Source organism: Gossypium raimondii, chromosome 13, assembly GCF_025698545.1.
Source record: "Gossypium raimondii isolate GPD5lz chromosome 13, ASM2569854v1, whole genome shotgun sequence".
In the NCBI taxonomy this organism is placed as follows: domain Eukaryota; kingdom Viridiplantae; phylum Streptophyta; class Magnoliopsida; order Malvales; family Malvaceae; genus Gossypium; species Gossypium raimondii.
In genome coordinates, this window is record NC_068577.1 from 52,817,385 (window position 1) to 52,877,958 (window position 60,574).

General features: G+C 33.4%; 5 protein-coding genes, 1 long non-coding RNA gene and 1 pseudogene across 7 annotated transcripts; 2 read left to right on the forward strand and 5 right to left on the reverse strand.

Moving 5' to 3' along the window:
- Positions 1-247: 247 nt before the first annotated feature.
- Positions 248-1,786, forward strand: LOC105783993 (60S ribosomal protein L18-2). The gene is made up of 5 exons (XM_012609729.2): positions 248-405; positions 491-580; positions 670-798; positions 895-1,077; positions 1,456-1,786. Exons 1-5 carry the CDS (start codon positions 403-405, stop codon positions 1,612-1,614), a joined length of 564 nt encoding a protein of 187 aa, XP_012465183.1. The 5' UTR covers positions 248-402; the 3' UTR covers positions 1,615-1,786.
- Positions 1,787-11,104: 9,318 nt separating this feature from the next.
- LOC105782267 (uncharacterized) lies at positions 11,105-14,542 on the forward strand. Its single transcript, XM_012606897.2, has 4 exons — positions 11,105-11,264; positions 11,674-12,864; positions 12,958-13,924; positions 14,094-14,542. Exons 2-4 carry the CDS (start codon positions 11,680-11,682, stop codon positions 14,345-14,347), a joined length of 2,406 nt encoding a protein of 801 aa, XP_012462351.1. The 5' UTR covers positions 11,105-11,264; positions 11,674-11,679; the 3' UTR covers positions 14,348-14,542.
- A 1,004-nt stretch (positions 14,543-15,546) lies between these two features.
- Positions 15,547-31,682, reverse strand: LOC128036222 (putative pectinesterase/pectinesterase inhibitor 28; annotated as a pseudogene).
- Positions 17,593-22,386, reverse strand: LOC128036105 (uncharacterized). The gene is made up of 4 exons (XR_008193006.1): positions 22,179-22,386; positions 21,735-22,105; positions 21,509-21,611; positions 17,593-17,720 (listed from the first exon to the last, which is right to left on the reverse strand). It is a non-coding gene; the product is annotated as an uncharacterized LOC128036105 (long non-coding RNA).
- A 1,975-nt stretch (positions 31,683-33,657) lies between the features above and the next one.
- LOC105782268 (protein DEHYDRATION-INDUCED 19 homolog 3) lies at positions 33,658-40,182 on the reverse strand. 2 transcript variants are annotated; one of them, XM_052626491.1, is made up of 5 exons: positions 39,839-40,182; positions 39,529-39,671; positions 38,975-39,054; positions 34,890-35,141; positions 33,658-34,029 (listed from the first exon to the last, which is right to left on the reverse strand). In XM_052626491.1, exons 1-5 carry the CDS (start codon positions 39,912-39,914, stop codon positions 33,786-33,788), a joined length of 795 nt encoding a protein of 264 aa, XP_052482451.1. In that variant the 5' UTR covers positions 39,915-40,182; the 3' UTR covers positions 33,658-33,785. The 2 variants fall into 2 exon arrangements, with proteins under 2 accessions (XP_052482451.1, XP_052482452.1); XM_052626492.1 differs by lacking the exons at positions 33,658-34,029; positions 34,890-35,141 and adding exons at positions 37,077-37,475; positions 38,335-38,586 and having other exon boundaries at positions 39,839-40,173.
- Positions 40,183-41,126: 944 nt separating this feature from the next.
- Positions 41,127-42,393, reverse strand: LOC105782975 (GATA transcription factor 15). Its single transcript, XM_012608112.2, has 3 exons — positions 42,107-42,393; positions 41,915-42,019; positions 41,127-41,722 (listed from the first exon to the last, which is right to left on the reverse strand). Exons 1-3 carry the CDS (start codon positions 42,131-42,133, stop codon positions 41,327-41,329), a joined length of 528 nt encoding a protein of 175 aa, XP_012463566.1. The 5' UTR covers positions 42,134-42,393; the 3' UTR covers positions 41,127-41,326.
- Positions 42,394-43,330: 937 nt separating this feature from the next.
- On the reverse strand, positions 43,331-47,326 carry LOC105782974 (importin subunit alpha). The gene is made up of 10 exons (XM_012608110.2): positions 46,973-47,326; positions 46,287-46,383; positions 46,114-46,205; positions 45,899-46,030; positions 45,580-45,765; positions 45,109-45,272; positions 44,931-45,009; positions 44,635-44,763; positions 44,380-44,507; positions 43,331-44,282 (listed from the first exon to the last, which is right to left on the reverse strand). Exons 1-10 carry the CDS (start codon positions 47,180-47,182, stop codon positions 43,910-43,912), a joined length of 1,590 nt encoding a protein of 529 aa, XP_012463564.1. The 5' UTR covers positions 47,183-47,326; the 3' UTR covers positions 43,331-43,909.
- Positions 47,327-60,574: the final 13,248 nt, after the last annotated feature.

Genomic DNA, 60,574 nt, shown 5'->3' on the forward strand with positions numbered 1-60,574 from the left:
GTTTATCGCTCTTGAACTTACGTCTTCCTGCATTGATAATAATATTCATATCAATCGAGCTAAGACTCAATCGGCAGTTTTATTATTATTGTTAGAGGAATAAAAAAAAGGACATTTTTTTAAATATTTGAAAAATCATCCACCGAGTACAAAAAAGAAGAGAGAGGGCAAATCTTTCAAAAAATTCAAAGCCCTAAATTCAAACAATAATTGGGGCAAACCTATTTATTTGGACCGCAGCCCATTGATCAATACCCAACATCACTGAAACAAATCCCATTATCCCAATCTCACTAAATAAAAAGCCATTCAAAACCCTAACTCTTCTTTTCATTTCGTATCCCATCGGTCGCGGCGCCTCTTCCATTTCACCACCACCACCATCATCATCAAGCTTTACCAATGGTCTGCTTCAAGAACTCTTCTTTGTCTTGAAAACAACAAGAAGTTTTAATTTATTTGTTTGTTTGTTTTGTCTTTGCATTAACAGGGGATCGATTTAGTCGCAGGAGGTAAGAGCAAGAAGACCAAAAGGACTGCTCCCAAATCCGATGATATTTACCTCAAACTTCTCGTCAAGGTACCACCTTTGTTTTCATTTCCTGCATAGAATTGTCGTATTTTGTTTCTGTTTTGAATAAATGATCTGATTTTTGTCCTGGGTTATAGATTTACCGTTTTCTTGTAAGAAGAACTGGGAGCAAGTTCAATGCTGTAATATTGAAACGCTTGTTTATGAGCAAAGTTAACAAGCCTCCGCTATCTCTCTCTAGGCTTATTGAGTTCATGAAAGGAAAGGTATTTTATTTCTTTATATTGTGAATTTTTATGGGTTTTTGTTTAGGATCTTTATATTGTTACTTGTTTCTGATTTAATCCATATATATGTTGTAGGAGGATAAGATTGCTGTGGTAGTGGGGACTGTGACAGATGATATAAGGGTTTATGAGGTTCCAGCTTTGAAGGTTACAGCTCTTAGGTTTACTGAGACTGCTAGAGCTAGGATTGAGAAGGCTGGTGGAGAATGTTTAACTTTTGACCAACTTGCTTTGAGAGCTCCATTGGGTCAGAACACGGTATGCACTTCTTCCAACAATTGTTAACCTTTGGTACTTTTTTCCCCTGGTTCAAATTATGTATATTTGTTGATTTTTGTTCTCGTTTGAGTTCTGTTTTTATCAAATTCGCATTTCTGCTTATGTTACTTTCATGTTACACTGGAAAGCAATGATGTCTAGAGAACATAATATGCCAAAACTTAGATCTTTGCAATGTAAATATAATGTGAAAGTTAGATTTGAGGATATTGATGCTCTGATGGATATATATGATTCTGTTAGTGTTGCTTGCCTTAAAGTCGGATTTTCTGCATTCTTCCGTGAATCAGTTTTTCTTCTGAAAGAAGTAAATGTTGTGTCTGGCTTTCTTAAGATGTACTTTGGGTTGAATTGCAGGTTCTCCTCAGAGGTCCGAAGAATGCACGTGAAGCAGTCAAACACTTTGGGCCGGCTCCTGGTGTGCCTCACAGCCACACTAAGCCATATGTGCGCTCAAGGGGCCGGAAGTTTGAGAGGGCCAGAGGACGAAGGAACAGCAAGGGGTTTAGGGTTTAAGATGACTTCAGTGTTTGTTCTGAGGCTTGTTTTTCATTTATTACTGCAAACAAAATTTTGCTATACATTAGGTTTCTCTGGCATTTGTTTACTTCATGTTGGATTTTGTTTAATTATGGAGTAGTTTTCTGGTTGACATTGACATTCTTAATTGAGAGTGTAGTTAAGTTAATCTAGTCTGCCTGTTTACAACCATCTGTAAGGTTGATACGTATTAGAAAAGGTAGCATTTTTCAAAAAATGTTGTTATGTTTAAAAATGATTGTAACATCTAATAACATTCAAAACGATCAAGTTAGGAGAGCCTGGCATTTGCACTAAATAGGTAGAGTTATCTACGGGAACAGAATATGTCTTGGATTCTTTTACAATGAAATACGATCAGGGTTGGAGGGAAATATGATCAGGATTCCTTCAAAGTACCTAGAAAAGTGAGAGAAATGTCAATTTTATTTTTAAAAATATTTAGGTTTTTTTCAAATTTAAAAAAATAAGAGTGTCACGTGGTAAAAGTGCCCTGCAATTTATTTAGTTTAAAAGTTATATACTTATATTTATTAACTGTTGGATAATTATATTAACCGTTGGATTGCCAACACTCAACGACTATTAAAAAAATCTCAACGGTAAGTTTTTCTATATATATATCTTTTACACTTTCATTTTTTCATTTAATCCTTTTATTCTTAATTTTCTATTCTAATCTTTCAAATTTCTCTCAAATTCTTTTTGTAATTTTTAGATTTTATTTGATTTTCATCATTTTAAAGATCTTAAAATGTCAATGCCTCTAATTTGTTTGGATCACAAACACATTTGGGTGTCCAAAGAAATATTATTATATATTTTATTTTAATTAATATCACTATTAAGTTGTTAATATTTTTTTTAATTTTTTATGTTTTTATAATTAGGACAACGATTGGATTATTGAAATATATATACACAATTCAAGTGCGAGAGCACTACATGTCATTGAAGAGTATTTGGAAGAGGCGAGATTCTTATGTGTCCTGTATGCTTAGTGGGACTAAATTGGAGCCTGCACTTATCAGTGCTTTGTTAGAAAGGGAAATCTAAGACATACACATCCCATCTTCTGTGCTGTGAGTGTACGATTACAATCGATGCTGTGGCATTACAATTCAGTCTACTGGATGATGATCCCGTCATTACGAGATAGTGTGCATTGGTGATTGGAGTACAAGTTATTACTGACTATTAGGCAATGTGTCATACAAGTTTAGTGGTAATCGAATAGATATTAAATGGCTAAAAGATAATTTTTCATGTCTCGACAACTTTTTTAGTGCAATTGAAAGACAACAATTTGCTCGAGCAATCATACTGAGGTTAATTGGGGGTCTTTTAATACTAGAGAAATCTCAAAATCTGAGGTGGCTCCTACAACTAATCAACATAAAAGAAGTCAGATGACTCAGTCGGGGATTAACCGTCACCCTCTCTCTTGCCACATCACCCAAGCTTCCTCCTCTCTCTAGCCATGTCACCTGAAAACATTTCGTGCAAGGAGTATTTTTGTCACATGTTTCAAAATCGACCTATTTCTCTAAATTTCAAACAAAATAACCTATAATCCTTCCCATTTGTCTCAAAATCAGTCTATTATCCTAAATTTCAAATAAAATAGTCTAAAACCCTAAGTATTTTCTTAAAATTATGAGGAGGAATTGGAAAAGTGAAAAAAAAAATGAGTGTATTGAGTAAAGAAGGAAAGTGAGAGAAAAGAAAGTATGAGAGTTAATGAAAATGTAATAATGAGAGGCATAAAAATAAGTGGAGCTTGGTTAAGGGGAAACTTGTTTCCTCCTTTTTCAAGTTAATGCGTCAACCAGTATTTAAAGCTAAAGCCAAGCGGGTCTCATTTAGTATATATTATATGAAGAAATTGTAAGTTTGCGTAAGCTGATTGGTTTTCTTCTTCCTTGTGTTGTCGCTTGAGTTTCAGTTAGCCGAGTGAGAAAATAGTTTACCATTCACCCGCAATTATACGTTATTTAATACAGGTATAGAGGACCCTTTGTCATCAATAATCGATGGTTGCATGCATTCAATCGTTTAAAGTTTAAGATAGATGCTCATGGAACATTGGTCTTTCACAGATATTTGATCTACCTAGCTAATTATATATATATATATATATATATATATTCAAAAGACAATAAACTACCAAACTCCTAATGTGTGCTCTTTACAACTCAACATTACCTATTTCAGATTGTGGTACGTCCTCAGCTTCAAGGGATATAGTCTTTGGTACCAAAAACCCTACTCATCATATTGCAGTTTGCCAGAATGACTGAGAGGCCTACACCTTGTCCCCGATAGAATCTTTTTCTTGCAAAGTTCTGATTGTTCCTCGCCTTCCATCGTCTTCATCGCTGTTCTATATCGAAACCTAGGCAAGTCATTGGAATCCTCTGTTTCAACCTCATTGTGGACTTCCCCTTCGTCCAGTTCCATGTCTATCATTTTGCTTCTGTATGTCGGCTGTGAGTTTGGACACTCATTGACTCTGGGTTCCGCCTTTTCTCCATTTTCAGACCCCGTTGCAGCAGCAGCCATCGTCTTCATCGACTTAAACGTTCGACGGCTGGTCGCTGTTCTATATCGAAACCTAGTCAAGTCATTGGAATCCTCTGTTTCAACCACATTGTGGACTTTCCCTTTGTCCAGTTCCATGTCTATCCTTTTGCTTCTGTATGTCCGCCGTGAGTTCGGCCACTCATTGACTCTGGGTTTCGCCTTTTCTCCATTTTCAGAACCTGTTGCAGCAGCAGCCATTGGTTGAACCCCATCATTCAACTTGCACTCTTCATTGATTTTCACTTCAGTTTTCTTAGATCCCACGTCGAGGTTTTCAATCATAATCTTCAACTTCTTCATCTCCTCCTTAATTTCATCCTTGGAATTCTTCTTCTCCAAGGCATTGGCAAACATGGACCCAACTTTTTTCACCAAACTCTTTTTCGATTTAACCAAAGGTTTCTTCTGGTTATCGCCGCCATTTTCATCAATTTCTCCTGGAGATTGATTTTTTCTTTTCATAGCCTTAGCCAACACTGCCGGAATCTTGATTCTTATGGTAACATATGAGGGATTATTTGATAGTCCCGAAACTCCATCTTTTTCATGAATTTTTCCTGACATCTTTTGTTTTGGCTATCGAGTGAAGATGATCATCGAGAGCCATGTTTTTAGCTATCGGGGATATCAATTTAAGCAGTAATTAGAGAAGGAAAAGACTTTGAGTTGCATGAGAAGTACGACAAACGAAGGAAACATGATGACTCTGAAAAGAGTTTATTTCCTACATAACCTCAAACGTTACAAAGATAGCTTATAATAATATTTATTAATTGCCCTACAAGCAAACGGCGGAGCCTCCAGGGTTCATAGCCCCAAGGTTTAAAAAGTCCTTTGCAATAAAAATAAATGGAAAATTTTATAGGAGAAGATGAATTATTTTTGATATTTTTGTTAAATAATAATTTAATATTTATTTAATATTTTATTTAAAATAATTTATTATAATATATAAAATGAAATGAAAAGAAATATTTTATTTTCTTTTTCTTCATATTGCCTAGCAAGAAAGGAAGGAAAAATATTTTCTTATCATTTTTCTTTCAAATTTAAATTTTAAGTATAAGGTATGTTTTTCTTTAAATTTTTCATAAATTTTGAATCTTTGAAGCTTGTTTTACATATATGTACCAATAAAATTTTTATCAAGTGTATTAAAAGTTACCATTAAAGGATATTGATGGAAGCTTATAAAATTAAGTGAAATGTGTATGTTTTTAGATGGAAAATAATTAGGAGACAATTTCTAACTTATTAGAAGTGTAAAAACGAAACAAAAATAGCAAAATAATGTTATAAGTTTCGGCCAAATTGAAGGGGAGGAAGAAAACCTTGGCCACTTTGTTTAAAATCATGTCAAATGATAGCTTGTAAGCAGTGAGTATTCTGGTGAAAATGGAATAAAAAATGGTTAACCGAGTTGAAAGTTATGTGAATTTCGGATCAGGAAACTGTGAAAAATATACTTGATTTTGGATGATCAAATTTGGATGATCATGAACTGGTCAAATTTGGATTGAATCGATTATTATGTTGAAATATTACTTATTCTAAATTAATTATTTTTATGTTTAGATCGATTGTTAGGTTGGAATGCTGCTTATTTTGATAGATTGTTTATATGTTTAAATCGATTGTTACGGTGGAATACTGCTTCTTCTTTTGAATTGATTGTGTATATGTTTAGATGGATCATTATATTGGAATATTGGTTGTTTTGAATTGATAATTTATATGTTTAAATCGATTGTTACGTAGCACGCCAAATTTTAACTTGTCCTCCAAAATTAACACTCTGGCTTTGTATTAAAATTTTTCATTTCACTTCTCCCAACCAGACATTAATTAAGCTTACACCATTAAACTTACATTATATGAAGTTAAAAAGCATTAGTATTGACTCAATCCTATAATTATGTTTCATACATAACATTCAATATACAGAAAGTTTGAACCCCATCGAAATCTTGTAAAAGGAATATGTATATAATGAGTTGGTTCTAGAGGATAGGTAATTCCAGCAAACTAGGATACGTGATTGATTTTTTAAAATTAATGCATTTCTATAAAAACAATATTTAAACTAGAAAAGATGGAGACCAGCCTGCAACTTTAAAATGGATATTGGAGAGAGCTTTCATATGGATTTTTTAGGGTATCATATTGTATTTTATATATAATAGGAGCAGGTTAAATTTAGAAGCATTTGATTGTAGTTGGAGCACAGGTTGTCTTGATTCTCTGATAAACAAATAAATCAAATTTCTCTTATACTTTCATTTCCAGCACCAGCAGCAGTATTTTGGAGCTTTGCAACTATGTACAGGAATCCATTTATGAAGTCAGTAGAAACTATGAAAAGGAAACATTGATTTTGAATAAACTCAAATAACTTATAATCATAAATATTTGATTTTTTTTTGCTAAATCTTAAATTTATTGGGCAATAATTATTTTTTAATTACTTTTAAAAAGGTTAAAAAGTAAGTAACCAACTGGTTAGGTGCAATAGCAAAGCACATTGTACTCCCAAGGGGAAGACCGGCCCAGATTCAAAATGAGAAAACCCACAAGATCTATAACAATTGGGGTTAAAAATGATAACTTGATCCATGCCCGAAATTGCAATTATGCAACCACTTAAATAATTGATCTCATTTATTGACACACAACACATCTCTAGATATGAGAACACTAATTGTATTATGCCCAATTGTATTATTTTCTAGCTTCCTCCAAATCAACTACTAATGGAGATGCTAAACATACACCAAATTTTAGGATTTATTTGGCACTAATAGTCCTCCAATCAATCACAAAATATGGGCTTAGGCTACAAATCTTGGGGAGTTAAATTTGGACATTGTCTTCGGACAACAGCATTTTCACACAACCTCTTAATGAATTTTTTATCAAGTACATTATCAAGGAAAATTTGGCACATCCCATCAATCATGTCAAGGGTATCATTCACGATCATTAGCATCTCCAAGTGTATTTCTTAACTTCCATGAAATTAGTTATTAATAGAGATACTACACATGTATCAAATTGTCAGATTTATCCAACATTAACAGCCCTCTAAATATGAGCTCTGGCTATGAATATATAACTTCATGCAGAGTTGAATTATCATCGGGTTGAACATTGTCTTTTGACCACATCATTTTCTCATACAACCCTTTAATGGATTTTTTACCGGGTACCTTGCCAATGTATGTTTCGTATATCTCATCGATTGACATGTTAAAGAGTATTTATTAATTTTGATGTCTCAACCTTTTGATATAACAATATTTAAGATAAATTTTATCACTAAATTATTTAGAGATTAAATCTTTCCAAAACTTAAAAAATACTCAAAAAAACATGTTTTACACCATCTTTGTCTAAAACAGTCCGAACAGCTGCTGGTGGTTTAAGCAAGTAAAATTCGGCTCCTCTTTCAACAACGCTATCCAAAATATCAGCAACACTATTCGCCTTTCTATACACATGTTTGAACAATACTCCCCATTGTCTTTTACAAAGTTCCGTAATGTCTCTAACTAACCGTAAGTCCTCTCCACCATTGACAAGCATTCAAATTTCAGTCGCATTTCACATTCAACCTGCACCTTGCGGAAACCCATGTCCCAGGCGACAAGTAGCCTGCTCATAATACCCGACAGCTCGATCGGCAGTTAGTACAGAGCAGACACCAATGGGTCGACTGTAGCCAACTATCCAGGTACCACGACGGTCCCTTAGCAAGCCGCCTGCATTTGCCTTTTCTTCAGCATGCACCTTTAACCGCTTCGTCACAATTTATCGTGGGTGGGGGTTACCATGATCAAATTAAACTTTTGATGTAGCTGATATTAGATATGTTAGCTAATTAATATTCTCTCTATGTTTATAGCTAAAATTACGAGGAAAACTGTAGATTGTATTTTGATTCTCTATTAAAAAAATAGGTAAATTAAACTTTATATATTTTGAAATCTATAAATTAGCCACACGGTTCAATTTTATCTATTAAATAATAACGTGGAATATTAATCTAAATGGTTAATTGCTAATTCGATTCCTAAACTATAGTTAGAATATTATTTTGATTTTTAAAATTTTTCTTAAAAATAATTCTAAAAATTTAAAAAACTTAAAAATATAAAAATTATTTAAATTAATACATTCAAAAATTAAAAATTATGTTAAAACAAAATCAAACCCAGATTTATTAAAGCCAAAACTTATATTCAAAGAAATTCTTTTTAGTGAACCATGGCGTTTTTATTTTTGAAATATTGAGCTCTCTTCCAATAATGGGAAATATTTTTATTTTCAATAAAATTCTCGATTTGATGAGAATTATTTAATGCAATGAGACATTAACCTTACTTGATAAAGATGCTCTCCAATGAGACACTAACCTTATTTGTTGAAGACGCTCTCCAGTGAAATTCTAAAAGCACCAATCTCAATAAAATCATGGTTTTATCACGGTTGAAATACAATCAAACTAAAAAAAAACACATTTATGGTAATAAAAAATTTTCAATTTTGTATCTCTCTTTGGTAACCAAGAAGAAGATGAAGACAATGAGTTCCTTTTGCTACTTCTCCACCTTTAGAGTAGGAGTGAGTAAAACTTGATTCGATTTTAAAAAGTAAAATAAAAATTCAAATTTTGAGGTAATTGAAATAAGTTATTATAGTAAACTTGAATAAGTAATTCGAGTTTGAGTCGATTTGAATTTTAAAAATTCAAATACTCCTTTGGTGTAAATACTCTTTGGTCCCTGTCAATTTTGAAAATGAGCAAATTGGTCTCTATCAATAAAAATTACAAAAAAATCAAAATAATTTTAAAATTTTAAATATTTATAAAATCCTTAAATTTATATTTTAAAAAATTATAAAACTAAAAACAAGGAAAGTTAAAATTTTAATTTTTTTCTAAAATATTAATTTTGAGACCTAAATAAGTTCATTATTTATTCAAGTTTAGCATACTAAAATATCTTATTATTATTATTTTTTATTTTGCTTTGAAAATTTTCAAATTTATGTGCTCTAATATAGAATTAATTATACTGTAACAAGATTTTAATTTGATATGTTTAATTTTTAGTTTAACTCGAATAATATCACTCGATTCGAATCGACTTGACTCGAATTTTATTTCACTCGACTTGATTCAGAATATTTTCAAATCGAGTTAGGATATAAAATAGGACTCCTCAACTCGATTAATTTAAAAAAAATTCACTCGATTTGATCCAATGCTCACCCCTACTTTAGAGACGTGTTGATGACTTTGATATTTTATTTTAAATTAAAATTCTAGATTTTATCTTTTATTTCTTCCTATAAATTTAAATATTATTTTCTAAAACTTCAAAATCTATGGGGTACTTATTCAGAACCCAAAATTCAAAATTCAAAAAATGTTAAACCCAATAACTTAAAAATTAAAACTTTTTAAGGTATTAAATAATAAGATCTTCAAAATGGAAAGTTTGTAATAATTAAGGGATGCAGAAATGAGTACTCAAAATTTTATAACGGTGACTACACACTATCAGAGGATACGAAAGCTTAGGGAATGCAAAAATAAGTATTCACTAAAGTAGAAGAAAGTAAACATTAAATAAATTTTTATGTACCTTTTAGTTGGAAGCATGGGTGATGAAAATGAAACTATACATTAACGAAAGTGTGAGAAATTTGAAAGTGGGTAATCAAAACTTTTAGTTGAGTTTTTTTTTTTTGCTTCAATCAAGTTTTTATTTATTTACGGCTTCAATCAAGCATGCGAAATCTTTTTTTATTTTTTTGGATTTTGTAAAATAGGGAAGAAATTCTTGTAAAAAGATGATAGTTTTTGGGTTTCGACTAAAAAGTTTGATAAAATTTTTAAGCTTTTTTAAAATATTTTATATTTTTTACATATATATTTATTTTAGAAATTTTATTCTTAAAATAATTTAATTTTTTAGAATTATTGTTAATTTTTAAAAAAATCAAAATGACATTTTAGCTATAATTCAGGGACCAAATTAGTAATTAACCATTTAAATTAACATTCACATCATCACAGGCAAAATTTAACAGAGGGGCTAATTTGCAGGTTTCGAAATGTATAATGATTAATTTGTCCATTTTTTCAGTAGAGGGGTCAAAATGTAATTCACCCTTAAGTACAGGGGCTTCCATAGTACTTTTACCAAGTTTATAAAATATATAAAGAAAATGGGTTTTATTGATGTGATAAAAAGGGAAAATATAAAACCATTTATTTCATTCCTTTCTTGCTAAAGTCCTCTACTTTTTTGCAAAGTGATCTTCAAGAATAATTGTTGTAAGCTATTCTAAGATGATTTAGCAATTAATTGAACCAATAAGTTTTGAGGACAATTAGTGAATAGAAATGTGATGGCCCAAAAATAATTAAATAAGATCATACATGCATAGACTCAAAGATAGTCATATTAGAGGGACCCTCTGACATGGCTATGCTCTTAAATGGGAATGTAAATATATTTATTTTTAAAATTTAATTGATAACACAATTTTAAATTTAACAAATTTTGAAGTTTAATTTCATCAAGAGCACCCTAATTTAAATAAATTTATATTAATTATCTGTATAAGATTTTATTTATTTACTTATTCAATCAATTATAATACGTTATTTCCATTTTTATTTTTGTAATTAATAATTACTTATTTTTATTATTGAAAATATTTATTTTATTTTTGGGAATTTAGATTATATTTATGATAGATGTAAAGGGCATGCCTCGGCGATGCGGTAACGGAGTTGTGCAGGCCATAATTGTTTACAAAAAAAAGAAATTTACCAACGTTCATATTTCCATTTAATTTTATTACTAAAAGGAAATTACTACACGTAAAAAAGTAATTAAAAAAAATTTATCTGTTTATATCATTATCAGACAACGAAACGCGCTACACCTGAAAATTATTATCAGACATTGCAAAATCCAAAAACAAATACACAATTTTCTTTGTTTTCAGTTTTGTCTTCCTCTTCCCAGGTAATTATTCTTTTTCTTTGTTGTGAGTATTTGAATGCTTGTTTTGGGTTTTAATTCTGATGGAAAACAGGGTTGTTTAGATTTTTATGGGTGCTTTCTTTTTGATAAATTGGATGAATTTTGCTTGATTTTATGCTCCTGGAATCCTGATTTCAATGGTAAAAGTACTGTCGTTTTTTGCTTTTTTCTCGAGAAAAAAGTTTAATCTATAGGAAATGCTGACCGTAAAATTTTTTTGTTCTGTTTTTGGGTAAATTTTGAATAATTTTGTCAATTGGAGCTTTAGTATATTTGATTTTGTGATCTGGGTTGTTGCGGCTGTTTATGTTATGTATGGTGATACAGATCGATGATGATAAAGAATATATAAAACTGGTTGTCTTTGTTTAAAATTTTTTTTTTGGTACAGCAATAGATGGTAAGGGGAGGGAAGGTTGGTCAAAGAAGCAATTTTAAAAGAAGAGTCAGATCAAAAGATGAGGGTTCGGATGATTCAGATGAAGATTATGTAGTTTCACTGGAGGGAAATGATGAATCTGAGGACGATGTGGAAGATTATTGTTCTTCCTTAGATGAGTGTGCATCGGAAGAGGGTTTTGGGAGTTTCATTGATGACGAGGATGATGAGGAGGAAGATAAAGAGGTGAGGAAGGTTGTTAGGTCGAAAGCTAAACCGATGTCTTCAGCAAGGACGAGGAAGATTGTGGATAGAAAATCACAAAAGCGGAAAGTTGTATCCGATGAAGAAGATGACGATGAGGATTATGAGATAGAGGAGGAGGAGGAGCAAGAAGAGGAAGATGATGATGATTTGGAATTCACCCTGGATGAAGAAGATTGTTTGGATGAGGAAGAGGAGTTGACTATGACAAAGAAGAAGAAAAACAATAAGAAGGTTAGTAAGCAAGGTTTGCGGAAAAGGGTTCCTTCCAACCATGGGAAAAAGAGGAGAAAATCTGCTGTTTCTAAGAAGCCTTTGAGAAAAGGAGGAAATAAGAAATGTCGGTTAAAAAGGAAAAGGAGAATTGAGGAGGAGGAAGAAGAAGAAGATGATGATTGTGGTTTCATAGACAAAGCTCCAACTGTGAGAAAAAAGAGCAGAAAAAATGGAGGACTGAGGAAGAAAGCATATGTTATATGTTCAGATTCAGATTTTGTTTCGTCTGGATCATCTGATTATGAGTATACAATCTCAGAGGAAGAGAGGGAACAGGTGAAAGAAGCCAGCCAATTGTGTGGAAGCATAAAAACTAGTTTGAGGAGCTCATCATCCTCAAAGAGAATTCAGGAGGTTGAGGAGTTAGGCCAGTGTAAGAAACCTCCAGGAAAAAAGGGTAAGGAGAAGGTAGAGGAAACAAAGGCTGAAGTAATAAAGTCGGTCTGTGGCATTTGTCTCTCCGAGGAAGATAAGCGAAGATTGAGAGGCAAGCTAAACTGTTGCAGTCATTATTTTTGTTTCACCTGCATTATGGAGTGGTCAAAAGTAGAATCTCGATGCCCTTTGTGCAAGCAAAGGTTTGAAACAATCAGTAAGCCTGCAAGATCAACAGCAGGAGTTGATTTGAGAGGTGTGGTGATTCAAGTCCCTAAACGGGATCAGGTATCTTATATTTGTCCTGACAATATTTTCATGTTGTGATTTTCATTTTCTGTACTTTTTATGGTTTTAAATGGTCATATTTGTTTTGTGCAGGTCTACCAACCATCTGAGGAAGAACTAAGAAGCTATCTTGATCCATATGAGAATGTGATTTGTTCTGAATGCAACCAAGGAGGGGATGATGAACTCATGTTACTGTGTGATCTTTGTGATTCATCAGCTCACACCTATTGTGTTGGTCTCGGGCGGGAAGTACCTGAAGGAAATTGGTACTGTGATGGTTGCAGGCCCGTTGCCCTTGGGTCCTCTAGTTCCCAAGTTCAAGATCCCTTACCTGATCAAAGGACAATAAACAATTTGTACAATCGATTCCCACCCATTGTAAATGTAGGAGAAAGTTTAGACTCCATTGTAGTGCCTTCACCTCGTACGCCATTACCTCCCGGTTTTGGTGGTCTTTCATCTCCTAGATTTCCTACTGCAGATTTTCCATCTGTTTCTCCAGTATCTGGAGTGGCAGCTCAAACTCTGACAGGAAGACGATGGTTACACCGCCAGATTCAAAATCTTCGTTCCATGAACAGGATGAGTCTTATGGTTGGTAGGACTGATGGGATATCAACTGCCAATATGGGCATTGATTTTGTGAACTCTCACGTTGATCAGAGTAGGCAAACAACAATTCAACAAGCAAGGACACAACAAATGGGAACTCAGCATCAAACAGTAATCACAGAGGGGTTACACAATGATCCCTCTTCTTCACTGCAAAGTAGGGACTTCTTTTCACCGAGGTTGGGCCATTTGAGAAGGCAAGCAGTTCAGGATTCAACTACCACAACATTAAACACGTCTGTTAATTTGATGTTATGGCCTGAGCTTGCTGGTATCAATTCAGATGCTCAACTCTATCAGTGCCGCAATGGACCAAATATTGGGCCTGATGTTTTTGGTTCAGCATTTTCCGTCAGAAATGAGGATAATTCTTCCATGGCCAAGGAACAATTGCAAGTAATGGTTAGAAGCCAGTTGAAAGCCTTGTCCAGAGATAGTGATTTGGGTAAGTGAAACCCCATCTTTAATAAACTTTATGCAGGGTATATTTTCATGTCTAGACTTTGTCATCCGCAGTTCAGTTTGGTTTTTTGGTGACATTAATGTTAGTGAATGATTTGTAGTAGTGATTAATTGAGTTCTACCTTGTGTTCTTTATTTATAAATATATGCAGACAATGGTACTTTTATGGACATAGCAACAAGTTCCATGCACACCTTATTGGCTGCTTGTGGGCTTGAGCATAGGAGGAGCGAGGTTCACATGGTACCACCACCATCAAATTGTACACACATTGAAAGAGTGGCAGCCGGTCAGGCGAGCTTAATGAAAGGTTGTTGCTTAACTTGTTTCGATTCTTTTGTAAAAGATGTAGTGAAGAGGATCATGGATACAAGATCCAGGCAGTGGTTAAGTTTAGGTTTTTAGATATTTGATGTAGTTAATGCATCTTTCTGCATACTTCTTTCTTTTTCTTTTTTTGGTTAGGATTTAGTAACCAATTTTTTTCAACACCATATTTTTCCCCCTTATGTTGGTTTATACTTGCAATTCACAGACATTGAGCCTGCAAAAAGTGCTCTATTCTCATTTGATCACCATAATAGATAATTGTTAATTAAAGACTTGAGCAATGTCAAAATTTTAGCACTGAACTTTCTTTTCACTGTGTTCCCCTGTTTTGTCCTTTTGGTTTTGCTTTCAACTTTGTGCTTGGAACTATCAAAAGCTTCAATAACCAATAGAGAGATTGCTTGCATGTATTGAATTAAATCATTGACTTTTATATTTAGGTACACCTTGGATCCGTTTTTAATATCATACCTAGATTCGGATTTCGGACTCATTAAACAACTATAATTTTATTTTATTATTTATACTTTCAGTTTTCACGAAATTATACTTTAGAGCATGGTCCAATCATCACAAAATCTTACCTTGTTAGGATGACCTCTACACTCATGGATATCAAGTTCAAGCTAGTTAATTTTGATTGGAGTATTTATTTGTCTATTGAACTAATCAACTCCTTTAATACAAGGAACTCATCACTTACTTTCATATAAATCTCTCATTCTTTCCTCTTATATTCACACATGTATGTCATGTTAGTAAAGTTAACAAATGTTAACTTTATCCATTTTGAGATGATTTGACAAACAACGGAAATTTAATAATTAAAAGAGAAAATTAAATGAGAAGCTAAAATGATTTTTTCTTCTTGTAAAATTAGAGGCTCAAATAAGTTATTATGCCGATTTTAAAAAGTAAGAAAATTACTAAATTTTATTTGAATATCAATCGATTTAGATGATTATGCAAAATTTCAAATAAAAACTTTATCCAAATTTATATGAATTGCCTTATTGCAACAAGTAAAGAATCAAAATACATACCCAAAGTTAGGTGACTTAAGGAGATCTCTAAAAAGAAGCCTACAAAGAAAAATTCTATGATAAAAAAAAAGTTGTGCCTCTATTTGATATTTATATATGCTAAGAGAACATTATAAAGTTCTTATGCTTGTTTAAGTTTCTCCTATAATTGATTTCTCCTATTTAATTTAATGGATTGTATGATTTTTAATATCTCAATGCATTAGTGAAAGGAATATCAATTAATGGAAATTAATTCTCATTGTTCAAAAGGAATGATTGAATAGTGAATTTCATGACAGTCATTTTGTTGATCTTGTAATAACCCTTCCAGTTAACATTTGCATTGAAGTTAGCACCAGAGCCACCAATTGTTGCACTCAGCATAGTAGAGGGTTTTTCGTAATTGACTTTGTCAGGTCCTTCAAAGCTCATCTAACCTTTAGGCTTAATGAAGTCATCCAATATGGATCTCATGATAATAGTTACAAAGAATTTTTTCCACAACCTGCAAGTAAGTCGCGATTTTGAACCTGTCGTTGAAGAGCTTTTGTCTAAGGACAATCTTCCAGTTTTGGATCACAGGACCAATATTCGCATAAATGAAGTCTTTGTCCTGTGCCGAATTAATTATCCATTGGCCTCCTTACAATAATCAATGAGTTTTGGATAATAGTAGGGGAGTCACGGAAGATGAAGTCAATGGTTCCAAAGATTACATAATTACGAAAGAAATGATGATTTGCTTGATTGTACAAGGTGTCTTGGTAGGCATCTATCCTGCAATTGAAGAAGGTTGATTTATTTGATTGAACGCATAGAGCCACCGCCTAGTGCTTTTTAGGACCAACTGTGTTCTAGTGTCACGGGCCGCAGTTTAAAGCCCGTGACCATCGCACCAAATGCATCCAATGGAGGTCTATTGCTCAGATGGGAATCATTTGGCCTACGAGAACTGGCTCGATTCAAAGAATTATTGGAAAAGCCTGTCAGATTGAAGCCTAGTTGGCCCGATAAGGAAGAAAAGGCAACTTAGGCTAATATGGTAACTAATCTTAAAAGATAGAGGGAATCATATCTTGTAAATATTAGATTAGATTTGATAAGGCATATATTATAAATCCCTAAAATTAAGGGATATGGTTAATCTCATCTGTCGATGTAAATGTATCTTGACCGTCGGTTTTGTGGGAGCTCAACTATAAATAGAGAGCCTCCCCCTCAGTTGTACTCACTCCATTCATTGTTTCATTATTCTTTGTGAATAAGAGAAATAGAGAGCATTTACTCAAACACTTTGCGAGCGTTATTTCTGTTGTTCTTTGTTGTTCTTCTTTTGGCATAAATCGCTTCCGCTCTTCAATTGGTGCCTTGGAGGAGTTCTAAAAGAATCCTCACTTGAGTTAAGGTTGAATTGGGCGAGTTTGGACGAACGGATCGCCTAAGGCCGCACGGATTGTGAGACAAAAGGTCTAGCCCCGTGACACTAGAATCCCCTAGATTTGGCAATGAACCATTCCCAATAGTAGCTACACCATTAAAATTATGAAATTATTTTATTACAAAAAATTATCATGGGTAATAATTATGATGGATTAACTAGCCTAAGTTGTCTCCTACAAAGGGTATGAAACTATATATGGGTTGCTCCATAATTATGTGTTACCCTAGTTATTGGTTGATATAGAGGGCCTTTTCTATTAATAAAATTATCATCCTAATTGGCCAAAAATAATAACGGTTAAGAGTTCTTAGAAACTTATTTGAATGTGATATTTTGCCGATTGGTAATTCCACCACCATTTTTGACACCCTTGCGACCAGTGCCAATAGTTTTTCTTAGGCCATCACCATACATGATGGTGTTGGTATATTGTTTGCCTACGGTGATGTACTCATCATAGATTCCTCCCTTGATATAAATCACATATTAGATATTGGAGTTCTTGAAAGCATCAACTAAGGCTACACCTGTAACACCCCTAACCCGTATCCGTCATCGAATTAGGGTTACGAGACATTACTGGACAAAACACAACTCAATACAGACGTTCAGTAGAATTCAAGAATTTAACATTTATATACAATTCGTTTGAATACAGGTTTAAATCTACTATGAATACATTATATTCATCTACTAATGCAACATCTTAATATCAAGTACCAACTGAAAAATAGTTTGATTATTTTGTAATTTTTGTTGAGAAAGAGACAAAATTGTTTATTTTTAAAATTGACAGAGATTAATTTTTTTAAAGTCTGCTATTTTAGCACAGTTCTGTCTGCCGCCGCTGGCACGAGTTTTAGGGTTTTTGTTCGTTTCTGGGGTTTTTTCTTTTATTTTTGTTTGATTCTCTTCGGAGTGTCAATGATACCTCCACTTTTTCAATTGGTTGATGTGAAGCGCTATCTCTGATTCTATTTCCCTACAATTATGGAGACTGAATTAGTACAATTATCGATTAATGAAGAGGAAGAAGAAATTTTGCAAATCCAAGGTGATCAAGGGTTACAAACAGAGGTGGGGGATTATCAGCTTGTGGGTTGTTTCTTAACAGCAAGTATCATAAATTTTTCAGCTATGAAGAGTACCTTAGCAAATTTATGGCATCCAGTCTGTGGGGTGCAGATACGAGATCTGGGGGAAAAAAATGTATCTTTTCAAATTTTTTCATAGCATGGATATGGAGAGAGTTTTGAAGGGTCTTCCGTGGACTTTTAACAATCATTTACTTATTTTAAGCAAGTTGAGAAGAGGTGAAGATCCGGTAAGAATTCCTTTAGTTCATGTACCGTTTTGGGTACAAATTCATGAGGTTCCAATTGGTTTATTCTCTGAGATTTTAGCGAGGCATTTGGGGAACTTTATTAGAAATTTTCTGGAATATGATTGTTTAGATTTGGGCAAAGAAAATCGTAATTTTATGAGAGTTAGGGTGCAAATTGATGTTAGGAAGCCACTAAGAAGAAAGAAGCAGGTTATGTCCAATGGAGTTTCCTCGTATGTAAAGTTCAAATATGAACGATTATCACTTTTTTGTTTTATCTGTGGTCGTTTGGGACACAATGACTCTTATTGTGAGACAAAAATGATGATAGGAACAGATCTTTCAGTTATGGGTTGGGATTTAACTTTGCGGGCTCCATCCCGTAGAGCTCTTTCACTGAGTAGTATTTGGCTACGAGAAGAAGGGGAGGGAGACAGTGTAGGATGTTGGAGGGAGAATAAATCAAGGAGGCTGGGCCAAAGGTTTGGGGATTCAAATAGAAGTATGCAGGAAATAATTGATCCTATTTTGGGGTTTAGTTTAGAAGGGAAAGGATCAGTTATGAATAAACAGAAAGAAAAAACGTGGCTCCATCAGACGAATGTGTTAATGGATCATGATCTGGAAGATGAAGCTGTGATGGGGGAAGAGGGGAAAAAACGAAATAGGGGTGAGATGGAGGGTCAAAATTGTTCATCATCGGCGGCTACCAAGAGGTTAGCCGACCGGGCACAATGAAAATCATTAGCTGGAACGTCCGTGGTCTGGGGAGTCAGCGGACGGTTAGAAGACTTCGGTATTTACTGAAGATGAAAGCTCCCCAAATAGTCTTCTTTATGGAGACAAAACTTAGCAGTAGGCGGATGGAATTTGTGCGGAGGAGATGTGGGTTTCTAAATGGTATTGAAGTTGAATCTGAAGGTACAAGGGGAGGATTATGTTTAGCATGGAGAACTGATGTGGATATAATTCTTCGCAGCTATTCTAAGAGACATATTGATGTGGTTGTTGAAGATATTGAAAGAGGAGTAAAGTGGAGGCTTACGGGATTTTATGGATCTCCATATGTACAGGATATGTATGACTCGTGGGAAATTTTGAAGAGACTAGCTATAGGAGTGGATATGCCTTGGCTGGTTTGCGGAGATTTCAATGAAATCATGTATGGATTTGAAAAAAGAGGAGGTTTACCCAGAGATGAGAGAAGAATGGAATGTTTCCCAAAAACGCTTGAAGATTGTCAATTGTATGACGTGGGGTTTGAGGGCAGTTGGTTCACATGGGAGAGAGGTAATCTACCAGAAACGAATATACGAGAAAGACTTGATAGATGAGTCGCTAATTTAGGTTGGATTACGATGTTTTCAGGAGTGAAGGCCCAACAATTTATTCACACGTTCTCTGATCATTGTCCTATCCTCTTTGATACTACTGAAAATGCTGTTAGAATACGGAATAATAACTTTAGATTTGAAGCTTGGTGGCTTATAGAGGAATCTTTCATTGATGTGGTAAAAGGATTATGGGAGAAATCATCGGGGGAGCTGTTGCAGAGGTTAGAGGCGTTGAAAACAGGATTAAAGGAGTGGGCTGGGGAAACTCAAATTAAGAGGAAAAGATCTAAACAGTTGCTCACAAAAAAACTTGAGGAGTTGGCTGATGCTGAAAGGGATGATAAAATCTTAGCTGAGTTGATAGAGACTAGAATCAATTTGAATTTTGAGATCGAAAAAGAAGAATGCTATTGGGAACAAAGAGCAAGAATAAATTGGTTGAAGTTTGGGGACAAAAATACAAAATTCTTTCACAGTCAAGCTTCACAACGAAAGAGAAAAAATTCTATTCATAAGTGGTGAACGAAGAAGGAGAGAAGTGGTCATTTTACAGATATTGAAGAGGTCAGCAGTGTTATTTTCAAAATCTGTTCACGTCTGGAAGAAGAGGAAACAATGATTGTATACTTTCAGGGATTGAAGGATGTATTCAACTGGAAGACAATCAAAATCTTACAGCACCATATACAAGGGAGGAAATTACGGAAGCAATGTTTGATATGGGACCAATGAAGGCTCCAGGGGAGGATGGATTTTCAGCGATTTTCTATCAGAAATGTTGGCAGATTGTGGGAGAAGACGTCATATCCTTTTGCAGCCAGATATTGAATGGTGATATGGAGGTTAGTCAAATAAATTCTACAAATATTGTTCTCATACCGAAAGTTAAAAATCCTTTGACAATGACGCAATATAGGCCGATTAGTCTTTGCAATGTACTTTATTAAATTATTGCGAAAGTAATAGCTAGTAGACTTCGAAAGGTTATTGGAAAATGTATCGATGAGGCACAAAGTGCTTTTGTTCCTAGTCGGTTAATTTCAGACAATGTGATGCTAGCATATGAAATATTGCATAAATTAAAACAGAAGAGACTAGGGAGAAAATGTCTTATGGCCGTTAAACTTGATATGAGTAAGGCGTATGACAGGGTTGAATGGAGTTTTATTGAAGGAATCATGATGAGAATGGGGTTTGATTTTAAATGGGTGAAGGCCATAATGATTTGTGTTTCTACTGTTTCCTACTCTGTTGTTATCAATAGACATCGCGGGGATAAATTTTTGCCAACTAGAGGTCTAAAACAAGGTGATCCTCTTAGTCCGTTTTTGTTTCTTTTATGCAGTGAGGGTTTATCGAGTTTATTGAGACAGGCAATGAGAAGAGGCACATTAAAGGGAGTAAGGGTTAGTAGGAATGGGCCACAGGTTTTTCACCTTTTATTTGCTGATGATTGCATTTTGTTTGGGGAAGCAACAAGTAAGGGTGCTTGCATCTTTAAGAAAATCTTGGATGAATACAAAGTTCAATTGGGACAGTGTGTTAACTTTGAAAAATCTTCAGTTTTCTTTAGCCAAAATACATTGGAAGAGGATCGAAGACAGGTTGTTAATTTGATGAGGGTGCGGAGATCGAGTGAACCAGAAAGATATTTAGGGCTCCCCAATATGGTGGGTCGATAGAAGAAGGAAGCTTTTCAAGGTATGAAGGACCGATTTAAGAAATGCATCGACAATTGGAACAATAGATTTCTATCACAAGGAGGGAAAGAAGTTTATATTAAGGCCATTCTACAGGCTATTCCAACCTACTCGATGGCTTGTTTCTTATTTCCTAGATCTCTATGTGATGAGCTGGAAAGTATTGTTGCTAAATTCTGGTGGCAGAAAGGAAAAAGCAGAAGAGGAATTCATTGGTGTGCTTGGAAGGACCTCTGTTCATTAAAAGAAAACGGTGGAATGGGTTTTTGTAATTTTGGTCAGTTCAATGTTGCGTTATTAGCGAAGCAAGGTTGGCGCCTTATTAATTTTCCAAATTCTCTTTTAGCTAGAGTTTTAAAAGCAAAGTACTACCTGTCTTCAAGTTTCTCAAGTGCAAGGCTGGGAAATTTACCTTCTTTTACCTGGAAAAGTATCTGGGCTGCCAGGGGTCTTCTACAAAAAGGGATGTGTTGGAGAGTGGGCAGAGGAGATAGAATCTCGATATGGAAAGATTGCTGGATTCAGGGGATTGATGGAATTGATGCATAAAATAGAAAAAACAGAGGTGATATTGAGTTAGTTTCGGACCTTATTGATCATTTAAACAGAGAATGAAAAGTGGGATTAGTTAATAATACCTTTCAAGAGAACATTGCTCAGAAAATCCTTCAGATTCCTCTCGCAGAGACCGAGCATGAGGATTTCCAGGTTTGGAAAGGAGAATTATCGGGTGAGTTTTCGGTCCGCAGTGCCTATAAACTTTTACAAGATGCTAATCTAGATCCTAGAAGCTATTTATTACAGACCGAAACTAAAGATTTTTACAAGAAGCTATGGAATCTACAGTTGCCGTCAAAGATTGCATTTACAATATGGCGTTTCTCTTGGGATTTTATTCCAAACTTTGCTAATCTCAGATTCAGGAGAATTGTCACAAATGACAGTTGTCCCCGTTGCAGATCTGAAGTGGAAGGGAGCCTCCATGTATTTCGCGATTGTCCTATAGCAACTAAAGTATGGTATCTGTTAGATTTCTCATGGATTTTGGATAACACAAGTCAGTCTATATGGGAGTGGCTAACCTGGGTCTTCAAGAGGGGTAATAATGGCCATTGTCGTCTTTTCTGTTTTGCGTTGTGGTGGATATGGTTCTCCAGAAATCAATATATTCATGAGGGGAAAAACACAACAGGAAGGGCTTTAGTTTGTAATATCCAAAAATACATGGCAGAACAGGAAGGTTTAAAAGTTTTAAAGAATAATGAGAATATATGTAGGAGCTATGGAGTTCAGGAGGACATACCGAGAGTCAGGATCCTTTTTGATGCGGCGTACGACGACAAAACTTTCTGATCAGCTTCTGGCCTGGTAGGATGGGACCTGAGGGGAAACTTAACAGTATTAAAGACGGTTATTCATAGCAATGTTCCTTCTTCTTTTGCGGCAGAAGCATATGCGTGTTTAGATGGTACAAAATTAAGGATTTCACTAAGATACCACTCAGTAAAACTTATGGGGGACTCAAGAACAGTTATAAGGAAATGTCAGGAGACTACCACAGACAAATCAGCAATCGGATCCATTATTAGAGACATTCAGAGCAAGAAATTTGACTTTCAAGAACTCATTTTTCAGTATATTCATATATCCAAGAATTTTTGTGCCTATAGACTAGCAAAAAATGCGCTTGGAAAAGGAGAGACTACTTATTTGAGGGGAGAAGAACTGGATGGCCACACTTTTGCTTCGGTTGAAATCTGGCCAAGAAACCCAGATTGAAGATTGATACAAAGAAGAAGAAATCAGGATGGACATCAAAGTGATGATTTAATGCCTTGGAGGCTGCTGTTGATGGAACGGTTGGTGCTTTGGAAATGACATTTCAATTAATTTCTTTGGAGTCCAGCTGTGTTTGATTTGACTGGGTTAGGTTCTGATTTTGATTTTTGATTTCTTTTACTGTTTCTTTTGTTCCGTTTTGTTTTGATAGAAGATGAACAGTTTTTCAATTTTGTTTTGCTTTGTTAGGAATTGGGCCTTTGTTTGGGCCACCTGTTTTGTTTTTGTTTCCTATTCTATATAAATAAAATCCCAGTCTTATTTTCAAAAAAAAAAAGGTTTAAATCTACTATTTCCAAATCAAAATATAAGCATTGTTTATATATATAAATTGAAATATTTTAAGCTTAGTCAAATTTTAAGCAAGTATAATTATAAATTCTACTTTAACCTTTTAAAACAAAACATAACATTTCGATCCCGTTAAACATTAAGAAAATAAGCCATTTTCGTATGGCTATTAATTATATATACAGTACATCAAAGTACGACTTCCAAAACATTATCTAGCCTATACATGCCATAAGTTAAAATTTAAACATTTCAATACCGAGACAATAGATAGAGTGATGATCTTTGTTGACGATCCCCGAGCCTACAACTTTGTTTTTATCTATAAAACAAATGGACGTAAACTAACAAAGTAAACTTTTATCGCTTAATAAGTCTTTAGCATATCTATAATACATATAAAATAATCATATAATTCCTTAAGTAAATTTATGAGATCACAAATACCAAATATAATTACTATTCAAACATTGCTATCTTAAGTCATTTTGTTGATATCTAAAAGAATGTATATTTAATTAATACGTATAAATGAACATATGTATATTCATTATATGCATATAACCAAGTTATAAACATACTCACTAACTGCATATCTTGATTGCTAGTGTGCTTATCGCTTGCACTTCATCGAATGCATTTATATATATAATTATTCAATTACATATGCCAAAAGCATATATTTATACTTATCAATTACATGTGCGAATGCACATATATACTTATAATCCACATATGCGAATGCATGCATATATATATATCCAACAATTTCATAACAACCAATATATCGTGCTTACTCACTAAACATAAAGATCTCGAACGTTTATATGCTCATCAAATACATAGAAACAAATGTTCATATATTTATCCATTACATATAACCAAAATCATATATATACCCAATGCATATAATCACTTAATTTAAACAGATTCACAAGCACTTAGCTGTTAGGCTTAAAGCCCGATTCAGGATCACCGACACTTAGCCTGCTAGGCTTATAACCTGATTCAGATCACCGGCACTTAGCCTGTTAGGCTTATAGCCTGATTTAGATCACCGGCACTTAGCCTGCTAGGCTTATAACCTGGTTCAGATCACCGGCACTTCGCCTGCTAGGTTTTAAAACCTGATTCAGTACACTGGCTTTTAGCCTGCTAGACTTATAGTCCGAAATGTTTCACCGGCATCAAGCCTGCTAGACATAAAATCTGAATTATCTCACTGGCGATAAGCCTTCTAGACACTGAGCCTGAAATCTCATTTCACATAAGTTGAAACTCATATTCAAACTATATATGTATATAAAATCCATACATAAAAATTCAACCCAAAATTTATAACTTATATTCTTGAACCACATGGATATATATAAAGTTCAATCACCAAATCCAACATTAATATCTCAATGATCCAACCGAACACATTTATATATAACTTCATACTTTAGATACTACTACTAATATCATACTATTTAACTTATAACATACTATGTACATTTAACATTGAATCTCACATATACCTATATAATTTCATACCCCATTTCAATACATATTCAAATCTAACATATATACATATATAATTTTGTACTTACATTCAAACAATTACTTATACTTTTATACACATACATTTTCAATTTAACATATACATATATAATTTCATACTTATACTCAATATAAGCAATTATATATATATATATATATATATACATGCTTATTCGATCCAAACATATACAAATATATTACACATATATATATGTAACATCCATACTTTTAATAAAATCCAAGAATTTATACTCATATATACATACCTATTCGAACCTCTTGTAAACATATATAACATTCAACATGAACTAAATTCAAAACTTATTCATGTATATACACTTATATCCGAACTTTATATATATAAATATAACATACATACTTTTAACTAAATTCAAGAATTTATTCATGTATATATATATCCGAACTTTATATATATAAATATAACATACATAATTTTAACTAAATTCAAGAATTTATTCATGTATATACATATATATATATATCCGAACTTTATATATATAAATATAACATACATACTTTTAACTAAATTCAAGAATTTATTCATGTATATACATATATATCCGAACTTTATATATATAAATATAACATACATACTTTTAACTAAATTCAAGAACTTATACATGTATATACATATATTATCCACTATTAGTTCTATATTATTGAACTTTAAACAAACTTTAGCTAACATACATGTAATTTGCATCATTAATATCAACTTACCAAAGTAAATTCTTGTATTCGGGTATCAATAATAAAATTTAAAGTTTCATTCAATTTGAATATATTAAGTTTCAGCTTATCATATGTAAAATAAATATAATAAGCATATATTTAATTTAGATAACATTTATTTGCTAATTGACTTACCTCGGATATTGACGGACACGTTCGACTATTCAACTACTTTCGTTTTTTCCCAATCCAATTCCGTTTTCTTCATTTCTTGACCTAAACATATTAAAATTTAGCCTTTTTATTCATCAAATCATTCAATTAAATCCAAAAATACATAAATGGGCAAATTACCATTTTGCCCCTAACATTTTACACTTTTTGCAATTTAGTCCTTTTTGCACAAAACACAAAATACACAAAATTTAATCACACCATACTAGGGCCGAATGTTCCTAGTGTTCATACAAGTCCACACATTTTATTTATTTCACATTTTAGTCCCTAAAAAAGTTATTTTCACAATTTGGCCCTAATTACTCAATTTCACCAAAAATTCAAAGACAAAACATGTTAATCTTTCACATATCTTTCATTTTTTGTAATGGCCCAAATTCAATGTTATCGGAATAGTGGTTTCGTAACCACAAATCCGATTTAAAGAGAAATTTATTTTTAATGTTTTTGCATGAATATTGATATGATAGGAAAAATCGTATAGAAATATCGATAGAAAAATTTTACCGATTTAGTGGTTAGTTAGAAAAAGAAATTATTGAAGAAATTAGGTAAAAATAAGATATCGAGACTTCGATCTCATAAAACCGAGTCAAAAATATTTTTATAAATATTTATAAAGTGTTAGTAATATGGTATTAAAATTTCGTTAGAAAATTTTAATGCTTGGGTAGTCAATTAAGTGAAAAGGACTAAATTGAAAAAGGTGTAAAAGTTACTAGAAGGGTTAAATAGCTCAATTGTTAAATGAAGAGGGAAATAAATTGAAAATAACCCCAAAAGGAGATATTTTGGGCGGCGTACGCTGGAAAAAAATCAGGAGAATTGAAGAATTAAGGGTAAATTTGGAATATTTCAAAATTTGCTTTAAAAGTTAGGACTAAAGTGGAATTATCTAGATTCCTCTTTATTTTTCTGCATTCCCATCAGCCAAAAACGTCCTAAGGGTTTCTTCAAGCTGGTTTTTCATAATTTTTGCACCAAGTGAGTTAATCCTTGCCTTTTTCTTGTAATTTTTGTATTTCTAAGACTTTTACAACTAGGTCCTATTACTAAATTCATTAGTTTTTGATTTTATGAATGAATTTGAAAGTTTATATGAATATGTGCTGGAATTTTATGATGAAATAGGATGAAATTGAAGCTTTAATTTGTTTGTGAGATGATTTTATTAGGTAATTTCAATAGAAATTGATTTGTAGGACCTAATTGTGAAAATGTTTGGAATCAAAGTCTAGTGCTGAAATTCTGATTTACAAAGGTTATAAAGTAGTCTAAAGTTATGGGATAAAGTGTTAATTGAGAAAAATAAGCTCAATTGAGAGGTTAGCAGGGATGAAATTATCATTTATTGAAAGTTTAGGGAAAAATGGTAATTAACATCATACACTAAAACAGTTTTGGACAGCAGCAGTACTCTAACTTTGAAAAATCACCAAAAAATGTAGAGATCGAATTAGAGGATGAATAAAATATGAAATTAAAGCTTATTGAATCTAGTTTCTTATAAAAGAAACAGTGTAAGCAATGGAATTGTAAATCATGAGATATAATAGATTTTGTGAGACAAGATCAGAATGAATTCGGGTTCCCCTGTTCTGACTTTGGAAAATCATTAAAAATTGTAAAAAAAATTATAATGAGTTATAATTTATATGTTTAGAATCATTAATGAGTCTATTTTCAGAAGAAACAAATGGAAACATCATCCAAATTCTGTACTATGAGATAATTAATTTTTAGTGAAGAGAGGTCGGAACTGTCGAACAGTGAAACAGGGGAAACTTTAAAGAATAAACTGTACTTATTGGCTAAACCAAAAATTCTGAAAATTTTATGGTAAGAAGATATGTGAGTCTAGTTTTAGGGAAAATTAACGGATCTTTATTTTGAGTTCCGTACCTCAAGATATAAATAATTTAGTGACTATGACTCAGTGAGACAGCTTTGAATGCACTATAAATAATAATGGAATTATGGAGAAAGTTACATATGAACATGAAATGTATTAGATTAATGATTAAATTTATTTATTTAGATCCAAAAAGTTCAAATACGAAGCTAGATCGAGGAAAAGAAAAAGTTCGGGATTAGTAGATTTTTTTGTTTACGAACAAGTATCGAGGTAAGTTCGTGTAACTTGAATTGTATTCATAAATGCTTGAAATGTTTGTTATTGATGTGAATATGATTTGGATGTTTATTGTATGATAATTGATGAAGTATTGATATTCTTGATGAAAAGAGGAAATAAATCCCGGTTGAATGAAAGGAAAATTCGATGGATCTCTGAAAAGGAATTGACGGTAAAAAGGATCTAGCCCGGACGGGTGATCCTATTCTGATATAGCCCTCTGAAGAATATGTGGAAAATGGATTTAGCCGGACGGGTAATCCAATTAGGGTCTCAATTTAGCTTTGGACTAGTAATTGATCCAAGCTCATTAGAGTAATTGTCGTTTGAGGATTTAGCTTGGTGGTAATCCCGACAATACTCTATGAGTTTATATTCTGAGGATTTAGCTCGGGTGGTAATCCCGCTGTAAGGATGAGGTTTGGGAGTGTGCTCTCTGAAATGGAAATGTGCGCACATGAATATGAATTGACGGACCCAGATTTGTACACTAAAGTGTACCTCTGAAAATCCATCGAAATTCCGAGAAATTCAACGGGATAAATATGGAAAAATAACAAGGGAATGGAAATCATGGAATTGATGAGCTCATCAATCATAATAAATATCATTGATACATGGAAATTATTGGACTAATTTGAATGTTGAGTTTGTACATGATAGGGGAATAATGTATGGAATGGGTGTATGAATGTTATTACATTGTATGGAAAATATTAGGTAAGTATAATTCTTGTTACATGAGCTTACTAAGCACAAAGTGCTTATCCTGTTTCTTTTTCCCCTGTTTTGTAGTGTTAAGAGCTCGGAGGTCGGAGTTGGTCGTAGAAACATCACACTATCAACGTCAAGATCTCGGTACATAAAGAAACTTATTTTGGAAATCAATGGCATGTATAAGCTAGTAAAGTAGATGTTAATGTGGAATGAATGTATGGTTAGCCATTGGTATGGCTAACAAATTTTGGTTTTGGCATGTGATGAGACTATCTTATGAATACAATAAATCTATCTTGAAAATATGTTGAAATGGATTGGTTGTGTTGGCTTGGTCTCGGTTTAAAATTTGCAGGGAGGATTAGATATTTATAAAGGGGTTATATTGAGTTTAAAAAAAAATCAGTAAAATCTGGTAATACCTCGTATCCTATTCCGGCGACGGATACGGGTAAGGGGTGTTACATTTTTTATCATCAACTATCACAAAGCTCAAGCATTCATCAATGACACATTTCAAAATCATCAACAATTCACAAAATTAAGACATGAGTTTTGAAGTATTCAAAGCAACGATCTCAAAAACGTAAAAATTATCAAAAACCGAACAAAAACTAACCTTGAATTAAGCTTCAAAAGATGGCCGAAACTAGCTTAGGTTTCTTTCTTTTTCTTTTCTCTAGTTCCGGTCAAAATAAGATGAAAATGTGGCTTTTAATTTGTTTGTCTTTTAATATATTAACTTTATAATATAATATATTATTATAACCTTTATACATAATATAAAAACTATAAATTATAAGCATAATGTCATCCACTATCTTGATTAATGGCCTAATTTCATATTAAGGACTTCACATTATAAAGACATTCGCAAGTTAGCACTTTACACATTAATTAGTCAATTTCACATTTTACGCGATTAAGTCCTTTTATTAAATTAAGCACACAAACAATAAAATTAATTCACGAAACTTTCACACATGTAAATTAACACATAATAAACATATAAAATAATATTAAAATATTTTTTAGACCCGGATTCGTGGTCCCAAAACCACTATATCCGATTAGGGTCGAAATCGGGCTGTGACAACACCAACGGTCTTCAGTTGGCCACTACCATCCTCAGCCACAACAACATTTGGTTTCAAGTTGCTATTATCAATCCTAGCTAAGAGATGGTGGTCTTTAGCTGAAAACCATGAGGGATATCCGTTCTTTTCAACGAAAAGAAGTCTACAGGAGTTAGTAATATTTAACTGGATGTCGAATTTGGAAAGAATGTCTGACAACTTTGTTGCTATTATCAAGGCATTACCTGTGAGTTCACTAGCACAGACAATACCCTTTTGCATGCTTTCTTTCATGTTTTTATTGTAACACCTTGACACCTGACTCATTCGCTAGATCTGAGTTACAATATGCCACATTCGATGCCGTAGCTACTACGATCAAATTACAAACAATTAAACATTGAAGCTGTAACTAGAAAAAGTGTATAAAATGATATATAATCATTTACGGGTCTTATAAGAACTTACGAAAGCTCTTTTGTTAACCCGAGACTAAAATAGGACCAAATTATAGATGTACAAATCAAGATTTTCGCGCGTCACTCGTCGATGATTTTCACTTTTCCTTTCCCTCTCGACGGTTCGATATTGTTGTTAACTATGAATAATCATAAAACACATCTTATTATCAAATTCCAATAGAAACAAAATCAAATAGCGATTTTCAAAAATTTTACAAATTATTCAATTTAGTCCCTAAAATCGGGACAAGCATAACTTTCAATTTAAAGCATTGGATTAAAATCTGATTTCACCAAAGCCCATTAGGGGCCCTCTATTTTCTATCCCTATCAATTATTCATGACATTTTTTCATTTTATCAATTTGGTCCCTAATGTACAAAACTAACAATTAAGCTTCGCAGTTTAGTCCTTTTCACGTACTAAGCTTAATTTCTAACAATTTGATACCAAAATCATTCAATTCTCTATCATGGCCACTTTCTAAAACTTTAACAGCTTTCAAATTAGTACATGAGTTAGTTAGACCAAGCTCTCATGATTCAATTTCCATAAAAAAATAAAGAAAAATGGCTAGGGACTTACTTGAAATTAAAGCCAAAAAGCTCAAAACCCTTGACTATGGCCTCAAGCTCTTCTTTCTTTCTCAAATTCGGTTGGGGAAGATGGAATTCTCTTTCTTCCCACCAAACATACATATATATATATATATATATATATATATATAAGGATTAGTTTATAATTTAATTTAATTAATCATATTTTTATTAAATAATTCTTAATTAACCTAAGTTAATAACTAATTAATAATGTCGTCCACTAACATAGGATTTAACATGGCATAATTGATGTTTTAAAACTTTGGTTAATTGAAATTTAAATCCTCAAGTCATTTACTAATTAAAAATTCATAGCGATTAGACTTTACAATTTAGTCCCTAGGCCTTAATTAACCATAACTTTGTTTCAATTGACTATCCAAATTCCAATTCAATAATACACTAACTTCGTAAATGTCTTTATTAGATATTTACGGACTCAATTTTTGGAAACGGGGTCCCAAAACTGCCTTTTCCGACACCACTAGAAACCAGGTCGTTACAATTATTGTCTTCAAAACCATCCAAGCATGATTGATGATATGATATAACAATGCTCAGCCAAGTTCTAAGATCATTTATATGATCATTAATGTTGTTGATTCACTATCATCCATATTAGAGTATGATGCTTGAAGTGAATCAACAACATAGTTCATTATATCCTTACAATCATCTAAGGACATCTTTGTGAGGTTGTTGCTCTTAACTTGAACTATAGGGAGTCAGAATAGTTGAAGAACTTCTTGACTGCTTCTTTAGCTGCCAAGATAGCCTTCACAATGAACTGTTTAGGAACAGTACTATTGACATAGCTAAGAGTCTTCTAGCAAGATTCCGGATAATGAGTAAATGAGCAAAAGCTAGACACTACATTCATTTGTGGAGATAATGTTTCATTATCACTACGAGTTTGATGAACAGTAAACACAATGCCAATGACAACTCCTACCACAAGAATGATTGAAACCCCGACATTTATCACTTTTCTCGACATCTTTGTTGTTGTTTTTTTAATGAAGATATTATATGGCTACCATTATTTAGTCGTTAGTATAAAAACTATATGACTCCAAACTAACCAAAATTAATAAGGAGACACCTTTATTGGAAATGAAGCAGTTCCCTTTGCTTTGCTTTCGCTATTATTGTTTGATGAAATTCATTATATACGATGAGTGGATTTTATAGCAAGTGGGAGCTCTAGGAAACGAAAATGATGTCTTATTGTGGATAAGTTACATGTATCATCTTTAAATTTAAAAAATAAAAAGTTTGGAATTCCTGTTTGTTGGAATGGTTTTATTTATTAAAACCTTAAGAGCCTGTGAAGTGTAAAACAATATTTTCGAGAAGTCAATATTATTGAAAAATGTACAAAAATTATGATTTTATCTTCTCCATATTTAGGCTTCCATACAAGAGGCAAAATTATTAATTGCTACATGTTTTATAATTATAAAACTATTGAAAATTAAATAAACTCATAAGAAGAGCTTTAAATTCTAAATTCTATTAATTTTCAAGTATATTTTGAGATATTTATTCATTTAAGTTTAAATAAAATAATAAAATTTCATGTAAAAATAGGATATCTTTCCTAATTTTAAACTTCAAAATGATATTTTAGTCAATCGCTTTTATTAATTTATTTGGAGTCGAGACATACTTAAATAAATAGAAGAAAGACAACAGTCCTCAAAAGAGATTAGGAATTAAAAAATTAAAATTAAAATTTTAGTAGTGAAATATTTAAAAAGATGAGATCTAGGAAGCTGCTTCATGCTGGGGCATTTAAAAGCACCTAGGCTGATGGCAAATCTGCAACTCTTTCTTTTCCCGGAAAATTGGGAGTTTATGAACAAGCATGTCATAGTGATGGTGAAGGACTTCCTTCAAAAAGGTTGTATGTTACAAGAAATCAACAAAACTTTCATTACCTTGGTGTCAAAGAAATTTCATCCTTAATCAGTGCAACATTTTAGACAAATTAACTTTTGTAATATCATTTATAAGATTACTTTTACAGATTATTCTTGAGAGATTTTGTCTCTCCTCACCCATCAAGAGAAAGAAGTTTCGTGACAATCAGTGGTGTGACCCGAACTTATTTCTACTAATAGAAAAAAGAAGGACAAATTGGATATGAACAAAGCTTTCGATAAAATTATTTGACATTTTGTGGATTATATTTTAAAAAAGATGAGTTTTCTTGATTGGTAGATTGCAAAAATCTAATCTTGTATTTCCGTTATTAGTTTCCAAATTTAAGTAAATTCAAGGTCCGTTCAAGCTCATCATGCCTAGAAGAGGGTGAAAACAAAGAAATCCATTGTCTCCTTATATTTTCATTTTGTCTCACAATGTGTTATCTTGTGATCTACTACAACCGGAGGAGCACTCTTTGATCCATGGCATTAAAGTTAGTAAGAATAGTATCCCCCGTCTCTCATTTGTTCTTTTGAGCTAATATTGAAGAATGTAGTGTGGTGAAATCAATTTTTGTTTGGAACGAATGTTTAATGTTACAAAGTCTAACTAGTAGTTAGCCCTTATTGTCACTCTTAAGTTCATCAATATATTTAGAAAGATCCTGAAATATGCCATGTTTCTAAGCATCCAGGAACCTATTTAGGATTTATATGGAACATCTGTGGGTTAGAAGAAAATTCTTTCAACCTATCTTTATTTACCTTAGTTTATCTAATTAAAAGAAAAAAAATCAAATAATTCCACATATTATATATATTTTATATTTATATACATCACCATTTGTCAATCCTAGCACTTGGAACCAAAGGCATGGGAGTTATTTTCAGACACCAAGTTAACCAATTGAACTTGTCATTCAGACATGTACCTAAAAAAATAGTCCACCAAAGTAAAATACCACTAATATACATGCATCATCATATGCGGAGTATAAGCGAGTTTCAGACATATTCCATGTTGAAAACAACATTTAAAAAATATATATATTATCATATCATATGACCTGAGATTAAAAGATGAAGTGGAAACCATGATCAGGTCTAACATCAACTAAAAGAATCCACATAAAATTACATTCATTCCTACCAACCTTATTTCAACATTTTCACTACAAACACAGTAATGAACCGTAGATTTGCAAGTTTGCTTGCCGTGGGCTCTTCATCGTCAACCCAATTTCCTCGTGGGATTCAGGTTCACGATTGCATTGCAGCAACCGATTTGAACCCGAGAATGCTGTTTTATAAAATTTCATCAGGCGTATTGTGGACAACAGCAGCCCTTGAACAAACTCGCATCTTTTTGCCTTCTCTTCCTGATCCTTTACCGAAAGGGGAGACGGCTTCACATTTCTGTCATCAGAACCAATTATCAGAACGAGAAAGCTGATAAAAGCATAAACATCATCCACAGGTAGGACAGACAAGAAATTCCCATGTAGTAATTCACCCGAGAACTAACGTGCAATACAAACCATCAATTTCCTTTGAATATTTGAATAACGCTTTAATACTAAAAGCTCGATGTGAAGTACCTAAATAAATAAACAAAAACTGGGATGGCCAGAACAGATCCCATCCTCTTTCTCAAAGAATGACATCAAGTCTCATCTCCCTATCATGACCAAGTCTAATTCGTAAATACTATGTATTCATTTGTACACTAAGGGAACTGGACAATTAACACTATCGTAGAACTACATAGCTTACACTAACAATTTTGCTGCATATACCAAATTGCGAAACTTTTGAAGTGAGAACAACATGTCAGAAGATAAAGCCAATGGTGTCCTTGATTAAAGATATAGGGCCGCAGAAGTCACTAATCTGGACCAGCAGCGTATATGTCACCCAGGTTAGTTTTTCTTTAACAAAATACATGATACGATCCAGAACATCTTGTTCCAGTAATGAATCTGGGCATTTTTACATGCATAAAATAAAGTTGTATCATGTTAATAAGAGTGATAAGTTGAATAAGCTGCATCTTTTCAAACTATGTCTTGAAAGATGGCTTCTCATTGAGAAACAGAGCTTAAAGGTAGAACTTTGAGAGATGTTCATACCACACAAGGAGGCTATGGTAAGATTCGGTAGTTTGTCTAGGATTTCCAGTAACAAACAGATAAAAGACCATGCACATTCAAAACACCTACCTGAAGCAACATGGGGGCAAAAGGAACGATCAGATTCTAAAAGACAGTGAAACTTACCTTTCTGACTTATTCACGTCCGTACTTTTCTTAGTTGTTCTTGTTTCACGAGAAAAGTTAGGCTGGACACTAACAAAGTCATCAACCATGGGTAAAATAAATGAAGACAACAACGGATCAGGTGCTGAATTGGAAGACACTGTACAAGAAGAACCCCCGAAGAAGGACTGTAGATTTCCTTCTCGCAGCTCTTTCCTCAGAAGAGAGAGTGTGGAATGAGATCCAGCTTTACGTGATTTCCTCTTGCGCTGCATGTAACCAACCGTTAAGGAAATGAAAATATATAAGTCCGTAGACTGATGTGCTGGGGATATGAGGAAGCTCCACGAACAAAGCTAGTAATGCTACTACTACTACTGCATTAATGAAGTAGAGGAGCAAGTCATCTTGCATACTAATTTAATGGTCCCAGCAGTCAAAAGGAGCAAAGATGATAAAACTTGCAGGTAAAAAGGAGGAAACATTACGCAAATTTAGTAAAATGCAGTAATGATGTGCATGTGGTGCGTGAAAAGAAAGAACTTATTCTATACAATTTAAAGAAGAAATTAGAAAGACAAAAAAATAACTCAATAGAAGGATGTCTTAAATATATTTCCATGTTCCCACCCTCACTGCACAGACTGGATCAAGAGACGAATGAGACTAATCAAACAGAACATTAACAAATTAAACTGCCATTAGTGAGTCCAGTTCAATAATCAATTGGAAATGATGAGATTTAAATTGAAACAGAAATTAACAATTTGTTTATTCATAACATTGATTGAAGAAACTTAAAAAGGATTTTTGTAATAAGTCAAGTCTCGAGATAAGGAAAAAAGTTACAAGTGTTGAGATTTAAATTTCTACATTTAATATCACTCTTTAATCTATACATATTGAGTCGAGTGATAAAAATTCGATAAGTATTTAAGATTTTAAGTTTCAAAGATTCAAATAGATATATGTTATCGACTTCAAAAAGGAGTCAAATCAAAGCATTACTAAATTATTGAATTAGAGAGAAGCAAATCGGTAGTAGCTAATGTTTTGATTCATTTTCGACTTTTAAAACTTATTAATTTATTTATTTAATTTTAGAATGGAAAAATATACTTTTATTTATATTTTAGAAAAAGAAATTAAAATATTTTTAATTAATAAATAAATAATCAAGTCAACTTATAACCTAAATCACAAAATATCATGTCCAAAGCTCCACGGGACATGCCATTAGCTAACCATTGGATCGGAGTATTGGTGAGTTAGATTAGTTTAAAATAATAATAATAATAAAGTTAAATATTGAGAATGAAAATGCTATGAAAATGTGTTTCTAAAAATTATTTTGAAAATTTTGATAATATTTACCATTATGTTAAAATGTGCTTTTGAAAAGATAAATTGTAAAATAATAAGGGATAAAAGGAAATTTTCTTGAAAAATATTTTCTAAAAATCAAAAGCTAAAATTTTTGGGTTAAAATCTTAGTTAAGATTTAATGGATGTAATGGTGGATTCCAAAAATGCAATCTTGCATCTCCACTATTAATTTCCATATTCAAGTAAATGAAGGTCCATTTGAGTTTATCATGCTTAGAAGATGATTAAGATAAGGAAATCTATTGTCTCCATATATTTTCATTTTGTCCCACAATGTGTTGTCTTGTGATCTACTATAACTGGAGGAGGAGCACTCTTTCATCCATGTAAGAACAGTATCCCCTTCTCTCATATGTTCTTTCGAGCTAATATTGAAGAATGTAATGTTACAAAGTGTGACCTAAGAGTTAAGCTTTATTGTCACTTTTAAATTCTTGAATATATTTAGAAAGATCCTCAATGCCAATGTTTTTAAGTATCGAAACCTATTTAGGATTGATATGGAACATTGTGGGCTAGAAGAAATTTCTTTCAAAATCAAATAATGGCCCACTTCTTTTTATATATATACCACCATTAGAAACTTGTATTTATATACATCAACATTTGAAATATATCAAGAAGAAAACCTACTAAATGGATAGAATTTTGTCAATCCTAGCACTTGGGACCAAAGGCATGGGAGTTATTTTCAGACACCAAGTTAACCAATTGAACTTGTCATTCAGACATGTACCTAAAAAATAGTCCACCAAAGTAAAATACCACTAATATACATGCATCATCCTATGCCGAGTATAATCGAGTTTCAGCCATATTCCATGTTGAAAACAACATTTTTTTAAAAATATCGTCATACCATATGACCTGAGATTAAAAGATGAAGTCGGAACCATGATCAGGTCTAACAACAACTAAAAGAGTCCACATATGCAAAAAATTACATTCATTCCTACCAACCTTATTTCAACATTTTCACTACAAACACAGTAATGAACCGTAGATTTGCAAGTTTGCTTGCCGGGGGGCTCTTCATCGTCAACCCAATTTCCCCATGGGATTCGGGTTCACGATTCCATTGCAGCAACCGATTTGAACCCGAGAACGCTGTTTTATAAAATTTCATCAGGCATTGTGGACAACAGCAGCCCTTGAACAAACTCGCATCTTTTTGCCTTCTCTTCCTGATCCTTTACCGAAAGGGGAGACGACTTCACATTTCTGTCACCAAAACCAATTATCAGAACGAGAAAGCTGATAAAAGCATAAACATCATCCACAGGTAGGACAGACAAGAAATTCCCATGTAGTAGTTCACCCAAGAACTAACGTGCAATACAAATCATCAATTTCCTTTGAATATTTGAATAAGGCTTTAATACTAAAAGCTTGATGTGAAGTACCTAAATAAATAAACAAAAACTGGGATGACCAGAACAGATCTCATCCCCTTTCTCAAAGAACAACATCAAGTCTCATCTCCGTCTCATGACCCAAGTCTAATTCGTAAATACTATGTATTCATTTGTACATTAAGGGAACTGGATAATTAACACTATAGTAGAACTACAAGCTTACACTAACAATTTTTCTGCATATACCAAATTGCGAAACTTTTGAAGTGAGAACAACATGTCAGAAGATTAAGCCAATGGTGTCCTTGATTAAAGATATAGGGCCGCAGAAGTCACTAGTCCGGACCAGCAGCGTATATGTGACCCAGGTTAGTTTTTTTTAACAAAATACATGATACGATCCAGAACATCTTGTTCCAATAACGAATGTAGGCATTTGTACATGCATAAAATAAAGTTGTATCATGTTAATAAGAGTGGCAAGTTGAATAAGCTGCATCTTTTCAAACTATGACTTGAAAGATGGCTTCTCATTGAGAAACAGAGCTTAAAGGTAGAACTTTAAGAGATGTTCATACCACACAAGGAGGCTATCGTAAGATTCGGTCGTTTGTCTAGGATTTCCAGTAACAAACAGATAAAAGACCATGCACATATAAAACACCTGCCTCAAGCAACATGGGGGCAAAAGGAACGATCAGATTCTAAAAGACAGTGAAACTTACCTTTCCGACTTATTCACGTCCGAACTTTTCTTAGTTGTTCTTGTTTCACGAGAAAAGTTAGGCTGGACACTAACAAAGTCATCAACCATGGGTAAAATAAATGAAGACAACAACGGATCAGGTGCTGAATTGGAAGACACTGTACAAGAAGAACCCCCGAAGAAGGACTGTAGATTTCCTTCTCGCAGCTCTTTCCTCAGAAGAGAAAGCGTGGAATGAGATCCACCTTTACGTGATTTCCTCTTGCGCTGCATGTAACCAACCGTTAAGGAAATGAAAATATATAAGTCCGTAGACTGATGTGATGGGGATATGATGAAGCTCCACGAACAAAGCTAGTAATGCTACTACTACTACTACATTAATGAAGTAGAGGAGCAAGTCATCTTGCATACTACATTAATGAAGTAGAGGAGCAAGTCATCTTGCATACTAACTTAAATGTTTTTAAAATGGTCCCAGCAATCAAAAGGAGCAAAGATGATAAAACTTGTAGCTAAAAAGGAGAAACATTATACAAATTTAGCAAAAAGCAATAATGATTTTCAAGGTGCATGTGGTGCGTGAAAAGAAAGAACTTATTCTATACAATTTAAAGAGGAAACTAGAAAGACAAAAAAATAACTCAATAGACAAGGATATCTTAAATATATTTCCATGTTGTAGGGTTATATGCGCAACCATATCAACGCCCACCCTCATTGCACAGACTGGACAAACCTGCAAACGAAAACAACCATAAAGAAAGGAGATTAGATTCAATAAAACCCTTTCCTCATTAGAATAAAAGAAACTCACACAGCTCGTGAAAAGACAATCTATAAACAATAACTATAAAACTCCATTTTTCCGTACTTGAGTTAATTTTTCCGGTTAGCTAAACTTGAGTTCATAGTCCAAAACTAGTTCATCTAAATTTTAAATCTCATAATGAACATATATAGTCTAACTATCACGAGACTCAATTAAGTAAAATAACAGCTGATTTGTAACTTAAGTCCATAAAGCTTATAAATTTGAAACTTGGCAAAACACTTTTTAGTTCCTTTTAACAGGCTATACGGATTCAAATATCAACTCGGTTAAGTGAGCTATGCTACTTTAAACAAACATTAGTTACAAAGAGAACGATCACGCCAAAACTCCATTGATTACAAAAAGGGTATTAAGAAATTAATTGGGGGAATGCGTTACCCCATTTTTAGCCTCCACTGGATGCTCATCATCAATGTGACAACACAAGCCAACGATGTCGAAATACTCTGAACAAAAAGGGCATCGAAACTCCTCTCTTATTTCATCTTCTCCATCAATTTCTTCAAACCCCATAAGCATATCTGCACTTTCAACCCAATTCCACACAATTAAACCATTTTCTAAAAAAATAAAGGCAAAAAAGATGCTTCTCCTAATCGATTAAGTCAAGCTACTTCCTTTTCCTTCATTTTCCACCACACAACCCCCCCCCCAAGAAAAAAAGACCGATGGAACTTCCAAAGCTTACCAGATCGTAATTGAAGAGCCGATTGATATCTCTTAGAAGCTGAAGAAAGACGAGCACTCCATGAATCAGCATCCATTGTTTCTAAATCACCCTCTTTTTTATACAAATTTTCAACCGAAAAGGCGAAAAAGGAAGGATTTTAATTTGAGGGGATAAATATTCAATCTTTTGGAGCTCTGGTCTTAGATTTGTGAAAGCAAAATGAAATTAAAGTAAAGAGGAGGAGGAAGAGGCTAGTTAAGAGTTTGGGGTTTGATGATGAGACGCAGAAAAGGAAGAAGAGCTGCCTGTTGTTGTCCCTCTTCGAGAGTGAATTTCGTTGAAAGAGGAAATTTCATCTATCAAGTCTTTGCCTTTTATATTACTCTTATTTTCTTTTGCCTTTTTACGTTTTAATTTTTCTAATTTTGTAAAATTAAAAATTAAAAATACTCCCACTACCTTAATCAGATTATAAAACTTATGGGTTCAGTTATTGTTCAATCCAACATTTTTTTCGATGGATTGAGTAGGAATATTTTAGTGAATTTTGTTTTATTTTTCATATATTTATTATTTCTAATTTGTATTAATTTTTACTTTGAATCTATTAAGCATGTAAGTTTAATTTGGATGATTTTGAATAATTGTTAATATATGATAAACTAAATGTTAAAGTATTGGATTAAAAGATATTCGACAAAATTTCAATTCAATCTCTCCCCTGGATGAATCATATAGTCAATAGAAACCATGAACTTGAATAGAAGAGTTTACCCCACCCATGAGTAAATATTTCATAGTAGCTTCATTAGATTACACATCTTTCTTGGCATATCCAGATAATAGGTAGGAGCATAAACCGAAACATTCTAGAGCTACAAAGATGATCAACTGACAGTTGATACAATTATGGATAAAATAATCTTCAAGTAATAACATGTACAAAATTTGAATTCGTGTCATTTAAGTCAAAATCGAAATTTTAATCATTGAAAATAAATGTTAAAAGAACCAAAACAATAGCTTAATTATGAATTTTTAAGTATCACTAAGAATTTCCAAAATAAAGTTTAAATCCCAAGGTTTTTCCCATTTTGAATTGTGCTTTCTTTTGCTTTCTCTCTTCATTTTCAAACCATGAAATGAAGGTAACCATAATAATAACACAACCCTTCTCTCAGTTTTCTTTCCATTTCCCGGCAACCAAACAAAGAGGGACGTGCCTTGTGTTAGCTGCGATACATGTTCGTGGAAAAAGTTCTAACACAAGTAGTTTATATTTATAGAAACAGAGGCATAACACATGTGCGTTATTACTTCACTTAATCATATATATAGTTAAGCTGATCCTATCCTCAAAGGACAATGTCTGAATCATGACAACAGAAAAATATTCACTTGAGACAGTAGGGCAATTAAATAAAGTAAACCACTCTCATTTCATCATAAATACATTGATTTTTCAATCGAATTTCGCTGTTGATTAATTCTGCGTTTCTCTAGTTGTCAAGCAAAAACTAAGCCATAGGACATGGCCATCAAAGAAAAAGCAGCAAGTTCTTCATCCTCTCCTACCTTCCTTCTCCTTTGACACCTTTGCTTCTTCACTACCCATGTTAATGATGATGATCTTTGCAACAAAACTTCACTACTCAAAGCAAGTAATCTGATCTTAACAGCCTCACCTAACCCACTAAATCTACCACTAGGTTTCGTGTCATCAACAGACTCATCATTTGTTGTAGCAATAGAAGCAGAGCTTGTTGTGACGGTGCTGGATGATGATGATGACGATGATGATGATAAATGCCATTTCACTTTCTTCTTTTCTGATACTTCGTTTAAACCCAACATTGCTCTTCTTCTCTTCCTATATTTTATCCCACATGCATTGCACAATGACTGAAATTACCAAAAAGGAAACATACATAGCCCCATTAATCAACAATGACCTAATAAATTGATTATTGACCAAAGAAAATCATATATGGGAAAAAAAGATGAAAACTTTACAGGTGAAGGGTTTATAGGAAAGCTAATAAATGATATTAAAAGAAGACAATAAATAAAACCAGAGTTGAAATGATGAAATACCTTGGGGCCAGAAGGGCCACCTCTCCAAAGAGGGGTCTTTGTGGTCTTGCAGTCAGTACAAAACTTCTTCATGGTCTCACTCATTGTATCTTCATTCAATGATTCCTGAATCATAAACAGCAGTCAAATCAGTGTTTAAAACGAAAAAGAAAGAAAGAAAGGTTTGAATTGAAGTTGATTTTGTTGACCAACCTGTTCTCTAAGATCCATAACACCCATGAACCAATTCTTCCAACAGATCTTACATTAAACAGGACAGCAAAAGGGGGGAATAAAATGAATATTGGAGGTTGAAGAACAAAGAAGTACCAATTTGTAACTAAAAGAAATGTAAATAAGAGAGGGAAATAAAACATAGAAAGGAAAGAGCTTTTCGGCTTTCACAGATCAAAACCGAAGAACAGAGAAAAGCTTTTGTTATGAAAACGAGTAAGGAAAAAACATATTCAAAAAATGAAAAGAGAGACGGAGAGATAAGAGAACCGACAGGGATAGACACAAAAACCCTAGATAGAGTGTTATGAAAAGACGATAACACCCTTAGTATACCAAAGCGCCGCCTCCTATATTGATCAAAATGAAAAAAACACCCGCCAAAATTTTTTAGGATGGCGCAATCCACGTGGCAACATGGAGGGGAGTGAGACTGAGAGGTAACTCCATGGTTAAATTTATTTTTAGTACTTGGGAGTTTTTGTTTTTGTTTTTATAAATATGATTTACCATTTTTTGTGGTTAACTACAATAATTAATATAATTATTTCAATAAATTCTAGAAAATAGAAATAATTTTAAAATTTAGTTAATAAATTATGTAATGCAAAATATTATTTTACCTTTTAAGTTTTAGGTTAAGTGGAAATGTTCTTTAGCAAAAAAAAAAATGGTGCTGTACAGTTTCTGGGAAATGAATTGAAATTATTGTAAAACTTGAGTACAAGTCAGAAAGCTTAAATTTAAATAAAGGATAATTGAAATGAATTCCAACCATAGAGCATGTTTGCCTTGAGTAGTTTAAAACTTGATAAATAATAATAATTTAAATTTCAATATAAGGTGGAACTCTTTTTATTTTTGTAATTAATAAAATCTATTAAATGAAATGTAGTTGAAACATCGACTTACTTACGAACTTCTTTATAATTATGGATATAACACCTAAAAATAATTTATTATTAGAGGGCATACCAACTAATAATGTCAGTACCTAATATTACACTTTTATGCAATTATTTGTGACACCCAGAATAAACAAACTTTCATTTAAAACTAGTTAAATAAACCGACTTAATTTTAGCCTAAAAGCAAGCTCATATTTAAAAGTAAATTCCACTTCTCACAACCCATATCAAGCTTGATTGGAGCCGTTCCGGAAAATAACATTTTTTTTCAATAAAGCTAAAATGAAAAGAAATATCAAACCAACAATTATATATGTCTATTTCCACTTCAAAGCAACATATAAAACAATCTAACTGGAGTCGTTCGGATTTACATAGTTACAAAAGCATATTCCCGTGAATCATAACTGCTCTGGGCATATGCCAAAATCATCAAACCAAGCTTTTGCAATTGCAAAGACACAATATATTTGTTTTACGACCATTAAATATAGACTCAGTCTGGGTTCCTCAATTTACTGTCCAAGCTCTATTCTGTCTCCACTCCCACTTCATGCATAATATGAACCTGGCTGTGCTGTTAACCCACGCCAGCCCACTACCATTCACACTGTACCTTCGACCATACCCGACTGTGGACACAACCCAAAGACTAGATGCCTCAACTGGAACACCCCCACAAAACTATTGTCCCATCATCTCCATAAGGACTTCAATACTGGACCAGATAAATCCTGGAATACTAACAGCTTTTATAGCTCAAAAGCATACAAATGGTAGTCAGATATGCAGTCCCATCTCAAACGACATAACACGCTCCCACTAGTGCACCAACACAAAAACAAATGCATGCAAACAGCAGCACTACATACCTCTAGCTGAAATTGAATCCCCCTGAAGGAACAGGAAGCTCACCCCCGCCAAAATGAAACCCGGTTTGAGAGGCATCACCTGGCGGCATTGTCTCATCCTCCTCCTCCAACCAATATGTCTCGAGAACTTTCACAGCCTTTTCATAAATCTCAGTGTTATCGTGGGACTGTAAATTCTCGATCTTCTCCAGACCCTCAGCATCATCAATCATTTGTGCATAGAGATTCACTCCTCCGGTAGTGCCCAGGTTCTTATCAGCTTCTCCTACCTTCAAAATGTTTTCAAGCCCTTCTAAACAGACTGTTACAATCCTTGGATCAGGGCAGTTAAGAAGATCACACAATGGCTTTATACAACCTTGACTAACAAGGAATCTGAAACACATGACACGCCCAAATGAGAACTAGTTTATCATTTAATTCTTTACCAAGAAATTATTCCAAACAACTAAGATGATAATAGTTTTCATACTTGATCTGATCATGAGTACCACCAGATGTGGCATTTGAGATGGCCCATGCCGCTTCTTTCTTGATATCAAATTCAGCATTTTGAAGCAGATGAACCAGTGGAGATATAATATTAGCTTCAATTACAGCCTGTAAAATCCATATCATTACACACCATTTCTTGTCATAAATACTACAGACAAAACCACAGATCCAAAAGCGATAAAACAAGATAAATATAAAGGCAACAAGAAAGTGATACAGTTCCAAATTTTACCTGTATCTGCTCCTTATTTCCAGCTGTGATATTTGAGATTGTCCAACAAGCTTCCTTCTTGATGCTCTTTTTGAAATTATTTGTCAAGAGGTTTAGAAGGCATGGCAACACTTGATGATTGATAATACACTGTATGCCAAAAAGATTTTCCCAGAAATGAGAAAAGACAAAATGGTTATACCATATAAGCAAAAAGATTACCTTTAGCAACTAAATTCAAAAAATCTTGACTAAATGGCAGGAGACTTATATTCCTAGTAAGATCTTTAAAAGACAACCTAGGAAGTGGTTGATACCTGGGTTTGACCATCATCTCCTGTGACAATATTTCCAACTGTGCGAAGAGCAGGTATTAGCACTGAAGGAGATGGGTGCCTGTGAAAACCAAGAATTTTAGATTTAGAAGCAAACAAAATAAAATTTAATCACAGACAAAAAGAATGAGACTCAATCAGCAGCAAAAATCTAACTCACATCAAGAGCTCCACCAGACGCCCACAAACACCTGCTTCTATAACAGCTTGGATTTTGTCATTTGTACCATCAGAAAGATATGAGAGCGCCCAACATGCATCAGTTAAGACTTCTTCATCATTTGAATGAATAAGGTGTGTCAATGCAGGAAGTGCAGGTTTAACCTGAACAATTAATAAAGGAAAAGCAATAAGATAGATAATTCAAACCCAAGACTGGTTGCATACGTATTTTTGGTTCAAAACTAATACTTGATATTAGAGATGTGCAACACCTCACTTCCTAGTACACTTAGCAATCTATTGCAAAGCATAATTTTCATGATCCAACATGCAATCCACTATCTCAGATTTCAAAGGCCGCCAAAGGACAATGATTTTGCATTGTAAGTCAATATCACATCAACAGACTTGGGAATCCTTGTTAAACCCACAACAATTCCCCAAGAAAAGAAGGGAAAGAGGGTCAAACCAGATCAAAGGGAGGCTGGGGCTTTCCCCGACAAAAGTTTGAGAGAGTCCATGTTGCATTCCTCAGCATAGAAAGTTTAACATGCTCATTTAACTGTGCCAACAAAGGAAGCAAAGCACCATGACTAAGAACCAGGTCACGACATCTAGGAGAATCTCCAGCAACATTTCCCAGTGCCCAGACAGCCTGAACATTCAGAGTGAAAAGAGAATAAGATTGTATATAATATTTCATTCTAGCTTTTGCCTAGTAAAGTTCATTGTGCACACTTCTTAATTCTGTCGATCAAAACTATGCTAAATGCCTTCCATATGCTTACCTGCTCACGAACATCATCACTTGGTGAAGCAAGCAATTTCACAAATATAGGAACAGCCCCATGATCAATTACCACCTTTGTGTTCTCAGATGTCCCAGAAGCAATATTAGTTAGGGCCCAAGCTGCCTCAAACTAAGAAATATGAAATCAGTAAGAATCTTACATCTAGAAATTTGAAGTCATAAAATAATGTTGAAGTTAACAAGATATCCAACCTGAAGCTGTGGGAAATCATCCCTCGCAAGGAATTCAATGAAGCGAGGAACAACTCCTGCTTGTATCACTTGGTCAATAGGTGGGCTGCGTTCTGGGATAAATAACAAAAGATATTATTAGTTCAGAATTTTTATCACTACCAAACAAAATTATTACGTGATTAAATTCTAACCAATTGAAAGCAACTTCCTAAACTGTGTGGTTGCCTCAAGCTGCATATTACTATCGTCAGCCCAGACACCAGCAACCATGGCTGGCAAATTTTCCAACTGCAGTCAAACAGTTGAACAGGATCAGAACAATCCAATGCAATTAACTGTAATAGGGTAAACCATGACAAAAGCAAATTTCATGGAACATGCTGCCAATTACTAAAAACATTTTGCTTTGAAATTAATTAAAAGAGGAAACCCCTTTTTACAACTCTAATTAATTAAAAACAAATTAAGAAGCACTAATTTGAGAATTCAAAAACCAACCCCGAATATTTGTTGTAGAATATAAGATAACTAGCTACATAATCTTTAAGCTTAATACGAGAAAAAAATAAAATGAATTGCTTATTCGACAACTCATGTTACTGTCTACCAAAACGTTTAAACAACAACAGAGTTCCCAATCAAATCAACGAAAATACACCAAAAAGCATCTATATATATATATATATATATGACCTCATCAACACAATCGAAACCTAATATATGCAAAATTCTCTAAATTTTAAAAACCTACCATAATCCTAATCCGATAAGATAAATTAAAAACCGAAAAATCTCTGAATAAGCAAGCTTCAACAACTTAAAGAAATTTATGAATACTGAAAAAGAAACGAGAAAAATAGAACAATTGAAAATCGACCTTTTTCTCAACGGCAGAGGAGTGAAGAGAAGCAGGCATTGGCTGCGCTTGAAGCCCTTCACGTCGCTTCTTCTGCAAACTCTCTTCACGGCGATTCTTCCTAATCTCCACCATGTTATCCTCCCTCCTCCGCCTTCCTTCCTCAGCGTCCACCGCCACCTTGTACCTGTTCCTTCGAACCTCCGTCCTCGAGTTTGGTCTCAATGACATCTTCTCCGATTTTCAGGAACAAAACTATAATTTAAAAGAGAATCGGAATACAAAACACTATTTTCCTTCTTCACTGAATATCCCAGAGGAACAGAAAAATCTTTTTGAAGGTTTTGATTAGATTTTTGATCGATTTTAAGAAGAGAGGAGGGAGAGAGGGTTTATATAAGATTGTAGCGGAAATCGATTTCTAAAAAATGGTCGTGGATTGGGACATAATTACAATCCTACCATTTCCCAGTAATTGGTAAAAATGCTACACAGTCGGATAGGGCCCAAAAGTAAAGACCCAAATCAAACGAAAGAAAGTCCATTCATAAGCCCAACCCATAATGTTTTGAACCTAAGTAGAAGTCAGCGCAAGTTTGAGCAATGAGAGAAGTCATGATCCAAAAAATAGCCTTCAACCACTCATGCCAATTGAAACTCAAACCCAAACATCAGAGCTACCAACACTGCTCCTTAGAACCTTAGCTTGCCAAGGGGCACAAACAAAACCAGGGGGAAAAAGTGGAAAAGCAGCACTATCAAAGATGTCACAATGACAACGAAACCGTCATAGACTAAAAGCTCCTTTAGATGCTCGTTTAATGTCGATGCAATGTGGTTACTATAAAAATCTATCTGGTCGCAATTCTAAAATGTGTTTGGATGGCAAAGCTGTTGTGCGGTGTAAGCACTACACTACACTGTAGAATTCTCATTGGGAGATTGGACTCTTTTGAGTCCCATTAAAATTTTTAAAGTTGAGTTTACACCTTATATCTCTAAGGAAATTATTTGATATAATATCCGTGGAACTTTTGAGAGTGTAATAAGTGTTATATTTATTTATATTAATTTATCTGTCACGTACATTGCATATAATTTTTAAAATATATATTTGCTAATTAAATGAGAATTAGTCTAATTTATAATAAAAATCCATTAATTCTAAAGAATAGTTGAGAGAATAAAATAACATTTTAAAAGTAATAAAAAAAGTAGGTAACAACCGACAAAAATAACTTGTCATTAGAATATAAGTCAAAACTTTATCTAAAAGAATCATTACTTTAATATTTCATTGTCTTTGATACAATACTTCACAATTATGTAAATATCATTAAAATCAAATTATAGTAAAATTATCGAATATTAAAGAATAATATTAAAAATCATAATACTTAAATAATTATAATTCCATTATTATTAAAAATATATAAATTAATTGGATTCAAGTTTTCATAGTTTTAATATTATTATGTATTGTATTATTTTAAAAACATTTTAAATATTCATATAAATATTTTATTAAAATTAATATTTTTTATTATGAATATATATAAAATTTATAAAACATAAATTAAATTAAAATTTTATTATTTAAATATTTAAATAAATAATGTAATAAAGTTAGAAATTTAATTTTCATACTTTGAATTTTTTAAAATAACTATAGTAATCTGATTTAAAATATATATTACTAAAATATTACCAATGTGGTTGTAGAAATATAAATGTGAACAAATATTTTAAAGTTTGGTAAAGTAAATAACCATATTTGGTTTTAATATTATTATATGTTATATATATATATATATATATATATATATATATATATATATTTTAAATCGTATTTATTACATTTTGTTAGTGTTAGATTTATATTTTAATACAATGTATAATTAATAATAAATAGTAAATAATTTCGGTTATATCGATGAGCATTGGACGCAATCTATTTACTTCAGACATTCCGATAAGGCACTGGGTATCAAATTGGTGTGTTGATTGGGTGCCAAATTGATGAGACACCAAAGAGCACTAAAGTGCTAAGCAGAGAGCACCGAAGTGTTGAACTCATACAAGCACACGAATAACCCTATTGGAATGTCAATCGTAACCTAATTGTTTACTAATTTCACACAGGCATTAATATTGTATTCGTAACATTTAAATCACTGCAGTGTCGTCATGTACATATCATCCATCATAAAACATTTTGTATCCACTCAATACTTCATATATGTTTGTAAATGTCACATATACAATACTTTACAATTTAGTCCCTTCAATGTCGAATCTCATTATATTCACATCAACTCAAATAACAAGCAAAATAAAACATTACAAACATTAAAAGAATTAACATAGTAAGTTCCATATGAACTTACCTGACAAAAACAGCAAACAAACAAAACATCAAGGACTATTTCGTAATTTTGTCTTTTCCTCGATTATCCTCCAGTAGATTCAAATCACGATCTATCATCACACAATGTATCTTGAAATCCTATGAACTTGCAGTTATAGAAGGTTGTACTGTCCCCTGATATTCTCATGGCGATTGTCTATGCCAAGATTTTTATACCATCCGACATCTCAGCTGAATTCTGTAACAAAAACAAGCCATGAAAAGACCATGAAACCCTCCCAAGATTCAATAACAAACCTAATAATATAACACTCAAGTCATTTATAGTACTATAAATTAATACGAGAAAAATTATTATAAATGGAAACGTTCGTTACCATAAAGGCAATGTTGGCAGCCATGAAATAGTCCTTTCCACCACCACTGTCACACTATTCACCATACCAAACTGCTTCATCGTCCCATTCAACACTATCTTGGGCATATCCAAGGGTAGAGGTGAGCGTTTGATCGAATTGAGTGAAAAATTTCTAGTTAATCAAGTTGACAAGTCTTGTTTTATCATCCTAATTCGATTTGAAATTTTTTTCGAATCAAGTCAAGAGAAATTACATTTAAGTTGAGTCGAAATCGAGTGAAATTGTTCGAGTTAAATTAAAAACTTAAACATGTGAAATTTAAATTTTGTTAAAGTATAACGAATTCCATGTTAGAGCACATAAATTTGAAATCATATATATTTAAAAAAATTTCAAAGCAAAAAAAAAAAAAAACTTTAGTATGATAAACTTGAACTAGGATAGAGTCTAAAGGGTGCACTTGAATCCATTAACGATGGTCGCTTCCCTTTCTATACACATATATAAAAGTTTCACTAATATCAAATACTAAGCCATATCTATACACTTAAATATAAAATGAAGGTAATACGTGGCACATTAACCATTTTTCCTCTCTTTTTTTTTTGCATTTTACAAAAAGGTTAAATGTCAGTTTTAGTCCCTCTAATATGTCAAAATTTTATATTTAATTTATTATTTTAATTTTAGTTTGATATTATATTTTTATAATGTTATTAATTAGTCCAAACAAGTAATAACATTTATTTTTCGATTAAAACATTTTATGGTTATATATAATTTTTTACCCCAAAAGGCTTAGAGTTTGACACATGGCTCTGCATTTCTTTTAGGTTTGTGTCGCTTTTTTTTTTTACATTATAAGACAATTGTCAAATTTTAATTTTGACCTCTAAACTATGTTGAAACTTGAGATTTAATTTATATAATTTAATTTTCAACTTTATTTGGTCTCTCTACTTTTATAGATAAAACCCAACCTCCAATACGTGAAGGGGAAGCAGGAAACCACCGTCGCTTGTGTCGCTAAGGCTATGCTCCCCCTCGAGAATAGAAAACTCAGATGCGAAATGAGGAATCTCGATCCCTCGCGCACGCAAACTCCATCTCATCTCTTTATACTTTATAGTATAGGGAAAAACTTTAGCCTCGACAGAGATCTTAGAAACACGATCTCGCAGTGGACAAAGGGGCAATAATCGGCCACCAGCTCCTCTCATTCTAGGCATATTCGATGAAGGAAAGAAAAGAAAAAGGCAAAGAAAAAAATTTTACCTTGAGAAAGATCTTCAGTTGATTATGATTTTAAAAGTAAGTAAGTGTAAATATAAGAGCTCCGAAAAACCCCTCTTTTAAAGAAAAATTTCCCCGTGTCTTGATGGTTCAAATAGCCGAGAATTTCCAATGGTCAGATACATGGGAGCATGATCTGTCTGAACACGTGGTGAAGCACACATCAGATTCAAACGTCCAACGTGTATCCCACAATCTATAATAAATTCGAAATGATGGTCCTAAGAAGTGCCACTTTATAATACTTCTTAAGCCCAATAAGGGGGACTTCTCGACTAATACCCGATTCTTAGATAATACCCGAGTTAGCTACACGTAACCCGAATAGGTCCCACCAAATGATTGAGTGCGAAGCGAACCACGAGGGGACAACAGGGGAGTTTGCTGATCTAGCTCGCGGATCCAGCTCTCACAAATCGGGTGAGGATCACGGTCCAGTCCGCTAAAAGCCCAATGTGCTCGCTAAAAGCCCAAGGTACTCACAGAATGGAGATCATGTGTTATGCAGGTGACCCAGAGTGAAACACGTGTCTAGTCGGCTTAAAGCCCGCTCAGAATGTTAGTTCCAAGAACAGAGAGGATCGTATACACTATAGGTGACCCAGGGTGAAACATGTGTCTAGTAGGCTTGGAGCCAACACGGAATGTCAGTCCTAGGAACTATGGAGTCAAGATAAAACAATAGGATCCGGTTACGAGGTGCAATAGTATAATTACCTGAATGCTTCTGTTGACAAGATATGAGACTAAATTACTCAACAAATCTCAAGTTTCAACATAGATTAGAGGCTAAAATTAAAATTTGACAATTGCCTTATAATGTAAAAAAAGCGACACAAACCTATAAGAAATGCAGAGCCATGTGTTAAACTTTTAGACTTTTGGGGTAAAAAATTATATATAATCACGAAATGTTTTAATCGAAAAATTAACTTTATTACCTATTTGGACTAATTAATAACATTATAAAATATAAGACCAAATTATAATTTAAATATTAAATTTAGACATATTAGAGGATTAAAACGATATTTAACCTTTTCGTAAAATGAAAAATAAAAAAAAAGGAAAAATGGTTGATGTGTCATGTGTTACATTCTTTCTATATATAAGTGTCACCTTACTTTTATATATAAGTGTATAGATATGGCTTAGTATTTGATATCAATGAAACTTTTATATATGTGTGTGTATGTGTAGATATGGCTTAGTATTTGATATCAATAAAACTTTTATATATACGTGTATGGAAGCTGAGACTTAGAGTCATATTTACTTTCATCCATCAAAAGTTGTAAAAGCAAATATGACTCTAAGTCTTGGCTTCCATGCATGACAAATGTATATTGTATTGTTGCCTGAACCTGGAATGTTACAATAAAGGAATGTAAACCCGCTGTCATCTTCCACTATTTCCCTCACTTGTGTTGTGATCACACCAAATATTTTCTGACCGACTGAACCATGGTGTTCTACATAAAAAAAACATACATCATCGCAGTTAGCCAATTCAGTTTGTTAGTAGGTTGTTAATGTTCAGTTAATATCAGTTGAGGTTCTATACCTTAGTATAATAACATGTATCAACAATAATCAAAATTATGGATAATACACTAAATATTCAGTGTGTAAAAATATTTGTTTTACCAGTGTAACTTTCATAATCACTTTCATATTCACTTTCATGGTATCTTTCGCCTAAGATCCTGGTCACATCTTCTTGCTGCATTCTCATGGCTCAGTCCGTGAATTATGTCTCTACCACCAATGCCACTCTTCCACCTGTGCGTGATCCGACTCCTTCGACTCACTCTGAGTTGGTAAGACTCGTTTAGTGCAGTGTTTTCCTAAGCATGATACGGTTAAACTAGATGAATGCAATTTTATACAATGGCAGCAATACATTTGGCTAATTCTAGAAGGATATGAACTTACCGATTTTGTTGATGTATCTCTTTCGTTTCCACCTCGTTTTGTGCTGACTCAAGATGGACATATGGTGTTAAATCTTGATGCTTCTTTGTTTCATCAATAGGATAAGTTTCTTGCATCGTGGTTGCTATCTACAATCAGTGTATCCTTCCATTCATAATATTGGAGTTAAGTCAAGTTCTGTGGGGTGTGTGGTTTTTGAACTATAGCATCGCCGGCTTGGTCATCCCTCCGCCCCGAATCGTTCAGTCTATTTTAAATAAATGTCATATTGTTTCTCATAAAAAATCACTTGCTTCTATATGTACTGCTTGTCAGAAAGGCAAATCTTACAAATTATCGTTTTCTAATTTTACTACTGAATATACTTGCACGTTTGAATTGGTTGTATCAGACTTATGGTGGCTTGCTTCTGTTGGATGTGGTAATAATTGGTACTATGTATCATTTGTTGATATGTTTAGTCGTTTCACTTGGCTGCTTTTCATTCAGAAAAAATCTCGAGCCATTGAGTGTTTTACTCAGTTTTAGAAGATGGTCAAAACTCAATTTAGGAAGGATATTAAGCAGTTTCAAAATTATTGGGTGATGAGTATCTCACGTTCACATCTGTGCTTGCTCAACATGGTATTGTTCATCAGGTTTCGTGTCCACATACATCTGAACAAAATAAAGTGGCAGAACGGAAACATCGACATATTGTTGAGGTCAATTTTATGCTTTTTGCTCAATCAAATCTGCCATTGAAATTCTAGGGATACGCCTTTGCTTGTGCAGTGCATTTGATAAACAAACTACCTACGTCAGTCTTAAAGGATAAATCTCCATACATGGTACTTTATGACAATGATCCTTCTTATGATCAGCTGCGAGTATTTGAGTGCGGTTGCTTCCATTATTTCCATCCTTTTCAACATCATAAGTTGGAATTTCGATCTCAACCATGCACGTTTTTTGGGATATAGTTCTCAACATAAAGGATATCAGTGTCTTACGCCGGATGGTAAAATTGTTATTTCTTAGCATTTTGTTTTTTTATGAAAATCGATTTTTATATCTTGCAAAATCTTTGTATTCTAATATGTCGAATGAGTGTGTTTCCACGCATGTTCCTGTTGTGCAGCCTTCGTTCCCATCTTCTATGCTTTCAAGTAGACCAAATGAGTTACTACATTCTGAAGTTCTCTCTCGTGACACATCACGCGGTCCCACTACTTCTGCTACTCCAGTTTTGGTTACTCAAAAGAATTATTCGGGATAAAGGGAGCCCCTTCAAAGTTACAACTCCTAAAGTCCCATTGACTGAATCAATTACTACAATGGTTGAATTACTACAAAAACTGGTCAAGCAAGGTTTGCTCAACCAAACAAATAAGGAAGGAATCAGACATGAAGGAAGTAAGGACGACACACAGCAGCAACAATAAGTCTGGTATTATTCTCTTTATATTTTATGATGAATTCTAAACTCAATTTATCTCTTTTCGTTTGGAACTGTCAATGATATGCGAGCATTAAATTTCCTCACATATTCAGAGAATATAATATTGAATTTAGACCAGACATTATAAGTCTTTTAGAACCTAAAGTAAGTGGAAGCAAGGTGGATGAAATAATCGCTAAATTAGGCTTTCTACATTCTCATCGAGTTGAAGAAAGAGGTTTTTTCAGTGGAATTTGGATCGGTTGGAGAGAAACAATCAAACTTGAAATAATCCAAAATAACCCCCTGTTTATTCTTGTTAAAACATACAATTAGGGGGCTACTGCAACCTATTCTAATTGCTATCGTCTATGGGAGCCTCAATATTACAAAGAGGAAAAGTTTATAAGAAGCTTTAAAAACAAATCCTTCGTCCGATAATACCCTTTGGATGGCAATAGGAGATTTCAACGCTATTCTCCCTGAAGAAGACAAAAAGTATGGTAGCGTCATAGAAAAAAGATGCCCTCACTTTGGAGAATTCGTTGAATCCAAAAATCTACAAGATCTAGGATTTCGATGGCCCTTTTTTACTTGGCAACAAGGAGGAGTCTTCGAAAGATTGGATTAAGCAATAGGTAATGCAGCTTGGTGCCAATCTTTTCCACATTGTTTAGCAACACATCTCACTCGAATCAAGTCAGATCATAGGCCGTTGCTTGTTAACACTAATCTGGAATTCAAACTCTCTAAAGGAAGGCTATTCAGGTTTCTTGCTGGATGGGCACAACATCAAGAATTTTTCAACATAGTCAAGATCTATTGGCATTACAAGGGAGACATGTACAATACTTTACATCAACTCACAACTTGTATCAAAAACTGGAACAAAAATGTCTACGGACACATTGAGAGTCACAAACAAAAACTAATGAAAGCTTTAAGTTCAGTACAAATGAAACTTGAAAAATCATATTCGAACTCCCTAACCTAGAAAAAACTGAGTATTAGAGAGGAACTGAAGAATGTTCTTGACTATGAAGAATTACTGTGGAAGTAAAAATCCAAATGCGATTGGCTCAAACTAAGAGATAGAAATACAAAAAATTTTCATAGCCAAACAATGTATAGAAGGAAAATTAATTACATTACTGCACTTCACAACTCAAACAAAGATTGGCTATATGACCTAGACGTCATACAAAAAGAAGCTGTTACTTACTTCTAAAATTTATATGGTGAAATGCCAAGCAGAGTGGGGGAGCTTCCTCCAAGTCAATTTCCTCCTCTAGAGCATAATGACTCTGTTTTTCTTAGAAAAGAGGTCACGAATGAAGAAATAAAATCAGCACTCTTTGACATGGCACCCAGAAGCGATGGGTATCACGCTTTTTTCTTTCAAAACCAGTGGGACAATATAGGAGGAGCAGTATGTGATTGGGTCAAAAAGGTGTTCAACGGACGTCCCATCGACCAAGAACTCAATAATACTCTACTTGTCCTAATCCCAAAGATTGCTCAAACCGAAGAAATATCTCAATTCAGACCAATAAGCCTTTGTAACGTCCTTTAAAAATTAGTCATGAAAGTAATAGCCAATAAATTTAAAAGAGTTTTCTCTAAAATCATCTCACAATAACAAGCAGGATTCATCGTCGAAAGAAACATCTCAGACAATGTCATCATAGCCCAAGAGGTCATTTATTCGATGCGTGGAAAAAATAAGAAATGGATGTCGATCAAAATTGATTTAGAAAAGGCTTATGATAGAGTCCGATAGGACTTCATTGACAAATCTCTTCAAGATGCCAGATTACCTTCGAAAAGTAATTATGTCAGCCATTACAACGGCCACCATGCAAGTCTTATGGAATGGAGTCCCCACTAAAAAATTCAAACCTACAAGAGGAATAAGGCAATGTTCCCTTTATCACCTTACTTATTCGTATTATGCATGGAATGGTTAGGGCATAGCTTCCAATCTTCCATAGCCTCAAGAGACTGACTCCCTATTAAGTTATCCAAGAATGGACCAATTTTTTCACACCTATTCTTTGTAGATTATTTGGTGATTTTTTCAAAAGCAGATATCAAGCATGGCATACTACTAAAGAATATCCTTGAACAGTTATGTAATTTCTCAGGACACTGTGTCAATACAAGGAAAACCAATATATTTTTTTCAAAAGGCGTAGCAGACGACTTAAGTGATAGAATATGTAGAATCTTGGGGTACCAGAAAGTGCAAGAATTAGGCAAATACTTAGTGTAACAGCCCGTTTTCAGTGAAATTGGAATAGTGGTTTCGGGACCACAAATACGAGTCCAAAGAGAATATTATTTTAATATTATTTTATAGTCTGCATTATGTTAAAAATGTCGTATGAAAATTTTGTTAAGAAAATTTTACCGATTACATGTTTAATTGATAAAAGGACCAAATTGCATAAAATGCAAAAGTTGAGTTCTAGTAGCTATATGTATCAAATAGCTATGAAATTCAAAGTTTGAGGTCCTTATATGGTAAATAGACCATTAAGAGAAGTTAGTAGATAAGGATGATGATTCATCCATGGAAATTTAATTAAAGAAAAGGATGAAATTGGAAATAAAAGATATTAAAAGATGATAATTGATTAAATGATGAAAATATCATCTTTTTCATCATCTTTCCCAAATTTTTTTATGAAAACCCTAGCTAAGAGAAAAGAGTTCAAGCAAGCTTACTTGGCTTAATTGGGTAGGTATTCAAGTCTCGGTTTTAGTAATTTTTATATTTTCGAGATCGTAATTACCTAATCTAGCTATCTTGAGGATTTATTTGCAAAGTTATTGAGGTATTAAACTTTTTCCATGGATGAATATAGATGAATTGTGAAGTTTTATGGTAGAAAAAGAAAGGTTGTTGATAGATAAACAACTTTTGTTAAAGGAATTTTGATGAAAATATGATTTAGGGATTAAATTGTAAAGGTGTAAAATTCAAGGAAATTTTTGAATTTTATAAATTACATGGGCTGTAAATGTTAAATGAAAAATTCGGCTAGGATTGAAATAAGGATTAAATAACATGAATTTTATTTTCCGAGCTTAGGGACGAAATTTGAATTAATTAAAAGAATAAGGACAAAATGATACTTTTTCCTAAGATGTAAGTTGGATTGAATTGAATATGATATGTGTTAAATTGATATTAAATTCATTTATATAGATCCGAAAATATCAAATAAAGAGTTAGATCGAGGAAAGGAAAAGTATCGGATTAGTAGATCTCCGTATACGAGCAAGTGACGAGGTAAGTTCGTATAATTAGAATCGAACTTTCATTTAATTGCAATTGTATGAAATGAATATGTATATATATATATGTGAATTGAATGGTTAAAATAAACGATATTGAATTGCTTAATTTGAAGTGTATTGAGTAATACCGAGCCCTGTTTGAACTATAGAAAATTGTAGGATACGAGTGACATTTCACTAGGGTTACCGTTTTGGTCAAGCTCCTGTATTTGTTATGGACTCACCACAGCATGTATGAGCTTACCGATATATCAGCTCTTATGAGCTTACTGTTTCAACTCGATAGAGCTTACCGTTCTTCAGCTCGGAATGAGCTTACCGATCAAGGCTCGAAAGAGTGAAAATGATAATGAATTGACGGATTACCGATTAAGGCACATAGTGTGCGTCACTCGAGTATCCTTTGATGTTTCATTAGGTTCAACGGGCATTATACTGTTACCGATTATATGATTGTGAATGAGACGAAATATGATATGTGTTATAAGGACATATGGAATTGGGAGCGAAATAATATGAAATGTTTGAAAGAAATCATGAAAGAGTAAAATTTGCAATAAAACAGTTTTGGACAGCAGCAGTTGTATAATTTTGAAAAATCAATAAAAATTGTGGGAATCGCATTAGAGGTTGAATAAGGCATGAAATTAAAGCTTATTGAGTCTAGTTTCACATAGAAGAAACGCTGTAAGCAAAAGAATCTCGTATTTTGAATTTTTGTGAGATAAGGTCAGAATGATTTCGGAATCCCCTATTTTGACTTTGGAAAATCATCAAAAATTTTATAAAAATAATTATGGGTTAGAATTTACATGGTTAAAATTCTTAATGAGTTTATTTTCAATAGAAACAAATGGGAATATCATTCGAATCCCGTATTAAGATATAATTAATTTTTAGAGAAGAAGGGTCGGAACAGTTAGACAGCAGAATAGGGACGACTTTGAAGAATTAACTGTACTTATTGGCTACACCAAAAATTCTAAAAATTTTATGGTAAGAAGATATGTGAGTTTAGTTTCATAAAAATCAAGCGGATCTTAATTTGGAGTTCCGTAGCGCAAGATATAAATAATTTAGTGACTATGACTCGAGTAGACAGCTTGACGTGAACATGAGTAAATAGTGGAACTATGTGAAATTTTGATTGTATTATCTTGAGAACATGTTGTGAGGATTGGTAAAAACATGTTAACAGATTGCTTATTATTTACATATCAACTTGCTAAGCTTTAATGCTTACTCAATTTATTTCTTCGTGTTTTATAGAGGTTTGTTAGCTAGCTCAATTCGGACGACATTGGAGATAAGCATCACACTATCCAGTCGACTTCTCGATACTTTTGAACTCATGGAAGTTGTGTAAATATGGCATGTATAGGCTAGTTTATGGGAATATGTTTTTGGTTACTTTAGCTTATTGTATAGTTATGTGTTTTGATGTTCTTAAGCCATGAGATTTGGCTTAGTTGTTAAAATGGTCAAATGTGTATAAGATGATATTTGTTAAATGTTTGATGAATTACTGATCTGGACTGAGTTGAAAGTCTGATAATGCCTCTTAACCTATTCCAGCGACAGTTACGGGTTAGGGGTGTTACACTTAGGAATCCCTTTGCACCACAAAAAAATCTCCAAATCTACAGTGCAATTTTTGGTTGAAAAGGTACGAACAAAATTATGGAATTGGGACGCAAAGTAGTTATCCATGGAAGGTCGATTTACCCTTGTACAATAGGTCCTATTAACCATTCCTAATTATTTCATGCAGTCCATGAAAATTCCAAAAGGGGTGTGTAATGAAATCGAACGCCTAGCAAGACAATTCATTTAGGGGTCCAACAGGGGAGGTAGAAAGTTGACACTTGTTGATTGGGTGACAATATGTCAACCTCGTGTCTGCGGTGGACTCGGTCTACAGCGGCTACAAGACCAAAATAAATCTTTCTTATTAAAACTAGGTATCAATCTCATTACCAACCAAAATGCCTTATAGATGCGCGTGCTACGATCAAAGTATGGAATGAAAGAAACCCTACCAAAAAGTATAGAACAAAGAAGTTATTCTGCACTATGGAAAGCAATTGGGAAGATTTGGCTCCTATTAAAAGAAAATCTATGTTGGTTAGTTGGATCTGGAGTGGAAATCTGTTGTTGGAAAGACAACTGGATTCCTACAGTTGGGCTGCTGTTCAGACACGTTCAAAATCCAAATAGAACAATAAATGATTGCATGCTTAAAGGCATGATAACAAAAGAAGGGGTCTGGAACCTAAAAGTATTTAGAGAAAACCTAGCTGAAAAAATAATACAAGAAATTATTGACATATCCTCCACACCACTTAGCAGGGCCCGATAAAATCAGATGGATGTCTGCCTCTACTGGGAAATTCTTGATCAAGAATGCATATCAAGTGTTAACAAAAAATTCATGGAATTCTCGAGATGATAGATGGAAGGAAATTTGGAAATATCAAGGTCCTCACAGTATTCGGTTCTTCCTATGGTTAGTTTGTAAACAACGGTTGCTCACGAATTTAGAAAGAACACATAGAGGACTCAGCCATACCACATCCTGCCCGGTTCGTCAACACAGCACAGAAGACATCTTACACACACTCAAAGACTGCCCAACAGCTAGAGAAGTTCGGTTGAACATTGTCCCTTTTAACTGGCAATCTCAATTCTTTTCAAGAAATATTACTGAATGGGTTGAGGAAAATTTGAAACACCTTGAGTGGCTGCCACGGGTTAAAATTCACTGGCCTACCCTTTTTGGGTTAGTAGCATGGCGTATATGGAAGAATAGAAATCTATTCGTTTTTCAAGGTTTGACATGGAGTTTAATAGAGACCACCAAGATATTTGTTTGTTGGGCAAGACAGTACACCAATTCTCATGTGTGGGATCCGTCTATACCTTTAAATGACGAAACCGAGCAAAAC

What these genes read in the sequence shown, in the direction of transcription:
- LOC105783993 (XM_012609729.2), top strand. An exon ending in ACCTCAAACTTCTCGTCAAG is followed by an intron (nt 581 to 669) that starts GTACCACCTTTG and finishes CCTGGGTTATAG; the next exon opens with ATTTACCGTTTTCTTGTAAG. An exon ending in TTGAGTTCATGAAAGGAAAG is followed by an intron (nt 799 to 894) that starts GTATTTTATTTC and finishes TATATGTTGTAG; the next exon opens with GAGGATAAGATTGCTGTGGT.
- LOC105782267 (XM_012606897.2), top strand. Translation starts at nt 11,680, where the DNA reads ATGGTAAGGGGAGGGAAGGTTGGTCAAAGAAGCAATTTTAAAAGAAGA. An exon ending in AAGTCCCTAAACGGGATCAG is followed by an intron (nt 12,865 to 12,957) that starts GTATCTTATATT and finishes TGTTTTGTGCAG; the next exon opens with GTCTACCAACCATCTGAGGA. An exon ending in GTCCAGAGATAGTGATTTGG is followed by an intron (nt 13,925 to 14,093) that starts GTAAGTGAAACC and finishes AAATATATGCAG; the next exon opens with ACAATGGTACTTTTATGGAC.
- LOC105782268 (XM_052626491.1), bottom strand. Translation starts at nt 39,914, where the DNA reads ATGGATGCTGATTCATGGAGTGCTCGTCTTTCTTCAGCTTCTAAGAGA. An exon ending in GGCTCTTCAATTACGATCTG is followed by an intron (nt 39,672 to 39,838) that starts GTAAGCTTTGGA and finishes TTGAAAGTGCAG; the next exon opens with ATATGCTTATGGGGTTTGAA. An exon ending in CATGGAAATATATTTAAGAT is followed by an intron (nt 35,142 to 38,974) that starts ATCCTTGTCTAT and finishes GGTTGGTTACAT; the next exon opens with GCAGCGCAAGAGGAAATCAC.
- LOC105782975 (XM_012608112.2), bottom strand. Translation starts at nt 42,133, where the DNA reads ATGGGTGTTATGGATCTTAGAGAACAG. An exon ending in TTATGGATCTTAGAGAACAG is followed by an intron (nt 42,020 to 42,106) that starts GTTGGTCAACAA and finishes TTTATGATTCAG; the next exon opens with GAATCATTGAATGAAGATAC. An exon ending in GTGGCCCTTCTGGCCCCAAG is followed by an intron (nt 41,723 to 41,914) that starts GTATTTCATCAT and finishes TGGTAATTTCAG; the next exon opens with TCATTGTGCAATGCATGTGG.
- LOC105782974 (XM_012608110.2), bottom strand. Translation starts at nt 47,182, where the DNA reads ATGTCATTGAGACCAAACTCGAGGACGGAGGTTCGAAGGAACAGGTAC. An exon ending in TAGGAAGTTGCTTTCAATTG is followed by an intron (nt 46,206 to 46,286) that starts GTTAGAATTTAA and finishes TATTTATCCCAG; the next exon opens with AACGCAGCCCACCTATTGAC. An exon ending in ATGATTTCCCACAGCTTCAG is followed by an intron (nt 46,031 to 46,113) that starts GTTGGATATCTT and finishes CATATTTCTTAG; the next exon opens with TTTGAGGCAGCTTGGGCCCT.